Raw genomic sequence first — 72,089 nt, forward strand, 5'->3', positions numbered from 1 at the left:
TGAAGCAGGTGCAAGTGCCCCTCCCCCACATACATCAAGCCGGTGCAAGGTGTCCCACCATTGGTAATGGGCTTTAAAAAAGCCAGCTCCTGCACTAGGGATAGATCCTGATCCTACAGCCAGGGGGCCTTTAAGTAGACCAAGCTATGCAGAGGGCCTAGTCCTAGTCCACAGCTGTTGGTCTAAAGTTCACGAGTTCCCACTAGCTTGGTTCGGTTGTCTCTGTAGGTTTCCCCATCATGATCTTGATGCCCCTTGCTCATAGAATCCCTCTTCCCATTCTTCAGCTGGACTTCTGGAGCTTGGCCTGATGCTTGGCTGTGGATCTCTGCATCTGCTTCCATCCGTTACTTGTGGGAGGCCAGCTCCCACCTTTTCTAGGGTTCTTCTGAGAGAGGGATAAGAAATGATAGAGAGACCTAGTTGACAAGAAGAAAGACAGAAACACAGGATAGTTTCAGTAGAGCCCGGATCAATACCCTACAACATTTTCCATTTATTCAAAGGGGATTTTTATAACGGTGGCAAGGGATGAGGCAGAAGACCTCCCCGTTGCAAGACCAAGGCACACCACACAGCCAAGTGTAGATCCCCCCAAACACCCAGTAGCCATGCCCATGATCAAATCATCCCCTTATGCAGCTCTGTTGGTTAAAACAAGTTCAGATTCTCAGACCCTGAGTAATTTTTCACTAGGAAACCTCTGTGAGCTTCCACAGTTACCGGATGAAGGCTCCATGATGACAATTAGGGTATTCACCAATCTGATAACCAGGGAAAACCAGCTCAGGTACCCTCTCCACTATTGGTAGTAGTCTAAACTGAGGTCATCCTCTTAGATTCCTTGGAACTTCCCTAGCACCCAGTTTCTCCCTATCCCCATGATGTCGCTCTCTATCAAGATATCTCTTTCATTGCTCTCCCACTCTGTCCCTGTTCCAGCTCAACCATCTTATTCCCTTATGTTCTCATCCCCCATCCCATGCCCTCTATTGCCCCACCTTGACCCCAGTTTACTCAGGAGAGCTCATCTATTTCCCCTTTCCAGAGCAATCCATGTGTCCCTCTTAGGGTCCTCCTTCTTAGCTAGTTTCTCTGAAGCTGTAGGGTTTAGTCTGCTTATCCTTTGCTTTACACCTAGTATCCACTTATGAGGGAGTACATATCATGCCATGTCTGTATTTCTGAATCTGGATTAACTCACTCAGGATGATATTTTCTAGTTCCATCCATTTGTTTGTAAATTTTATGATGTCATTGTTTTTTGTTTGTTTGTTTGTTTGTTTTACCACTGAGTATATATTGCCACATTTTCTATTTCCGTTTTTCGTTTAAGGGGCATTTAGGTTGTTTCCAGGTTCTGACAATTATGAATAATGCTGCTATGAACATAGTTAAGCAAGTGTCCTTGTGGTATGATTAAGCATTCCTTGGGTATATGCCCAAGAATAGTATCACTGGGTCTTGAGGTAGATTGATTCCCAATTTTCTGAGAAGTCAACATACTGATATCCAAATTGGCTATATAAGTTTGCACTCCCAACATTGGAGGAGTGGTCCTTTTGCTCCATATCCACTCCAACATAAAACTGTCATCAGTGTTTTTTATCTTAGCCATTCTGACAGGTGTAAGATGGTATTTCAGAGTCATTTTGATTTGCATTTCCATGGTGACAAAGGATGTTGAACAATTTTTTAAGTGTATTTTGGCCTTTTGAGATTCTTCTGTTGATAATTCTCTGTTTAGATCTATACCTTATTTATTATTTGGTATTTTGCTGTATTGTTTCTTGAGTTCTTTATATGTTTTGGAGTTCAGCCTTCTGTCAGATGTGGGGTTGGTGAAGATATTTTCCCATTCTGTAGGCTGTGGTTTTGTCTTATTTACCATGTCCTTTATCTTACAGAAGCATCTCAGTCTCAGGAGGTCCCATTTATTAATTGTTGCTCTTAGTGTCTTGCTACTGGTGTTATACTTAGGAAGTGCTCTCTGGTACCAATACGTTGAACACTACTTCCTACTTTCTCTTCTATCAGGTTCAGTGTAACTGGATATATATATATATATATATATATATATATATATATATATATATGTCTTTGATACACTTGGACTTGATTTTTGTGCATGGTAATAGATATGGATCTATCTGCAATGTTCTGCATGCTGGTATGTGTGTTTCTATGTATACGATATATTACATGTTTTTTTATGTGTATATGGTATGTGTATATGTGTGATGTGGGGGGTATGGAAGAACAAGGTTTCCATCTGTGTAAATGGGGCAGCATGTGAATGTTATGGTGTGCACATGAAGATCAGAGGACAGCCTTGTCAGGAGTCCTTACCTACCACACTGTGTGAAATAGGGTCTTGTCTTTGTTGTTCCCACTGCATACACCAGGCTTCCTGGATTCTCTCAACCCACCATGGAGTGCTGGGATTAGAGACATGTAATGCCATTCCAGGTTCTGGAGATACAAACCCAGCTCCTCACACTTGCCCACAGCAGTCATTCTTAGCAGACTTATTGTTTATAATCATTTATGTTTCCAGCTTGCATGTTCTCCCGTATCCAGCAGAGATCTGTGAAGCAGAAAGGCCAGAGGACCCCATGCTGTACTGCCTCAGGCAGAGCTGTCACTCTGTTTTCTTACCCCATTCTGGTCTCATTATGTTTGTTTTATAGCTAATGTCTAAGATTTTGAGATGTAATTAGAAGGAAAATTATCTGAGTTTCATATTTTAGGAGAAGTCACTAATGATATCTTTTTGTCACAGATGTAAATTTCCATTAAGAAACAAAAACCACTTACTTCTGAAATGATCAAAAACAAAGAATCTTAAGGATTTTAAAATTAACTCTTTCAGTTTTCTGTTTTACTTATTTGACAAAAAATGTGCAATAGTTTTAGGAACTATCAGTGAAAATGTTTTGCTAACAGCTTAGTCATCATCGTCTAAGCTTCCTGGTTTCTACAGATATTCAAACATGCAAATCCAGGTGTGTAGGAAGTCCCTTATGAATTGGTCAGGAAGGTTCCAAAGACCCTCAAAACAACACAGGTTCTTATCTATCTTTCTATCTTTCTTCCTTTCTTTCTTCCTTCCTTCCTTCCTCCCTCCCTCCCTCCCTTCCTTCCTTCCTTTCTTTCTTTTTTTCTTTCTTTCTTTCTTTCTTTCTTTCTTTCTTTCTTTCATCTACTTAATGTGTGTAGGTATTTTGTCTACATGTAAGTCTGATCACCAAAGCATGCAGTTCTCACAGAGACCAGAAGAGGGCATCAGGTTTTTCCCTAGGACTGAAGTTACAGATGGTGTGAGCCTCCGTGTGGGTGGTTGGAATAGAACCCCGGTCTTCTGAAAGAGCAGCCAGTGCTCTTAATTGTTGAGACATTTCTCCAGCCTGTAATGCAGATTCTTTCTTGTCCACCAGAAATAGATAATATCCTGCTGCTAAAGATGTGACACACTTTAGTTAAATGACAAAGAGAAATCAAGCTGGAACTAAACTAAAAACTTCTTGCTAAATAACTTTCATGGTGCTTAAAGGTGCTATGTAGTCTATAGAGGAAGAAAAGTAATCAACAGCTTTACTCAGGTGTGATCCATATGAACTCCAAAACCAATCAAGATGTGCCCATGTCTGTTATAGGGGTAACCACTTGCTTTCTATTGGGAATTTTTATGCATTCCACATAAGCAAATCATACTCAGTATTATAAACCTGGTCAGTGTCCATGCTGAGAAGGTCATTGGCAATAACTTATAACTGTTGTTCTGTTAAGAGGACATGGTATCTGTCTTAGTTTGGATTTCTATTGCTGCGATAAAACATCATGACCAACTTTGGTACAGGAGGCTCTTGGAAGTGTACTACAACTTAACATAAATTAGAGTCATCAGAGGAAGGAGCCTCAGTTGAGGAAATGCCTCAATGATTTCCAGCTGTATTGCATTTTCTCATTTAGTAATCTATGGAGGAGGGCCCAACCCATGGTGAGTGGTTCCATTTCTGGGCTGGCGATCCTCTGTTCTATAAGAAGGTGGACTGAGCAAACCATGGAAAGCAAGCCAGAAAACAGCTCCTCTAAATGGTCTCTGCATCAGCTCTTGCCTCTAGGATCCTTCCCTGTTTTAGTTCCTGTCCTGCCTTCCTTCAGTGATAAACAACAATGCTAAAGAATAAGCCAAATAAATCCTTTCCTCCCCAAATTGCTATTTGGTCATGGTGTTTTGTTTCAGCAATAGAAAACCTAGCTAAGACAAATTGGTACCAGGAGTGGGGTATTGCTGTGACAGATGTGACCATGTTTTGGGGAGGACTTTGGAACTTCAGCTAGAAAAGCCATTGAGTGTTGAGACTTCAGTGAGATTTTCTTAGGAACTTGGAAGAAAAGAATATTGAGAGAAGTGCAGAGGATGGAAGTTTGCTTTAGAAAATTTCAGAGGAAAGTTTAAAAACTCTATCAAGGCCATTTATTTTTTGAATTAAGATGTGTAGTTCTGGTTAGTTGGGACTCAAAAAATGAGCTGTGATTAACAAAATACCAGAATGACTGAAGCAAAATTTTGCTTTGCTGGCATATTTGATGCTGGTCAGCTGAAACTGAGAAATTAGCAGTGATTAAGAAGAGACCAGCATCACTGAGGTGAAATCTGTGTTTCTTGAGAACACACAGAAGTTCTGTTCCAGAGGCAGCCAAGGTTATACCTCCCACTGGCAGTGAACTTGGTAATGTGTAAGCATCACCCAGGGAATACTGATTTTGAAGGCATGAAGGGATCATAAAGAGCAGCTGGGCTTGGCACTGTGAGAGGCCAGTAAAGGCCATTGGTGAAGGTGCACACTCAGTGGCAGTTGAAGGCCCAAGACTGAAGGGGTCATGCAAACAAGTTGAGGCTTGGCACCATGAAGAGAGCCTATAAGAGGCTATGGGTCAGGTGAGCACAGTTGCAGCAAAGGACCCCAGTGTTTTGGAGATGCCAGTATCATGACAAGACTACCAAGAACAGAAGCAGCAGTAGAATGGAGTTGTAGTGGGTAGCCATCCCAGCACTGGCCTGGAAGTTCCAACCCCCATTGAGTCTTAGGTAATGGTCACACCCACAAGGCGGGGCGGAGGGAGGAAGCTGAAGACCCAGGATGAAGAGGAGAGGTCTCACTTGTTTCTGGGACCCTGGACGCTGGAGGTAGACTGAGCAGAGTTCTCCAGAGAACACCGCCCGACTGCGCCATACCTTTCCCAGACCCTACAACCTATCCCTTCATTTGTAAGTTACCACACAAAATAAACCTCCCTTTTAACTATGTGGAGTGGCCTTAATAATTTCACCAATATGGAGTCATTCAGCCTAGAAAATAAACTGTGTGTGCTTCAGAAGGCATAGCCAGAGAAGTGACCCAAGTCCAGAAGATCATGAGTGGTTCCCAGCTATTGGATGGTTGGAATTTTGTTTTGCTTTGATTTAATTGTGACTGTGTCCTAATTCTTCCCTCTTGAAGTAAGAACATATTTTACTGAGCCTATAATTGAGAGACTGAAATTTTAAAGACTTTGGATTTTAAGAAATTGGTTATTTTTTGGGACCTGTCCTTGGTGCATGGTTTAGCTTTTTGGAGCCTGGGGCCTACGCTCGGACACTTTGCTCAGCCTTGGTGTAGGGAGGAGGCAACTGGACCTGCCTTGGCTGAGTCTACCAGGCTGGGCTGACTCCCTAGGGGAAACCTTGCCTTGGAGGAGGTGGGAATAGGGGTGGATTGGGGGGGCACTGGAAGGAGAGAGGAGGGAGGACAGGGGAAATCTGTGACTGATATGTGAAATCAAGTTAATTATATATATAATTATATATATATAGTTATATATAGTTATATATAGTTATTTTAAAGGGACTAAAATTTTAATGTGTTTGAATTTGTAAAGACTGAGGGACTTTTAATGTTATTTAAGATCTTGAGATGAATAAGAAAGGAAGGGTTTTGGCTTAATAGTGATGTCTTGGTGTGTCAAGTTGACAAGGGGTCAGTAGTCCTGAGTGTTTTTTTGTGTCAGCTTCACACAAGCTAAAGTCATCAGAAGAAAGAGCCTCAGTAGAGGAAATGCCTTGTTGAGATTCTGCTGTATGGCATTTTCTCATTTAGTGAACAATGGAGGAGGGCCCAGCCCATAGTGTGTGGTGTGATCCCTGAGCTGGTGATCTTGGGTTCTATAAGAAGGTTGGCTGTGTAAACCATGGGAAAGCCAGTAAGCAGCTACCCTCCATGGCCTCTGCATCAGCTCCTGCCTTGATATCCTGTTCTACTTGAGTTCCCATCCTGACTTCTTTCAGTGAGAAACGGAAATGCTGAAGAGTAAGCCAAATAAACCCTTTCCTCCCCAACTTGCTATTTGGGCATGGTATTTTGTTGAATCAATAGAAACCCTAGGAAAGCAAGCTCCCAAAAGAGAAACATAAACATTTTCCCTCTCTCTCTTTTTTCCTCTCTCCCTTCCTCCCTCCCTCCTGCTCTCCCTCTACTCCTCTCTTCCTCTCTCTCTCTCTCTCTCTCTCTCTCTCTCTCTCTCTCTCTCTCTCTCTCTCTCTCTCTCTCTCTCTCTCCCTCATTAAGATCCCTTAGATCCCTTCCTTTATGCTATCCAAAAGAAGTAATACACTGTTTTCTTCAGCCCAGGAGTTTTTTTTTTTTTTTCCCTTAACTTTTTAATGCTTATTAATCAATCTCAGAAAGAAGAACCTGAGGTCTGGCCTTTGATAGTTTCTGTAGTATAAGCATTTTATGAGTAAGGACTGATCCATACACCAGCAAGTAAGCTAGGTATTTTCAGGGCAGTCACAGCACAGCTGGGCTTAGCAGATCAATAACAACATACTGAGCCTTTAGCCTATTGATTGGAAGGTCGCTTGTAAACCTGCATGGGGACAAGCACAGGTATTATATTGATCAATATCTCACAAGAGGTGAAATGCAATGTTCACTACCATTCAATCTGATTACCATTTGTAACCTAGTTGGTATCCGGAATAGATCCAGGAAATTAATCCTTTACCACCAACATTCACTTACTGTGACTAGGATCAGGTTGTCTTTTAAACCATAGAAGCAAACAAGTAAGAAAATGAAAGGAAACACCATGCCACTCTTCTGTTTTGCAAATGTTCGGAAGTCTGAACTATTTCTATTTCTACAGGTTCTAGCGTTGTGGACACGAAATTGTACTTTAAACATAAATGCTTTCCTGGAGGTTTTCTGAGGCACTGCCCTCCTGTAAACTGCTTGTTCTTGTCTCCTCTAAGCAAGGCTTCTATCAAGTCTGCTTCTTAGGACTGAGAACTACATTCATAGGGTAAATTTATGCAGTTTGAGGCCCTTTTGCTTCTGAGGTCCCCACTCAATTCTCTGCTCTTATGCATACAGTTTCTGGGTTATTCTGTTTTGAAGTCTGTGTCGGAGTTGGAGCTTCTGGTTTCTGAGTCTTGATTTAAGTCACACTGCATCTTACAGTCTCTAGTGGGTCAATAATGTGATCATATAAATCAGTAGCAAAACTGGAGGCTGGAAAATGTACTCAGACAGGTATTTGGTAAATCAAGGGAAATTTTTCAGGTTTGTTTTGAACTGTGGTGTCTTGTTTCCATAATTTGGGACAATAACACATATCTGCAATGATTTATAACAAGTTTGCAGGCTATCTAGTTTCCTAATTCTTTTTATTTATTTATTTATTTTCATTTTATATACCAATCCAGTTCCCCCTCCCTCCTTCCCTCCCACCCTCCTACCTCCCCCACATCCCACTCCCCATCCACTCCTCAGAGGGGTTAAGGCCTCCCTTGAGTAGTCAACAAAGTCTGGCATACCAAGTTGATGAAGGGCCCTAGGGCCTCCCCCCTGCATCAGGGCTGAGCAAGGTTTTCCACCACAGGGTATGGGCTCCAAAAACCCAGTTCCTGCACCTGGGATAAGTCCTGGTCCCACTGCCAGGGGCCCCACACACAAATAGTGGAGATCAGTTTCCTAATTCTTAAAAACAAAAGTATGTCCTATGCCCAACAATGTAACAGAACACATTTTGATTTGATCTTCCTTTAGAATTGTAGTACCTAAGAGGAAGTTCTTCCCATGGCTTAGAGCTTTATAAGACTGGATGAATCAATGTGTTAGTGACTCAGATTGTGATAATGTTAATTTGTCTAGTGTCTAATAGGGAATATTGCAGAGAACAGAGCTTAGCTAAAGCCTAATTAGAGACATGCTGAAAAAAGGAACTCATATTCCATAAAATGTCTCTACTGCAAAACTAACTACCTTAGAAAAAATTTTTTTCAACTGGATTTTTGGTTACCTAAAACTAATCTGCTTTTAGCTTATAGCAATAATGTAGCATTACCTATAATCCCAATTTAATGAACCTTATATGACTTTGTTGTTTCTTTATCCATTTCTCAATGGCAAAATCCTAATTACACATCATCATTCACAGATCTGAGCTGAAAAGGATAGACACTAAATCCTGAATATTCATTCTGTTATTGGTGTCACTGGTTAGAAGAAAAAGAAAAAACACTTTAAAATCAAAATTTAAAATGAATTTCTTATATGCTTTTATATTTTTAATTTTTAGACTTTTTATTACTTATAATTATTGAGATTGACTTTCAGTAATAATCCAACTGAGGCATATTTATAAAACATATCCTTCCCACAGTACAGGAAAGGATACAACAATGCCAACTTTGCATTGGTGTGTGTGCCTGTGCATGTGCATTGAACAGTGTGGCTCTCTCTCTGGGTGTGGCACAGCGAGAAGAAAATCTTGACAACATCTCTTCTCGATTTCCTGATACTGGAGAGCAAAATAGGAAACTCTGTCATCGAGCCTAAGAAATTCCACTCTCCACTGCCAATGGGAAGTTTCTTTGCAAAGGCGGAGGGACTTGAGCATACCTGGGAAAGGAACATAGCTTCATGGTTTCCCCTGGCTTTTCCTGGTGATAATTGCCTCTGTTTTCCCCTCTCCCCTTAGCTTCTCAGAGGTCCTTCACCACATCCATTGATCCATCCTAGGAGGGTCACAGATCGCAGAACAACTACAGAAACAGGAAAAACGAGCTTCCTGAGCACACTGTAAACACAGAAACCTGTTTCCTCTGCACACACCAGATTGTCTAGACCCAGTTTCAGTGAGTTTGGTGCAGAAGCAGCTATCAGAAGGCTGGAAGGTCTTTGTCTGCCAATTTCACATGAATTTTTGTGCGTAAATCTACTGCCATGAGGGGACTGATGTTGCTTGTCCTGCTTTCTAGTTTATGGAGAGGGGTCTTCGGGCTTACCAACACCCAGCGTTCATGGACTCCACCTGAGGATGAAGTCTCCCCACTGTCTCTGAACTCCCCTTCAGCTCCTCTAAGAGAAGTAGTGAGCCTCCAAGTGCTCTCCACCACTCAGAATCCCTCCTCTAAGGCAGCTGCAGCTCCTGAGAGACCTTCAGAAGACACTCTACTGCTACCAACACTGCAGACCTCTGAGACAAGCACCCAACCTGAGGAGCAAAGGAGCCAAACACCCACACCGCTGAAGAAGACAGGGGCAGTGATGGCTCCACTGCCTCTTGCTCTCCAGAGCAAACCCATCATCAAGCCCAGCCCTGGAGCAGAGAAGGTGGTGCTTGCTAATGCCACATTGAAATTCCTTCAGAGTTTTTCCAGAAAGTCCAATCAAGGAGCGATCTCCCCCAAGTTGCCTAGAGACATGGGAAACAGGTCTCCAAGGGAAACACACCTCAGCAGAAGTGACATCAGTGGAAGCCAAAGACCCAGCTATCAAAAATCCAGTTTTGAGACAACTAGAGGAAAGTAAGAAACATTCTCTTCTTGCTCTGTTTCTGACTGTAATATCTAGAGATTTAAAAGCTAGCAGTCTGAAGTCTCTCATGCTCACAGAACAGTTCAGATTCATAGTAACATCAGGTTGTGGTAGGAGTTTCAAAATTGCAGTCATAGCCTTTGGGTAGAGGTGACAAAAGGACAAATAGCTGAAATCTCTTCACTTTTCCAATTGTTGTTCAGAATCAGGAACAAGTTAGCACCCACAGGGCAGTGACAACTACACCCACAGGCCACTGTGAAATGTTAGGATGAAAATTCCAGTTAAGAGAACTTAGAAGTACCTGGCTCACAGAACAGTTGCTCAGCAAATCACATTTCAGTTGTCAGAAGTCTGATGATGCAGAAAGCAGGCTTTTCAGCTTGATGGCACAGCAGTTTGAATTGTTGAAGTAAAATAAAGCTAAGTAAATAGGAGAATTAAAAAAAAAATGTCACAAATGGGCCCCAAAACAAAAACACAAAGAAAACACCTGCCTAAGCAAGTGAATATTTTATTCACATATGATTTGGTCATCTGTGTATTTAGAGGTATAAGCCAACCTTATAAATAACTTTACCTGTAGTGAAATAGCTTCAAGTGTCTAAATTGAGTTAGGCATTATACCAGTAATACAGTAAAATTTAACTTAAAAATAGTAATTCATGCCTACTGTCTGAAAGACGTTCTGAGCACTGTTGAGTAAATACCATAAGTAGCAGAAAGTTGGAAGGTTCAAGCCAGCACATTTGAGTCTCTGGGTTTCTTTAAGTAAAGTCGATTTATAAAGTTTCAAGTTCATAAAACTTTAAAGATTCATAGATAAGTATGATTTTAGCTAGAAATTCACTTGAAATTTGGAATAAACCAAGTTAATTATGAAGCAAATGCTACCACTCATGTTTAACTTGGGATGAGTAAATTTATCTACAGTGGCTGACACACATCCTACCTACTAAGAAGTTTCCTATTAAATAATAATGACAAATGGTATCTACTGAGGATCTTTTCCAAGTTGCTTTCATGTATCACTTCTATTTACCATGTCTGTAATCCAATTTTCTTTAATTGCAACAGAACTCTTGAACAGTCATAGGAAATGATTGTTAGCTTTTCATATGTCTGCAATTAGGAGAGTTTTTGTAATAGACTAAGAAGCCAATAAAGCATATGAAAAGACAAACTAAAGTACCACTTATATAACAAGTATGAATCATTGTATCATAATTAAAATTACTATTTAACTATTTCATAAATAAATATTAGACTGGACATAAGAGTTGGCATTAGACTTTGAATAAGTGCTGGTTATTTTAGTTAAGGCCTTTGCTCTCAACACTTGGGAACACTTATTTATTTGTCCATTGTTTATGAGTGTCCAGCATGTGCCTGGAACTCTGCCAGGCTTTGGAAACACATAGAATTTGAATGTCCTCCTACTTGTATGGAATATTTGCTTCAAAAAGTAGGCATCAGTATATCTATTGAATTTCCCAGCATTCTATATGTGTTTCAAGAAAACCACATATGATATGCAACTCGTTGAACATCTCTTTACCCTATGGATTCCCTGATGAGAATACTTTTCAATTGTTTCTACAGAAACATAACAATTGACATAGAAATCCTCTTGGTTTTGGTCCTGGAGAACCTGGTCCAAAAGACAGTGATGGAGTGAAAAGCTGAGTCTCTCTCTCTGTCTCTGTCTGTCTCTGTCTCTCTCTCTGTCTCTCTCTCTCTCTCTCTCTCTCTCTCTCTCTGTCTCTCTCTCTCTCTCTCTCTCTCTCTCTCTCTCTCTTAGGACAGATCCCAAGAAGACTTGAGTTGAAAGAAGTTTTTCATGTTTTCATTTGATTAACAATAATAACAGCCAAAACTTATATGTGTGTTTGACCCAGTTAACTATTACATAAAACAATAACTTCATAATGAAGGAAAGATTCTGTCATGTCTTTCTGGAAACATTAAATAAATTTGACTTAGTCATTTAGTTAGTACATCTCAGGCTGGCTTTAGAGTCTTGGTGGCCAGCTGCTCTGGTACACTCCTTCAGCAGAAGAGAGTGCATCATCTCAAGTTGGAAGACAGAACAAGTGTCTCACTTCTCTGCATGTGGATCTCAAAGGGCTCTTGGCTGCCTCCAAAATGTATTTCAGATTCCTTGTCCAGTCACTCACACATCCTTGCACATTGCCTTCAGCCTCATCTTCTACCACATCCTGCCTGTCTACATTTAATTTTTTTGGTCCACAATATGGTGCACCTTCATCTTTTTCCATACAGATAGCATGGTCTGTTCCTGTTATCTATTCCTTTTTTACCCAATGGCAGCCTTCTGGAGCTGTTAGGCAGCCCTGCTAATGCCTTCTATGGTTCTCAATCTTCAAAGATTTTTTTTTTGCTTATTTTGAAACAGGGTCTCTCTGTGACCCCTGGCTGTCTTTGAACTCACTGTGCAGATCAGGCTGTATCCAGAACTCATAGAGATCCACCTGCCTCTGTCTCTGAATGCTGGGGATTAAAGTCATCTGTCACCACTGCCTGACTCAGAGAAGGATTTTTACAAAGAACTCATGAACTCTTTGCACATAGGGACATAATTTCAGTGTTATTTACATCTCTTTTATGTTAAGTGCATGATAAATAATCACACTGTGCTCTGGTGTATGTAGGAAAGTGGAAAAGTGATGTGAAATATGAGGGTTCATGTGTAAGTAGAGCTATTCCCAAGAAGTACTTCTCAATGAAAATAAACACTGATTGGTTGGTCTGAGATAAACATACCATACCTTTATCACTCTGTCATGCTTGGAATTTAACAATAATTCCTAGTAAAAAGGAATACTTGTGTCGACAGTAGGCTCCCTTCTGTGAGATTCATCTGAATTATTTTTGTCTGGCTTGGTTCCCTTTTAGCACTCTGGGAGCTGTCAGCGATGGGAGATCTGTGGTTTCCTGTCTGGCAGAAGGGGTATTTGTAAATGACTGAGTACATTAAAATAGGCACAAAAAGATGAAATTAGAACTAGAGCACATATATGTAGGACAGACATTTGCTGGACACCCAATGTGTCCTCAATATTGTCCTCAACATGGCAAAACTCAGTGACTGAAAATTTCCTCACACTGCACCCTCATGAGAGTCAGGGCACAGGGTGACAGGTTATCAGCAGGAAAGGTATAGTTAGCAGTGACTGTTTGTGTCAACGTATGTGTGAATGGAGCTGAGGAGAGCAAATTGGGGTAAATGGGCTATCCATTCTGAATGGGTCAGTAAGCTTTGACTGAGAAGAGGAGATGGATTGAGGTGCAGTACAACCCAGGCACCCACTTAACTTATCCCATACTCACACCTGCTACACACAAGGATCCCAGTTGCTGTCATCTTGGTGAATTGAACTGTTTCTGTAGCTGGAGGCCTCAGGAGATGCTTTGCACTTCCTCCCCCACACACATTTGCTGCCACCAGCAGGTCTCTCCTCCCTCTGGTGGGTTCTGAGTCACTCTGTCACTCTCCATTTTGTCCTCCTCACCCTGCCCTTGTAAGTTCCTGCTCTCCACTGCTGACTCCCATCAGTGTTCCACTCTTGTGCCCCACACTCCACATGGTGAGACTTCATTTAAACAATAAATCAGGTCAATGTTCTTCTTTGGACATAATGATTCCCTTTCTGATGCCTAAAGTGAACATTTGAAGTATGGATGTGAAAAAGGGATCGGGTCATATGTTTAGAATTTGTGTATCATCTCACACTTTTGTAAACCTAAATTGAAAAAGAAATGAGACTGACTGGTTTAAATAAGGACTTAGAAACAGTTACTGACTGGTCCGTTGTGCATTTCAAAATACATTCTGAGTTCTCACAGTAGTGTTTCTCAAAATCAGGGAGATTTGGAGTCTTGACATCTCCCTTCACATACATGACACTCACTGAGTCCTCCAGGCACAGATGCCTGTGGATTGAAAGAGTTAGCATCCATCTTTGCAGGATTTCACAGGTTTGGGGGGGTTGTTTGTTTTTCTGGGGTATTTCTTCTTCAGTGTTTAGAATGAGGGACTCCTTTCCTCTTTCAATTTTAGTGTGACGTCACCTCTTTAAAGAGACCTTGTCTGACAGCCTGACGTCTTCCCTCTAGTGCCCTGCCCCTTTCTTATCTCACCCATGCTTTCCTTTAGCACACTTACCTATGTAAGCAGACAGCTGTTCACTGTCTGTTTTTCATGGACACAGGGATTTTACTGTCTGACTGGTAATCCATTGCTTAGAACAGAAACAGGCAAAGAAAGAGCTCAAGGAAGCTGGGGAATGACAGATTGTTGCATGGTTGGAGACTCAGAAGGGAAGTTGAAACTTAGAGATAGAAATTGAGAAAACATTAGCTAAGAGAAATATTTCAAGTCATGGATGTGGACAGTATTGAAAAGGGAGTTTAGAATTAAGAATTAAGAAAAGATTTGGAGGTTTTATGGAGCACAGGCTGGCCTTCAACTTGCTCTGTTGCCTAGGCTGGATTTGAACTCCTGAGTCTCAGGTCTGACATGCCAAGTGCTGGACTGGCAGGTGTGGGTCAGAACACCCAGTGCAACTGTGGTACATAGTTTAAGTGAGCTCCTTGCTCCAGCCTGAGTGACCTGGCCTATAAGGGATAGAGAAAAAAGAGATGGTAGTCATGGGTGGGGGTGATTAGAAATTAAAGCTTTCCAGACATATCTCTATTTTTCCTGCTATCCTAAGTCCGCACAGTATTTGAAAAGCTACAGTTAAGCCTGAGGATGTCCAGACATCCAAAGGAGATTATTGCACCTTTCAAAATTCAGAAACCTCATTCCACAGAAGAAAGTTTTCATCTTGTCAACAAGCAGATACTTCCATTATGTTACTGTCAGTGCGAACAAACTCTAGTGTGTTTTTTGAGTTTTAATTTCTCCCATTAATCATAGATGTCCATGACTTTTCTCTTTCTTGTCACAGTTACTATAAACATATCCATCTAAAGTACTTGAATTTGACAGGTGCTTGTTCAGATCAAGTGAAAAACTTCTGTATGCCCACACCTTTTGCTTTTCACATTATAAAGCTCTAAGTTTAAAACGTATATTATTTAGGGAGACATGCTGAAAGAGTCCGTTGGCAGGAAGGACCAGTGAGTTAAGTGGGAAAGCAGACATCACACATCTAACCTGCTTTGTCTGATGCCTGGGAAAGCCTGACCCCTGCTGGACCAGAAGCCATCTGCAATACTCTGCTGCGGTCACAGTCTGAGAACCAGAATTACAGAAAAATAAAGTTTGGTAAATTCCTGAAAAAGATCACATCACAGTTTAACCATAAGAAAATATATGTGTGTCACTTGTCTGAAATTTTATGTGCCATACTTTAATAGTACTTTATTACTTATTTAAAAATTAGGAAATAAGTTCCACCCAAAAAGCAAACTGTAGGTGTATCATGGGACAGAGACAGTGAAGCTTTCTTCTCATAACATATCACAAATACTGTACATAGAAACTGCCATCACACTGAGAATGTGGTACATGGCAACTGCATCACATCAAGAATACCAGACACAGCAACTGTGATCCTGGAGGCTGTGTGCCACCATCATCTGTCACTGAAAATGTGATTGCTATCACCACTCTACCAAACTGCTCCACTCCAGAGTATAAGGAAAGGGTGCTGACCATGCTGCAAATGTGGGTGTGAAAGAGGCCTTACTTTTTGTTTGTTTGTTTTGTGAGACAGCGTTTCTCTGTGTAGCTCTGGCTGTCCTGGGTCTCATTCTGTAAACCAGGCTGGCCTCAAACTCAAGGAGATCTGCCTGCCTCTGCCTCTTGAGTGCTGGGATTAAAGGTGTATGCCACCACCCAGGCTGCGGTGTTCCATCTGAAAGCCTGAGTTAATTGCAAAATTAAAGCATCAATATTTCACTATAAGTTTAATAGCCATAAAATTTTGTAAAACATTAAACTGTACTCATGTAAACTATATCAAAGGGAAAAAAGCATGAACAGAAATTATTTGTGTCTTGCAATAAAGCATTTATTTACAGAAGATAGGTGTTGAAATGTGATGGTAGTTTGGACTATAACTACAGATTAAATATAACAGGTCTAAAGTTCTAAGTGTGATTGGCCTATCATAATCATTTGATTAAGTGTAAATGCACACTTTCCATTTTACCATTTCTTTTGTTCATCCTTTGTAAATTTCCTTGAACTTTTTCATTAATGAGTAGACAACATGCCATTCACTTTTTCAAGTTTAGATTTGATAAAGAGCTTCTTTCCCTCAATCTTATCAAACAAAATCCTTAATGATATATAACATGTTAAGAATACTTGTGTTCCCTCTGAACAGTAGTGGTGCATGCCTTTAATCCCAGCACTCAGGAGGCAGATGGAGGTGGATCTCTGTAAATTCCAGGCCAGCCTAGTCTACAGAGCAGGTTCTAGGACAGCCAAGGCTACACAGAGAAACCCTGCTCCCTCCCCCCCAAAAAAGAATACTTGTGTTCATGATTTCTCAGGACTGTAAAGATGTTTTGAATGTTATGACTATCCTGAGAGTCCTCCTATGTCATTTGAATTGAGCATAAGTGATAGTGATAGCCTTCTGTATTTGTTTTCTGAAAATTATTGATTTAGAACACAGAAGCAATTACAGTTAAGAGAAATTTTTATCAAGTCATTAGAAAGGAGCCAAACCCGTTTGCATATAACACATGTAGTGTACATATATGTATACCTAAAAATCATTTCCTTACAGTCATTAGCAATGTGCCCCACATATGTTAACTCATTTAATCTTATAATCTATGAAACAGGTCTCATTACTGAGCTTTCTGTGCAGAAAATAAAGCTACATCAACAGATACAATAATGCACAGCAGGCTTTAGAATTAAGCTTTTTAAATTTTTCTTTTGTGTTTATTAAGACTTACTTTATGGAATAAAATGTGATATATTTTAGAAAAAAACTTCATAGGCTCTGGGAAAATGTGTAATCTGCATCTGTAGGTGCCACTAACATCCATTTTGTCGATTATACAATATTACTTTGAATTTTCTTTCTTGGCTTTCAGTTAGGATGACTTAACTAACAATGAAAATTTTCTTGCTCTTATTTCAGAAATCTTCTGAATTGTTTTTTTTTCTTTTCATCTAAATTCTTTTTTTTTTGGGGGGGGGTTCAAGACAGGGTTTCTCTGTGTAGCTTTATGCCTTTCCTGGATCTTGCTCTGTAGACCAGGCTGGCCTCGAACTCACAGAGATCCACCTGGCTCTGCCTCCTGAATGCTGGGATTAAAGGCGTGCGCCATCACCACCCAGTTCTTTTCATCTAAATTCTTAATCTTGGTCTCTTGACCATGTTCTAGAATTCTCGGAAATAGTATTTGTCTTGTCTATTTTTTCTTTACTGATATCTAAATATAGTATTTACTTAATATTGTTTCCTAGCTATGATATTCTTTCTTCTTCATCTCATTTACTGTGATGCTTTCCATTTTGTTTTAGTTTTCTAAATTTATTTTATTTTTAATTAATACATAACTATATTATTTCCCCTCCTTTTTCTCTCTCTAACATGTCCCGTATTACATCCTACAATTTGCTCTCAAATGATTGGTCTCTTTTTCTTTAATTATTATTGTTACATATATATTTATAAATGCACACACACACACACACACACACACACACACACACACACACACACAACCTCCCATATCCATTCCATTTAGTGTTGTGTATATATGTATGTGTGTGTGTGTGTGTGTGTGTGTGTGTGTGTGTGTGTGTGTGTAAGGCTGACACTTGGTATTTGAAAAACCAATAAAAGGTTTACCCCTGGGAATACTAATTCTCCCTCTCTTAGCAGTTGTTAATTCCCTTTAGCTCCTCATCCCCATGGGATTTTCCCCATTCATGTTAGCATGTCAACTGCTCTTGTGATAATTTCCTCCTTGTTAGACAGCCATGTTGCTGAGATTTCATGGATGTAGTTCCCCTGCCATAGCTAGAAGGCACATAGATTTCTAAATTCATCTCAAAGATGAAATGCCAGGAAAGAAAGCTTATTTGATGAAGTCTCTCCATCATGAGTTCCAGCTTTGGGGAGAACATTGGCTTGGTTTAGTGTAGGGATTCTCTGGGTCACATGACCACAGATGGTCATCTTCAGTGCTCCTGCTATGCTGTCAACTCAAGCCACCTGAGCAAACACAGAAGCTTAAGCTCCAACAAACTGCATGATCACAAGCTCATTATTCTGAATTCCGCAGGCTAGCATACCTGGACAGTTACTTCTGAGACTGGTGTCCTTATTTCTTATAGACCTGTTCCTGTGTGGTCATACTCAGGGGCACCCTCATTGGTCTGTCCACTCTGGCTCATAAGATGAAAAGATACAATTGGGACATGATTTTGTCACTTAATGGATGGTTTTCTCAATTTAGTCTTTTTACTAGCTATTTGAAAGACTGAGTTTCCAAAAATGTAAAACAGAAAGCATGATAGACTGTTCAGATTTTAGTATGCACAAGAGGGTTAATTTTTAAGTTACTATAGAATTGTCATCCCTCTCTGTTTTACTGGATTCAGCAAGCTAAGCTTTTGCTCATGACCAGAGTTGTCTGCTTTTCCCTAAAAGACATCTTTTATCTTCTCACTTAGAAAATGCAAGGAATTAACACTAGCCTTTCTCAGTACCTGTTGCTTGCCAGCAGCAATCACTGTCCTTAGACAGAATTCCAAATGCTGTCCATGGGTGAAGGACTCTAACCCCATAGTGTGCTGAAAGCTTCTAAGTCAATACTCTCCAACATTGCAGACAATTTGGGAAGGTATGAAGAACTTTTAGTTTGTCTAATGTCATCAATATGCCAGACTTCCTTTTATAAATTTTAAGCCCCTATTTTCAAGTAATTTGGTTTAAAATTATATTTTCATTTATAACATTCTTTAATGAGCTTATTTCTACAGTAGCATAAACCTGATTATGAGTCACATGATGAGTTCTTTGGCTGTGAAGGACAAACTTTAGGTCAAAGGTTTGGTGGCTGGGTTGGTGTCCCAATCCTTCCACTTAAGGCCTTGCCTGGTTACAGAAGATGGCCAATTCAGGCTCCTTGTCCCCCACTACTAGGAGTCTTTGCTAGAATTACTCTCATAGATTTCATGGAGTTTCCATTGTACTAGGTTACCAACTCACTCGTGAAATGCCTCCCAATTTCAATTGTTTCTCCCAGTATTTTCTCCCTCTCCCCTAGCTGATGCCCCCTATTCCTGACCTCAAATGCCCCAAATCCACCCCCAAAATCTGTTCTATTTCCCTTTCTCAGGAAGATTTATGCATTCTCTCCTTAAACCCTCCTTGTTACTTAGCATCTCTGGGTCTGTGGACAATAGCATGATATTCTACTTTGTAGCTAATATCCACTTATAAGTGAGTACATACCATGTTTGTCTTTCTGGATTTGGGTTACCTCACTTGCTGTGGAATACTATTGTAACTAGGCAGAGATGTGTTACAGTTGTTTATGCTTCAGAATATTACTTTAACTATGTAAAGGTGTATTACATTTGTTTCTGCTGCTTTTGTTAATGATGTAAAGATGTTCTTTTGTTCATGCTGCATTTGTCTAATTATATAGAGATGTGTTGCATTTTTTTCACTTTACCTGCCTGAGGCACCTGATTGGTCTAATAAAGAGCTGAACAGCCAATAACTAGGCAGAGAAACAATAGATGGTGCTGGTGGACAGAGAGAAAAGGTAGGAAAATAAATCTAGGCTCAAAGGAGAAAGAAAGAATGAGGGAGAAAGAGGGACATGCCTGGGGCTAGCCTGGCAGCCACCAGCCAGCTAGATGGAATAGGACATACAGAAGAAAAGAAAGGTAAAAAGCTCTGAGGCAAAACACAGATAAAGAGAAACAGGTTAAGTTGTAAGAGCTAGCAAGAAACAAGTATAAGATAAGGCTGAGTGTTCATAACAAATAATAAGTCTCTATGTCATGATTTGAGAGCTGATTGGTGGCCCAACAGAAAGCCTTGTACACTCACTCAGGATGATTATTTTTAAGTTCTATCCATTTGCCTGCAAATTTTGTGATGTCATAGTTTTTCACAGGTAAGTAATATTCCATTGAGTAAATGTACCACATTTTCTTTATTCATTCTTCAGTTGAGGGACATCTAGGTTGTTTCTAGCTTCTAGCTATTATGAATAGAGCTGATATGCACATAGTTGAGCAAGTGTCCTTGTGATACAATGGAGTATCCTTTGGGTATATCCACAGGAGTGGTGTAGCTGGGTCTTTTCTGTATGTTTATAAAAATAGGTAGATACGCATTTTTCAAAGTTTCTTATTGATGTCAGAGTAAGTAAGTAAAAGTCTGTGAAAAAGATTTTGACAAAAATATTTCCCTCTAACAATGAATTTTTCTATCAATAATGATTGTTCCCTCAGGAATTGGTGTGCCCATGTACATACCAAGTTATCTCCAACAGTAATACTGGACACTCATGGCTCTTATGTGCCAAAAACGAGAGGATCCTGTGGCTGGTCCAGTGGACTCTGTTCCCAAAGGTATACAATATATTCTGAAAAAAGACACTTTCTATGTAGACCAAAAATACACAGGAATAGCCATGCCAGACATGGTATGGCTGAGCAAAGAGTCCTTATATTAGAATAGATATATGACCTTTAGTAAATTAAGATGTAGTTACTAATAATGCATGCGTTGTGTATCAGCCTTAAGAATCATGTGAGTTAATGCATTCGTGTATGCAGCTTATTATTTAGTATTCTGTGAGTGCTTAGGGGGTGTTAGCCTTCTTGTTCCATAAGTCACTGTTATATTAGTAGCCTAGTCAACAAGCCTGGGCTTAGATACTTATGAAAGGCATAGATAACTTCAAAGATGTATTAACAATTTTTCATTTTAAGTAAAAATCCATATATAACTTAACTTGTATTCAAAATATAGAAATGTGTTGTTCATTACACATATGAATGTATTATAATATAGGTACATTATATGTATGTACATATACACATACAAAAAATAATGTAAGGCTGAGCTCTTGATAAATTCTCTGAATACACATAGTAACCATAGCTTGACTAGAGATGTTCATAAAGAGCCTGCAAAAAAAAAAAAAAAAAGCATTGCTATTCAAGCTCTGAGACTAATGCTGCTACACAAATTATCATACAAATAACTCAGGAAATGAATCTCATGCATCAGCAATCTGGAACAATGCACAATAAGGACACATAAATCCAGGTGTTTCTGAGTCCCTTGAGGACTGCAATTCATGGTCCAGAGAACTGAGTACATCTGAGGGATCAGAGAGCTAAGCTGTGGCCTTGCTTTCAGCCATTGTTCCCTTTCTGGCAATTTTCTTGTCAACACAGAACACAAAGCTCAAAGAACACATTGTTAATTATTTAGTAATGAAAATATTACCACAGTAACCCTTATCATATTGTTCTTCTGGGTTCAAGGTGAGTTCCTCTCCAGCTCTTTACTCTTTGCTAAACCCAGCTACTTTATCCTTATTCCTATCTTTTATCTTTGTGTCCATTTGAACGGGTCTTTGCATTCATTCACATTTTCAGTGTTTATCCAATAGATACCTGTATTTCCTTAATTATATCAACATTTCATGCAAAAGACATTTAGTTTGTCAGAGTAGAAACATTGACCCTCTAGCATGATTCAACAAATTCTAAGTTCTAGAGTCATTCCCACAAACTAAATAAATTCCATCTTCATTCCTTACTTAGCTTTAGCAGTTGGGGTAGAGATGATATTCCCTCCAACAGAATAACTTCCTGAATATAACTTATTAAATTAGACATAGAAGAATGACTTAGCATGCTTTTAGGGCTGAAAGAATCTTGTAGCTCATTCTGCTATGTTGGAATAACCTCTGATATACTGGCTTACCTGTCATGTTACAACAGAAGGTGAAACCTGGTTAATTCAGTTCCTTCCAATAAAACCCTTGAATTGGTCACTAGGATTGACTGGGACAAATCCCAGTAACATAGGCCCAACTCATACAATCCAGGTTAAAATTCCAACTCCATAAGTTTTAGATATGGGCAAGTGAACAAGTTATTTTTTTTCTCTCTATTATTTTTATTCCTCAGCTTTAAAACATAATATTATAGTTAAAGTGAGTTCTAACATTGATCTATCTAGAAAACATTATGTAATGAAAAACTATCTTATCTTTAGAAAGTGCAATGGCATATTAACTTAAAATACATGTAGTAAAACCACTTATGCTTTTTGTTGCATATTTAAAGATATCATGTTGGCTATTTTGAATATAATACTAATGATAGGTTTATGACTTTATAGTAATACCAAGACTAAATGGTTATCACATTTCAGGCATTATTCTAAGTACTTTATTTTTATAAGTCCTAATTCTATCTTAACATGAAACAAACAATTTTGATTCAATTGTTTTCCTCTCCAGATCTCAGAAGACATCCAATGCTGTCTATAGGATGCAGCATAAGATTGTCACCTCTTTAGAATGGAGATGCTGTCCTGGATACATAGGGCCAAACTGTCAGCTCAAAGGTATATGCCAATAATAACATCATAATAACAAATTCTGAGAAATAAGTAATTGGATGGACCAATTGTGAGCCAAGGAAAATTACCGAGAAGCCAGATGTTAGGCCTGTTGCTGTTTTAAAGCTCCTAAGCCACCGTCTCATCACCTGTCTCTTCACTGTTTCTTGTCTTTGTGTTGGTTTTAGGAAATGACTAGATGCTCTCACTGGATTACTTATTATTAACTAAAGCTTCAAAGACACACATTCCTGAGATATTATTGTAAATTCTCATTTTACATTTTTAATAAATATGATTAGAAATAACCCATATAAAATGATTATACAACACTCTAGTTTTGTTCCAGTTCAACTATTTGATATAACAGGGCTGTGAATGACAGTTCATGTTAAAGAATGTACCATGTAATTTATGAATAATTAGGTTGTTGTTGTTGTTTTTGTTTTTTTTTTTTTCATCCTAAAGGAGCCATTTTTTTAAGCTGAAATTTTAAGGATTTTCTGGTGGAAGGATGATCAAACACACAGCCACCTGCTGTGGCCTAATATCCATGCAACTATTACTTTGTTCTCAGCTTTAAACAGATTTTATTTGAAAAATAAGATGTGACATCTGCATTTATATTTTAAGTGAATGAATATTACAAGAAAGGCCATTAGCAGTAGTACGGAATTCAATCAACAGTGTAGGAGATTGTGATTAAAAATTAATGTAACTGTGGAGAAACCATTATGAGTCACATTAAGAAACAGAAAATCATATACAGGAGCTCCAAGAATCATGCAGTTTAGCCAGGGCTATTATTCCCGGCTAGCCCATGCAGTGAGGATCTATGGGTAAATCTTCTCTTTTCTCTGTGCCTGGTATAAGTTTCACAGATAACATAAAATCAAACACATTTTCAGATGGTATCAGTCTTGTTTTACCTTGTGATCAGGTAAAATAAAACTTTTACAAAAAATATTACCCACACTGAAAACATTTGAAAATTAGGTGATATAAAATATTTGAAAAAGATCCAAACGTTACTACTTTCAAAGAATTCATTTTTATAAGATGTGCAAATATATTCACAGCATTACAGTGCGTTTGTTTCTTATCCACACTTTTTATGTTATTTGAAAATCTTGACAATATTTGGAATTATGCTTATTTCTCTTTATATGTGGTAGATATTTAGAGAATATTAATCCTATGGTTATTTTTTTAATATTTTTTAATATTTTTTAAATAAAGTGTTTTTTTAAATAAAGTGTTTGTTTGCAAAGTGTCTTTTCAGAATGTAGGCTGTCATTACACACCTCATTGCACCAAATCTCTGCCTGCAGGTGGTAAGGAGCAAAGCAGTATGTCAAAGCATGTCCTAGGCTCAGCTGCTGAGAGCTGTGCATGCCCCACACTCAGCCTCCTGTACTTGTTAATCAATTCTTAATCATTATGGCAGACTACTATGCATGTAGATGGAAGAAGCTACAGAGCTCCAGGATGGTAAATATACCCTCAAGAAGCACCTTTGTGTGATAATTTAATTATCTGTTCTATACTGCCATTGGCTTCTTACAGGGATTACTAAGTGTTTAAATATAAGTGGTTTATAGTCTGTGGTGAATGGCACCTCAAATCCTTCCTAGAAGCCACCTATGGATATCTTTAATATTAGATTTGCAGTTTCCTGTTTCAACACATGTCAGCAAAGAAAGTCCCAGAAAAGCTTTAATGATGACCTCCTGTCATAGTCACGTAATTTAAGCTACACAAAAAGCCAGTGTCTCCTGATTAATCTGTTATGGGAGGCATCTTTCCTATACAAACCTATGTGGAAATAAGGCTAGGGTGACAGGTTTGCCCAATTATTTCAAATTGTCATACAGTCAATTCTAATGTAGCTTTGATTCCAAAAGAATGTCATATTGCTCAGACAGAATCCTGGCCATTTGTCTCTTACTTTCATTGTAGTCCACCAAGTACTTGCATTTTTTATGAGTACAATTGGTACTGGTAGCATCAAGAGCCACTGTCTCATGCTAAACCTCTGTTAACTAGCTCTCTCCTGGCTTATTTCTTCTTTTACATTTTTTTTCATTCTGATACCTACTTAATAACATCCCAAGCTGTACCCTCACCCATTATACCTAATAAATATGGCACCAGTCTTTCATTTTTATACAGTGGATCCAGCTGTCCCCATAAGAATAGTGTTGACAGCACTGTCTATGATGTACTACGTGGCAGGCTGCCTCAAACAGGGCAGGAATGATCAATCTGGCTCATCCATCCTTTAAACCTCTGCCGAGGCCTCTACAGTTTGGTGATGTAGATACCTGATTATGTATACAATAGCAATTATTTCAGGGCTTATCCATCAAAGTATCATTGGGCTATTTATTCATACAAAAATGTGTAAAGTACCACACATACTTTATAAATCTCTGCTTCCCATCTCCAGAAACAAAATTAATTTCATAATGTAAATTTAATTTCCTCTTTGTTTGATTGCAGTAGTGTAATGGTTTCAACATATGATAAATATCAGTAGGTGTGTTGGCAGTTAGACTATCTTCTTTATCCTTCCCCAAGAGCACCCACCTCTTCCCAGCTTTTCCTCCTCTTCTATCTGAAATTCATCTTTTGGGTGCCAGCAAGAGATTCTGCTCATCAAACCCACTGAGTATTTCTTGTTCATCTGCTTTGGTATGTACTTTAGCACAAGTAATCAGAACATTAGGTTCTAGTGGTAGCTTACCTACTAAAATAGGATAGTATCAAAAGGAATCTTTTTTTTTTTTTTTAATTAGGTAACTGGAACTTTGGGAGAAAAAATGAATATTAGGTCCAACATCAAAGCAATAGTTTTCATATAGTCATGCCTTCTGGACTTGGTCACAAATATTTTCATCATTCCCTTTAGGAAGAAATTTATTTTATTTTTAAATATTTTATTAGAGACATTTTTTAAATGCCTGTAGTGATCTACCACTTACGCTTATAACATAAATTTTGCAATTCCATGCCTCTCCAGTAGATGTCTCTAAAATATTCTGAAGTTGGACAAGGCAATTATGATTTTCTATTATATCACAAAGTAAAGTAATTTATGTTCAATTTATGTTAGTTTGGAAAGGATCTTTTTGCAAATCTGTTAAATATTAGAGCCCACACAGATTTTCTAAGGAAAAAAATCTATAAAATTACATTTTAAAATATCTATCACAGAAATTATGAATACTGAAAAGATACGTGCAGATATGGAATAAATTGACCCTTTATGGTACATTATAAACACAGGAAAAATATTTTATTTTACAAATGTGAGAAAATTCAACCAGTTATAAAACTACTTGAACTAACCTTTTAAATGCATGATTTCTGTAGTGCGATTATTTTAAAATACATTCCAAATTCATCATGTTGAAATGTATACTATTTAAATGAGGAAAAATTGTGTTTCTTATATTTTCACATAACTAGTTTTTCCCAGTATTCTTTACTGTTTTCTGCTTAAAGAAGTATGTTATGTTTTGTGAGCTTCTTGATCTGTATGTAACATTACGCAGTATTTGGCTAAAGGACATTGGCTCTCAGAGCCTTTGTATGCCAAGCTGCCTACTTCATCTTACCTAATGCATCTTCATGAGCACACTGAGTATCCCCTTGCCAGTTTACCTGATGCCACAGGATCAGCTAGAAGTCTGTCTTGTCAAGCCATACACGAAGGCTTTCTGGCAATAAGCAGGAAAGAGAGCATCCTCCTTACTGACTTTGACATTAACCACTTCCTCCATATGGCTCCAAAGGCTCAAGAAAAACATCTAAAAAACAAACAAACAAAAAACAACTTGCAAATAAAATCTGTCTAATTAAAGATAAAAAAAAAAAATGCTCCTGACATCTGCTGACCTTGCTTCTGAGTCCTTGATCACCAGTGTCAGAGTTTGCATTTCAGGGAGAAACTTAAGACCAAAGGAGCACTAATAAAATCTGAAGTTGCCTTTCAAAACAAGTACACAACCTTCCTCACAGTCTGCTGGCTTCACTTAGTGCTTCTCTGTAACTGAATCTGTCACATAAGGAGGACCAGGGAAAGAGACCTAGAAATCTGCACTCCACAGAACCAAGCAGTCTGTGTTTCTATGAAAGGACAGATAGATTGCCTGGGAAACCTCTGCAGTCCTTGATGTGGAGAATACATCTGGGGAGACAGAAAAAGATTGCTAAATAAAAAATAAAAGAACATTGGTCAACCAGGTTCCTCATCACAGGAAAGCAGCAGACTGTCAGAGATCCTATCAGTTCTCTGCAGCTGCTTGCTGGTCAAAATCCCCAGATATAAATTGGGATGAATGGAAGTATTGAACTCTCCTTGACAAACACAGGCAGGAAAAGAAAACATGAATTACTGAATTTGTAAAACAGGCATTTCAAGTTTTTAACAGCTTTGGGCAGGGACCTCAGCAAATGAGTTTCAGAACAGAGAGGTTCATGTGACCACCAGATCTCAAAGATCTTTGTGATCTTTAACCCCCTGCAATTTGGAGGACAATTTTGTCACCTAGTTTATGTAGGTGCACACATGCATAAGGGCATTTGAAATTATCACTCAATTGTATTTTTCTTCCTATCAGCTTTTTTTTTAATTCACTAAAATGATAAAACAAAAAAAGGTTGAATATTCTACCATAGAGGTCTTAATCACCTAACAGTAGAATGTATTAAGAAACTAAAGAAGCCGGGCAGTGGTGGCACATGCCTTTAATCCCAGCACTCAGGAGGCAGAGCCAGGTGGATCTCTGTGAGTTTGAGGCCAGCCTGGGCTACCAAGTGAGTTCCAGGAAAGGTGCAAAGCTACACAGGGAAACCCTGTCTCGAAAAACCAAAAAAAGAAAGAAAGAAAGAAAGAAAGAAAGAAAGAAAGAAAGAAAGAAAGAAAGAAAGAAAGAAAGAAACTAAAGACTTTTGTTTGATACCTCTATGTATTGTCCCTTGTTCTGAATTGAGGCAAGGTGCCCATATGGTCAGGCTTGGGGCAAGTGCCTGTAGGAGCAAACTTCTCACTGGCCCTACAGCTTCCTTTTCTCTTCCACTTGTCACTAACTGAAAAAAGATTTGTCCTTGTGCTCCTCAGTTCCTCTTTCAAGTCTTCTGCTTTCTCTAGTTCATCACTGTCTATTTCTCTGTTTATATCACAAAACCATCTTTCCAGGGTTCATGAATGTTGAGAGTTTATGACTGTTTTTACCCCAAGGCCAATAGAAAATTAGACTTTAGTGTTCAGCGTTATCTTCTTTCTGTTCCCCTGTTTACCCCATAGCTGGACTTCTTACTTCCTGAATATGTAGGGTTGGTCTGAACTGGGTAGCACAGGGACAACTATGATGCTAGAGAAAATCCATCTACTCAAACCCCAAACAGTCCCCCTCTACCACATAGAGTGCGTGTGGTTTGAATAAGAATGGCCCACATAGGCTCACATATTTAAATGCTTAGTCACCAGGTAGTGGGTCTGTTTGAAAGGATTAGAGGTATGGTTGTTCGATGAAGTCCATCACTGAGGGAGGGCTTTTAGGTTTCAAAAACCCAGGCCAGGTCTCTGTCTCTCTCTGTCTCTCTGTCTCTCTGTCTGTCTCTCTCTCTCTGCCTGTGGTCAGGATGTAAGCTCTCATCTACTTTTCCAGTACCATATGTGTTACCATGCTCCCCACCATGATCACAATAGACTAACCTCTGAAACTGTGAGCAAGCTTCCAACTAAATTCTTTCCTTGAAGAGTTGCATTTGCCATGGTATATTGTTCATGGCAATAGCACAGTGACCATGACAGTATGTATGTACATCACTTACACATATCTCTATCAGAGATGAGACTCCCAATTTCCCAGTCCTAGCAAGATGCGAAGTGAAATGTAATGTTATAATCTCTTCATTAAGTATACAACATGCCATACTTTATAAGGAATAAAATGAACAGTTTATGACTCTGTGACAGTTGTGTAGCTTGATCTGTTTGTGGGGTCCCTGGCAGCAGGACCAGGACTTATCCCAGGTGCATGAACTGACTTTTTGGAACCCATTCCCTGTGGTGGGATACTTTGCTCAGCCTTGATACAATGGGGAGGGGCGAGGCTTTCCTTCAACTTGGTATGCCAGACTTTGTTGACTACCATGGGAGGCCTTACCCACTCTGAGGAGTGGATGGGGGCAGAGTGGGAGGGAGGTGAGGAGGCCAGAGAAGGGGAAGGATGAGGAACTGGGGTCGGTATGTAAAAATGAAAAAAATGTTAATAAATAAAGATATTTAAAATTTAAAAAATGAACAGTTTAATTTTATGAGAATATAGTAATGTTATTTGACACAAAGCTCAACAGTCTAAACAAAAGCTTTTGCAAAGTGTATTGAAACTGTGAATATAAGAACTATGGGAAGAGACAATGGTAATATTCAACCACTTATCCACTATTTCAGCAACACTACTACATAAACTACAGTAGAAATACATTACTTATTTTCTTAAATTAATATATTTATTACCCATAGTAAATATAGAACCACATGTCAAGTACAGAAATTATAAACATAAGCCACTCATACTCTAATAATCCCTGAAAAACTTGCTGTTGCCTCCTAGCTGCTGACATGCTTTTCCTTTGGCCATGGATGACACCAGCAAAATGTCCCTTTTGGAAAAATGATTAAAGATATGAAACTGCTCTCACTGTCTCTGAAGAATTTCCACTCAGATCCAGAGCCATTGTGTGACTCAAGGTTTCTGTATATGTGTAATGTCTATTAATGCTGATGCTCTGGATGTCTTGCTCTTCTGAACTGTACTGAAAAAAAAGTGGTAACAATCATGTTTTGCAATCTAAAAGCTGTGTGCTTTTAAATGTTGCCCATCTTCCTTGAGAGCTAAATCATGAAATTTCCTAGAGCAATCCCAAATGTAGTTACTTCTTAGCATATAAGCACCATTTAGTCATAGTTAGGGCAACATCAATGAAGAAAGATTTGTTAATTTTATAGTTGTGTCACATACATTTAATTTATTAGAAAAGCTCTAATTTTCTCAAGCAACTGATCACATTATATTTTGTTTCAAATAATGTATTTCAAATAGCATCTGTCTCAAATATAGACATTTTCATATCATATATATGTGAAATTATTTACTAGGGGAATAATTTACAAAATGCCTTCTTAATCTTGGAAGACCAAACATCCTTGTAGTTTTTCATGTTTGAATATGTAGCATGAGCTTTCTCTGCTTTCTGTCTCTTTTCTGTATTTAGATGGCCAGGTGTTTGCTACATTATGTGGTACACATATATGAACCCCAGCACAACTATGCTCAGATGCTTGCTGACACCATATTCATCCTGTCTCCATCTATAATGTCTGAAAATGGTGAATGACAGCAGTTGGATTCTCTCTGAAACCATGTCTGAGTCTCCAGGCTGACTTTCTCGTCTTTCTCTGTTGCTCTATTTGTCTGGAAAATTCAGTATACTCTCTTTTTCCTTACTTCACATCAGTGGTGTTTTTGTTTGTTCGTTATAGACAGAGTTGCTCTTTAGCCCAGCAAGGCATAGAACTCTTGACAATCTTCCTGCCTCATCCTATCAAGCATTTGGATAATAGCTATACACCACTCAACTTGGCTATATTTTCACAAGCACAATTCATAGAAAAATTTTTTCTTGAGTGTTCCTCTCTATGGCTATATTATTAATAATATTAAAGATGTTTTCCCTTCCAGTTTCCTGAGATAAAACTATTAACTGCAGTCAGATGGTGCTGGGTTGGAATTCCATTTATCATATATCCCAAAGAAGACATCTTTTATCACATATACACAATTAACTTGTAATAAATTGATACCACAATTTTAAGATTATGTCAGTTGTTGTATGTTATTATTATATATTTGCTGAAAGACATGGTTTAATATTTTGCAGTTGATAAGCCACATTGATTCATCATGCCTAGAATCTGGAATGGGGAGCATGTATGCAGCTAGGTAGGAATGAAGACTGGCAGCCTAGCTTTAGGACAGGAAGGAGTTTACTTCTGAGGAATTTTGAGTGATATGTAGACCTTATATGTGACTGCTGGGGCAACAGCAAAGCATCTTTCATGTTCCACAACCCATTTGCTCAGCCCAATTATCTGAACCACAGAGAGAATGATAATGTGTACATGATGGAACTGAGAGCTCGTGAAGTGTTCCTGCCGATGTCACGTTTTATAATGGCCTGCTTCTTTATGGAATGATGGACACATGGTTTTGACTTGTTAGACTTGTAGTAAATCATGCCTCTAAAACATGTTCTTGTCATAACTGGGATCCTATTTAAGTATCATGAAGACTGACTTTTATATTTCAATTTTACCATGAAAACAGAAATTTTTTCTGCCTTGTATCAATAAATTGTATTAGATTTGAAAAAAATCATTCAATTCTTTTCTAAATCAGTGGATCTAACCAGAGCCATGAAATCAAAATCACCTAAAGACTTACAATTTTTAAAATATACATGTGCCCGATTGCTTAGCATAGATCCAATGAACCACAGTCCTAAGAGAGGAATTGGAAAAGCAGGACTATTTTAGTGTTTCCAAGTCACTAGAGACTACTAGTTTCTACTGGTAATAAAATTAAAGAAACAAAAAAGCCAACAGTATGCTAAAACAGTAGACAGCGACAACAAAGATGCAAGAGATGTATAAAAAGCTGAAAGTGAGAAAGTTTCCGCTGTCATTAGCCTGTGTCACGCTGCCATGGCCCTGGCCACTCTGACCATGCTTTAGCTCCTAATGCACTGCCTCACTCACTTTTAAATGCACTAGTGCCTTTTCCTTCTGTGGTCTAGCTGCAGAAGATAAGCAGTAAGGAAATGGAAAGGCCACTGTAACCCTGCTGCACCCATTTGCTCGTCTTGCTATCAGTACTTACAGTTCATGGTCTGGACACTCCTCACTGCTCAGAGAAATGGGGGATGTGATGAGGGGGGCTTGCAAAGGAAGACTGATAGTGGTGTTCACAAGCCTTAGCATGCACCAGAGTCCCGTGACCAGCTTGGTAAAAGAAGATCGCTGCTCCATGTCAGGGTTTCTTAAAATGTGGCAGGGTCCTGAAACTATAGGTTCAGATTTCCCCAGGGAATGTTTTCATGGTCACTGCAGAGACTACAATTTGAAAACCATTACTTTACTCTTTAGCTATGCACTTAGTGGACCGAGAAGCAAATTGTCAGAAACACGATTTGTTATCCCATCCACAGAAGAGCCATGACAGGAGGGTGGCACTGTTATTTCAGAAATAACTTTGCATGAATCAATTTGAATTCAGACTATAAAAACCTTATTTCTGGGGCATAACAGGAGATTAATACTTTCCCCTCCTTACCCTAATTCTTAAATCACTATACTTCTCTCCAAGCTCTGCATCAATTTCTTCTACTAAATAACTCCTCAGTTATGATGGCAAGGGGCATCAAAACAAACTGTAGACAAGTGGTAATTTGTTGATTTAGCCCAAGTCCTTGAAGAACAGTATTGCAAAATTCAACAGAACAATGGAGACAAACCCAAATTAATATCAAACCTACAGCACGTTTTAGGGAATAGGAAAGCTTCAGGATTGTCAGCAAGGTCAAATGTGCATCATGGAGGTCATTAACATGTATCACAATGGTAGTTTCATTGACACAGAATTTCATAGGGAAAGAAATCCAGATAGACACCAAATGTATATTTGCACATATCTGTGCACAGGCACCAGTGAATAAATTTGTTCACTCAAAGTCTGTAATTTTAAAATGTATTATCAAAGTGCTTAACATTTTAATTTTAAATGAATCTCTCAAATTGTTTTCTCAGATAAATATTTTAGAAACATTTAAATTATTGGATTTGTAAGAAACTGTACTCCTTAAATATAAGTATAAGGATTTCTGTTTTTGCGGAATGTCACTGACTTTATGGGTTGTTCATTTGGAGATACAACTGTAATTGTTTAATTTTATCATTAGTTTATCAGAAACCATGTACTATTTTTTAATCTTGGAACAACTCACTTAAATGGTACTATTAATTAAATAGCTGATTTGGTGTCTTGCTGGAAAGAATATGCCACTTTCCTCCCTTCCAACAATCACCAGTTGGAAAATGCATTAGTGAAAAATTAGTCCACTCACAAGGCTTCTGTCGCTTTTACCATAATGGATTGTAATGTCTACCAGTTTCATAGGCTACATCTGTAAAGGCTTCCATCCATTTTTCACCTGCATGAATTTTGAGTAATTTTTTTTTCCAAGACAAAATTAGAGCCCCAACTTCCATTTGCATGTGGCATTACCCTGTCCTACAAATAGGGTGCAACAGTTTGCTCTGCACTCAGCCTCATCATCATGCTTCGGTACACAGGAATGCCGACCCCATTCTCACTCAGGACTGGAAAACAGGAGGCCTTTCCAATGCTAACACTTTATACTCTCTCTGCTTTTGTCTAGCTGAAGAACAGCATCAACTGGCACACAGTAACCAGGCTGAAAGTCACACAGCTGTTGACCAAGGAATGGCCCAGCAGCCCCAGCAACAGCAGAAGCAAGACTGTGGTGACCCAGGTCCTAGACTGTAATTACTTTCACCTTCAACAAACCAATAATTGTCAACACCATTTCAGTGGTGATGGATTAACACACTTCTCAATCCTGTTCTGTGGTTGCTAATTGTTTGGAGAAACTGCACTAGGTTGTAGGTTCCCAGGGGAAGAAGATTTTCATAAAGTAGTGGGGGGAAAAATCCATGCACAAGCCCAGGTGACTAAAAATGCTGCAATCACACATCCAGGGAAACAGAGAAGTTCTCCAAAAATAAACTCAGCTTTTGTTTGATGTAAAAGGAGCAACTCAGCTGAGTTAAAAGAGCTGAGAAGGCTGTTTTGGCTGATCAGAGACCACAAAGGGGTGCTGATAACTTTGGAAAATGCTTGGTTACCTAAGAACTTTTACTGATCAAAAGTCAGCCGGAGATGTGTTTTCTGTCCTCATACAGTACTTTGCCATCTCAGGCTTAACTTTAGCCCCAAAACAAAGTCACTTAGGGCCAATATCATCTCTTCAATAGTATGCTTGGCATAGATTTTGGTAAACAAAGCAAAGCATTCAGTTTAAAAATAATATTTAAAGGAATCTTTTTAAAAAAAAAATGCAAGAGATCATCATGCTAAGAGAAATAATCCAGACTAAGAAAGACAAACACATTTTTTCTCATGTGTGACACCTACATTTATATATACTCACATATAGGATGCATGTGTAAATATATATATGTACATACATTTATATCATATGTGTATTAGATAGATAGATAGATAGATAGATAGATAGATAGATAGGCAGACCAATCGATCAGAAGACATGACAGAAGGAGAAGTTGTTTGGGAGGAAGGAGACCTTCAAGAAGGAAAAGGGTGACAATGAAGTCAGTAATGAAAGTTGAATATGAAAGAAATACAATGATAAATATATAGGAAATGCCATGGTAAAATATGTTTTTTTGGATGAAAATGCAAAGAATTAATTTTAAAGAGTGAATTTGGGCAGCCTACCTAGAAATTGTCCTTTACTTTATATTGTGGTGTCTGTAAACTCCTGGCAAGTCTTTGAATCAGTATAATGTGTGTGTAAAGGAGTAGTAAGTATTGTTGCTGTACCGAATGATTCTCTCGACATTGATCTGCCTCTTGTCAAGGAAGGCTTCAGTAAACAATCAAACACTTGGACAACTACAATGCCATGCATATGTAAAATCATATTTGTGTAGTGCTGGGACACGGTTTAAGAGCAGAAATGAGCCATTATCTGGGTGATGAAGAGCCCATTCCTTTGACTTTCCAACGCTAAATATTTTTATTTCAGAATGTGATGATAGGGATAAGAATTTTTAAAGACAAATTATGAGAAGACGTTAAAATGTACAAATTAAAGATATTTATTGCTTTTTTTAACTGTATCCCTTGAAGTTGCTTCATCGTTCATGTTGCCACTGAAATGAAGTCTATACTCTGAAATCAATGAGCACAAATACGATGTATTTGAATTTTCTTTATACGTCATAAATTTTGACAGGTGTTAAGTCTATTATTTTAATGGTCCCAAATCTCTCTCTTCTACACACAGCTGTGATTCAAAAAATGGCTGAGCAAATGAGCCAGCAGGCGAGGAAGCTGACACTTCTGCAGAAGAAGGTTGACAATGTGTCCCTGGCAGCAGATGACATGAGGAATGCATACCTCTCGCTAGAAGGGAAAATTAGTGAAGACAAAGGCAAGGAATTCCAATCTCTTCTAAAAGGTAAAAGGGAAACAAAATAAGAAATTCATTCAGTTAAGACACAAAACACATTACTCAGTGACATTCTCTCCTGCCACTTTAGCTCTTTGCTTTAGATTAGATAGTAAAGAAATGGATATCTTTAATGAGGTAATTTTAAATATGTAACTTCAAAATAATTGGAAATTGTGTATTGAAATTCATTTTGTAATAATCACTTGATTGGCATTTTGTACCTAGTTACAGCACAACTTGTGTTTGGCCATAGTTAGAATGAGGCCATCATGGTTGTTAGAAAAGAGTGATGTTGGTGTTTCAAAAAGGAACACATAAAAAGGGGGAAATGATGCAACTATATTATAATCTAAAACCTTTAAAGGAGTGATTGTCAATAACAACAACAACAATAAGAATGACATTTAAGTTGCATGAAACAAAGTCAAGTAGTTTGGAGAGCTACCCCGCACAGGTATTAACAGGAAGCATGGTAACATATTTTTGTAAACTCAGAAATTTAGGTGAATGTTTCTTTACCAATGAGTTGTAGAAATGCAGATGGAAAAAAAATGCTATCATGAAACATGAATTTGAGCTAATGTTTTACTTGCTATCTTTTAGAACACTGCTATGATTTTTAAATTTCCTCTGTGGTTTTCCCAAGGATATCTTAAAGAATGATAGCTAAGGAACCAAATATATTTTCATCTTGTCCTAATATCTTCAGTAAGATCCATATTGATCTTACCTATGCATTATGTCAGACCTGTCATTCATACTCTGACCTTCTGATCATGTCATTTTTTAATAGTTGGAATTAAACCTCTATCAGTAATTTTTGCAGCTAGCTAACTAAAAAAGTCTTAAGTTTTATTTTTTCTTATCAATCCTCAAAGCATTGTGGGTGATTAATATGAAGTCATGAATTCACAAACGAATCCTAACAGGTATAGGAATTTTATTGTATATCAAGTTTTAGAAGCAGCAAGAATTGACCTCAATTTAAACTTACCAAAAACAGCTAAATTATCCTGTAGAGAGTACAGATGTGTTTGTACTATGGAATAGTGCCTTACAATTGCTTTACATTTTAAGTTGTCAAATTTTACTATCCATGTATGATATAGAAATACATTTACAAAATAATTGTTAAATAAATGGGTAATTGGCAAAATGCTAGCCAATGCTTCTGACTTGTTAATAGATAAAAAGGAAGAACTATTTTTGTTCAAGAAGGACGTAATTTTTTTCTTTTAAATTTTCTCTTTTACAATAATTTTATGTGAGTTTTTATGTCTGCTAAATACTTTGGAAAAACACAAGACCATGGAGCCTACTCACCAACTTTGTGAACTGGCTACATGAAAGCTTTAACTGCTGGGGACAGTGGTCCCCGTGGATAACTTTCATTTTCAAAATCCCTCTGTTACTTGAATCTCATATGATAATCAATGTGTTACTTATAAATTTTAATGGACATTTTTTCCATTTATAATTATTTGTAGCTAGACTTTGTAAGTATATGTTTTATTTTTCCTATTGTTTCTGTATAAAGTAGAATTTGTTTGTTTGGTTGGTTTTTGGTTTTGTTTTGTTTTAGACATCTCAAATATTTGCTTTCTCCTTAAGTCATTTGAAATAATCCATGCCATTTTCCTCCCCCCTTCCCACCCCACTTCCTTTCTTCTTCTACCTCCTCCTCTCCCTTCCCCTTTCTTTCCTCAATTCTCTCTCTCTTCCTTCCTTCCTATCTTTCTTTCTTGTCTTTCTCTCTTCCTTCTTCCTTCCTTCCTTTCTTCCTTCTTTTCTTTCTTTCTTTTTTCCTTCTTTCTTTCTTTCTCTCTTTCTTTCCTGCTTAACATAGCCCCAATGTGTTATTAGGTATGTTTCGAGTGTTGAGAACACTATTAAGAGTTCACTACTGGTTAGTTTCCTCTCATTATGCCAAACGTTATAAACACATCTTAAATTCCTTTCTTAATGTGAGTTTCACTCATTTTGTACAAAATACTCATTTCATTACTTGTTATTATAAGCCATTGTTAAGTCTCATGGATATCTATATTTCTCATCAACTTATTAAAGTTTTTCTCTTTGATTTATTATCATTCATGAGTTCACAATGTAAGGGCTGCATGTAATTACTAGACACTTGACAATATAGTCATATACTAACAACAGGTATCTCTTCAAACAAAAAGCCCAGCATGATTTATTTTCCTTCACAACTAGACCTAGGATTGCTGTAGCACTGTATGTGTCTGGAGTTAACAGCAGTTCCTTTTTGCCTTTTGCCCATAGAACTTTTGGTTTATAGTGTTAGTGTAATATACATGGTAATTGATTCTTCATGTCAGATTTACCTGTCAAGAAAGTGATTATCTTATGAAAAGTGAACTTCACAAATGTCACAAATATATGCAGGGAAGAATTATTTTCATTAGTACATTAGTCCATGTAGTTAGTGTTTGGTCTTAGAATTTTAACTTCAGATATAACTTTATAATTCAAAACTATGTATTTTTACTATTTATTATCTGGTTCTTTGTAGCTCTAAAATCAAAAGGCATTGATGATCTGCTAAGGAATATAGTAAAAGAACAATTTAAAGCCTTCCAAAAAAACATGCAGGAAACCATTGCCCAGCTCTTCAAGAGTGTGTCAAGTCTATCAGAGGACCTGGAAAGTACCAGGCAGGCAGTTCTACAAGTGAATCAGTCCTTGGCTTCAGCAACAGCCCAGCAAAAGTTTGTTTTAATGCAAGAAAATCAACCCACATGGAAGGACATCACAGATCTAAAGAACAGCATCACAAATGTCAGGCAGGAAATGGCCTTGACCTGTGAGAAGCCTGTCAAGGAACTAGAAGCCAAGCAGGCTCATTTGGAAGGAGCTTTAGGACAAGAGCACTCACAGCTTGTTCTGTACCATCAATCCCTCAATGAAACTCTCTCTAAAATGCAAGAAGCACACACACAGCTGTTATCAGTTCAACAAGTATCAGGAACAGAAAATGTTGCCACCGAGGAATCAGGCAGCAGTAATGTCACTAAGTATATCTCTGTGCTACAAGAGACGGCAAGCAAGCAAGGTCTGATGCTACTGCAGATGCTCAGTGATTTGCATGCCCAGGAGAGTAAGATCAGCAACCTCACTATTAGTTTGGAGATGGAGAAAGAATCAGTCAGGGGAGAGTGTGAAGAAATGCTATCTAAGTGCAGGCATGATTTTAAATTTCAACTTAAGGACACAGAGGAGAATCTGCATGTGTTAAACCAAACATTGTCTGAGGTTATCTTTCCCATGGACATCAAGGTGAATAAAATAAGTGAGAAGCTGAATGATTTGACATACGACATGGAGAGCCTCCAGCCCTTGTTGGAACAGAGGTCGTCGATTCAGCAGCAGGTTATCCATGAGCCAAAGGAAGCCATAGTTACTCGCAGAGAGCTACAAAACCTGATTGGTGCTATCAACCACCTAAACATTCTTACTAAAGAACTTACAAAACGACACAACTTACTCAGAAACGAAGTGCAGAGCCAGGGTGAAGCCTTTGAAAGACGCGTCAGTGACCATGTCTTGGAAACAGAAGATGGCCTAAACAAGACAATGACTGTCATAAACAACGCCATTGATTTTGTTCAAGATAACTATGTGTTGAAGGACAGTTTAAGTTCTATGACCAATAATCCCACGCTTCATGAGAATAACCAAAATATAGAATCCATTTTGACTTTTATTTCTGAATTCCAGCGTCTGAATGATTCTATTCAGACTTTGGTCAATGACAATCAGAAGTATAATTTTGTTTTACAAATTGCTAAGGCCCTTACAACTATTCCCAAAGATGAAAAACTAAGTCACTTCAATTTTCAAAAGATCTATCAAATGTTCAATGAAACCACTTCCCAGGTGAACAAATGTCAACAAAACATGAGTTATTTAGAAGAAAATATACTCTCAGCAACAAAGAATGCCAAAGAGTTTGAATCTCGTTTGCAAGGCATTGAATCTAAAGTGACAAAGACACTTATACCTTACTACATTTCATTTAAAAAGGGTGACATGGTATCAAACCAGAGGGATACTGATCTTCAATTGAAGGTATTAACTTCCAGATTTAAGGCACTGGAAGCAAAATCCATCCATCTTTCAGTCAGTTTCTCTTTGCTTAACAAAACTGTTCATGAGCTTTCAATGACATGCCATAATGCTTCTGCAAGTGCATGTGGACAGAATGCTCCCATACCCACATGGACCAAAGGTCCTCTGCCAGACAGTCAGAGTTCTCAGAAAAGTCTGACAGAGCTTGTGGAATCAATAGTTAAAATAAAAACTCAAGCTGCTCTATCTAATTTAACTTTAAATGTTGATCGATTATTGTCTGACAGTCTGGCAAATATTGTCAAGCCTCAGAAGCAGGTGAAACTGCAGAAGAAACCCAATGCACTTAAGAAATCAGTGAACATGACGACCATCCTGATAGGTCGGACACAAAGAAACACAGACAGCATTACACATGCTGGTAAGTTGGAACCTCTTCCATGCTTTAGGTTACATGCTGCTGAGCAGATCCTACTATATGCTGGAGGCATGGGAGGTAATTACTCATGCTTGGGCAGAGCAGGGTAATGCAAGATGACTAATACACTCTATAATACCTAATTGAATGCAAGTTAGTCATCAATGTGCAGCTGAACTTTAATAGATATCATGTCTACATGTTTCAACTCTTTCTTAGCAGACCACTATAAGATAATTGAACTTTTTCCTATAAAACATCTCTTCATACAGCTAGTTAAGGAATTTATTGTACAAATAAGAGTTTAAGAGCTTCTTAAATAAGACCATAAATTAGTTTGCGCTTTAGTGGGTACAATATGAAATAAGTACTCAATAAACATCTCTAGAATGACTGATTTAAGGATACTATTGAGGAATTGGATTTGAGTCAAATACAGAAAGCCATGAATGTAAAACAAAACAAAACAAAACAAAACAAAAAAACTGTACTTAGATACAATTTTGAAAAAGTAAGATATGTTGAAAAGTTCAGAGCGGTGGTTTGGCTGTAGTGAAGTTGAGATGCAAAAGTATGAAGTTGCTGTAGTGGCAAGCACTGTCACACTGACCAACACTAGGACACAAGTTAGTGTCCTACTCAATAAATGTGGGCCAACACAGTGAGGGTGGAAGTAAGAAGAGACGGTTGAAAGGGGACTTGAGAAGTCTTCTGAGAGTGTAATCAGGAGACAACGGGAGCAGTGGAAAGAGTGAGGACCTGAGAGTCAGACCTTGATTCTGGTCCTACTGTAGCACTACCTTTCTACTTTAGTTAATAGCCTTAAGAAAGAAAAACAAAACAACTCAACCTTCTGCAGCTATTTCTTCTGCTGAAATGATTGGATTGCAATAGGTAATTTACTGGGGTTCCTGGGAGAAATGTACTCCAGTGTATCACTATGAGAAACACACTGCTCACAGTCCAGATGCAAGGCACTTGCAGAGGAGAGAAACAATTTCTGAAGTTTTGAAACAGGGTATGAGAGGATAGCAAAACCATCAACAGATGTTGCTGATTGCTCTCAGTTGAGTGACTGACTTAATAATGGATTAAGGGGATGATAGGAAACAACACAGCTCTGATTTTTGTTTTTGGGATGGGGCCTTGATAAAATTCCTTCCTATGTATTTATTTATTTATCAATCAAATTTTATAGTCTTATCTATCAAATTTAATATCTAAAACTTCTTTATTGCATCTTGGTTATGACACCAATAATAATGCCAAGACACAGAGGCACTGGTCCAATTCCAAGTGCAAGGTGGAAATCATTTTCAATGAATTCACTTTGTAAGAAATGGGGTCATTTCAAGCAAATGTGCGTTTGCTCACCTATCAACTTGGCCCTCCTGCTGTAGACTATAAACTGGTGACATTCTTTGGACAGCTGAGCAAGCAAGGACTGTGTTAGATGATGAAACCAGGGATGATAGCTAAAGAACCTGAGGGGCTAGAGAGATGGTTTCCAGGGTAAGGTGTCAGCTCTGAAAGCCTGTGGGCCTGAGTGCAGATTCCCAGAAGCCATGGAAAAAGCCAGGCATGGCTGTGAACATCTGTAATGCCAGCAGAGTGGGCCAGAGACAGACAGGTCCTTGGAGCTCTCTCTTACCAACCAGTCTAGCAGAAATGGTGAGTTCCAGGTTGAGTGAAGAGACCTGAAACCCTCAAAGAGTAAGATGGTAATCCACTGAGGAAGTCATCCTGACACCAACATCTGGCTCATTCATGGGCATACACTCTGATACATACAGTGTAAGCACACAGCATGCACACACACACACACACACACACACACACATACACACACACACACACACACACACACATACACACACACACACACACACAGAGGTATATACACATGCATATATTTAACACACAGAGAGATATACAGAGAAAACACACATCAAAATAAATAAAGTCATTATAAAGTAAAATACTTCATCTGATATAGCTCTTTGCCTGTTGTGCCATGTACCACCCAGCACATTGGCTTTTGTTTTGTTTTGAGACAAAGATTCTTTATGTAGCCTTAGTTGTCCCAGAATTAATTCTGTAGACCAGGCTGGTCTTGAACTCACAGAGATCTGCCTATCTCTGCCCTCCAAGTGTTGGGATTAAAGACATGAGCCAACATTGCCTGGTACCCTGTTGTTGTTCTTTTAGCTCTTTGCTCTCTGTGGGCCTGCCAACCAGCTCCCCAAAAAATACACAGAGGTTTATTCTTACTTTTGAATGCCCAGACTTAGTTTGGCTTGTTTCTAGACAGTTTTTCTTAATTGAAATTATCCCATCTACCTTTATGCCTCTGGGCTTCTACCTTTCTCTCTTTCTGTATGTCTTTTCTTTCCTTCTTATTCTGTGTCTGGCTGTGTGGCAGGGGGGCTGGCTCCTGTCATCCTCTGCTCCTGTGCGTCTAACTGTCCTCTTTCTGTTCTTCCCCTCCTATCTATTCTCTCTGCATGCCAGCCCTGCATATCCTTTTCCTGCTTACCTATGGGCCATACAAATCTTTACTAGACCAATCAGGTATTTTAGACAGGCAAAGTAACACAGCTTCACAGAGTTAAACAAATGCAACATAAAAGAATGCAACATAAGCTAAGCAGTGGTGGCACACGCCTTTAATCCCAGCACTCGGGAGGCAGAGCCAGGCGGATCTCTGTGAGTTCGAGGCCAGCCTGGGCTACCCAGTGAGTTCTGGGAAAGGCACAAAGCTACACAGAGAAACCCTGTCTTGAAAAACCAAAAAAAAAAAAAAAAAAGAATGCAACACATCTTTGCATCATTAAACAAATATTCCACAGCATAAACAAATGTAGCACATCTTTAAGTAATATTCTACAACAGTGCCCTTTGACTTTTGAAATTGTTGGTTAGAACCCAGAGCTACATTTTCTTCCACTAACACCAGAGCATCATACCATCATTTCTGGAACCTCTTTATTACATTATTTATATTTTAGCAAGATTTACAAAAATGTGATTTTTTTTTAGAGAACAATCTGTATATTAGTTTCAATTTTAATAAACTGTAACTTACTTTGAGGCCTGACACTAATACTACACTGTTCTATGTATTAATTATTAACATCACTCATTGCAGGCTTTGTAGATATACTACATATGTTGCTTCATTCACCAAGACAGGTATTATCATTTATTTTGAAGAACCAGGGACAGTCAGAGATTAACCCAAGTGTCCTCCAGTTATCAGGTACCCTGATCTGCTGCTCAGGCTCCTTCCTCAGTCCTCACCTGCAGAGATGAGAGACTCTCTTCCTGTGCCTTCTCCCTCCTCCTTCTCTTTCCTGTGTTCCATACTCTTCGGAGTATGGTTGTAACTGAGCATTTCATGTGGCCAAAGTTGATATTCCTGGGAGTTTCCTTAATCAAGGATTCAAAGACTGACAACTGAGACCTCTGTTGATGCGGCTGAAGTCTCAGTACCAACTTCAGTTTGACTTTCCTGTGACCTGGCCACAGAGAAGTTATTGAAAGTCTCATGAGTTATTTATGAAATCTGCTTTTCCCTGATATAGTAAAAGGGAAAGCCTGGTGTTCTGTTATGCTAAATATGGTATCTACCAGGCCATTGCTAAAAAGCTATTCTAGCTTAGTTTTTAAACACTTCATTTGTTTTTATACACTACTCAGATAGATATCAAAGATTTATGCATTTTAATTTCATGTTGGGGGGTTTGTTTGTACAGCAATTGCCTGACTTATCCTTGGAGAGAGATTGGCTGCTTGCCCTCTCAAGGGCAACAGAATCCTCAGTATCACTGTGGAGTGAGCAGACTTCTTGTTCCCCAGTCCCTAGTGTTTAAGTGTCAAGTCATGTAACAAACCTCTTTTATCCATAGTCATTCCTGTACTCCCAAAGAAGATTTCAGTGTACAGAATATTTGGCATTGTATCAACATAGTTTTCAAAAGTCATCAGTGTTGTGAATATAAAAGCAAGTTAGAAGAGAAGGCCTAGTGAATACTTAACTGTTTTCACACCTCTAAACCATTTCTATTGTTTGTGACTTCATAGAGACAGTTGTGATGACTACTGGACACTAAATTTAGAACCAGGACTCAAATCTTTCTTGGTAGCACATTTATTTGCAATGCCATTTATGTTTTAAACTGTAAATCATCTATAAAATAACTTGACCACCTTACAAGTTTATTTTCCAGATTAGAAAATGCTCTGCTTATGACACAGTATCTAGTTATGACTATATGACTTTAGCTGTGTTCAACAGCTTACATTTTTATTATTTCACCCAATACTGGATATGTATCTACTTACTTTTATCACTAGAAATATTGACTTAATCTTAGTGTGTGTGTGTGTGTGTGTGTGTGTGTGTGTGTGTGAAATGTACCTTGTGACATAATGGCAGAAAGAGTAGACTACAAATTATAATGACTTAACTTTACAAGACCCTGCACAATGATGAGCAATGAGAAGGTACCTGCACATGCTTCTTCTTGTGGTGCTGGGGATTGAATTCAGAATCCTGTGAAAAAAAGGAAAGCATGCTACCAGTGAGCTACATTCTCAGCCCTCTACAAATTTTTTTTTTTTTTTTTTTTTTTTTTTTTGGTTTTCGAGACAGGGTTTCTCCATGTAGTTTTGGAGCCTGTCCTGCTTTTGAAGAATGGTTTCCTTCAAGAGAATTTTCTATTGATATGATTTTTTTTATATTACTTAAGGTAAGATTTTAAGTACAATTTAAGGTATATTTGACAAAGATGACCTCTGTATAAAATGACTAACTAAAAGTCATTTAAGTTACAAAGGCTGATTGAATTTAGAACTCATCATTTATTTTAGAAGGTCTGAAAGCCACACATTTTGTAATGCCCTGGAATTACTACAGTCCTTGGAATTAGTTGTGTCCATAGCTAAAATGTATTATGATTGTGAAAAAGAAAACACAGGAGGATCAAGTATGGAAAAAAATTTCAGGGAGACTTGGAAAATCCATGAATATACACTTCTTTGTGCTCCTTCCACAAAGGGGCCCATGTCTTTGTGTTCTTTAATAGAATGAGGTGAGATGTCATAGTACATGCATCACATTTCTTTCTGGAGAAGCCCTTGGCTCCCAGCACTGTCAGGCAGGCATACTGTTCTTAACAGGCCTAAAAAGCCACCCGCTGCAGAGACAGTTGCTCAGCCGGAAAAATCTTGCATTTGAAAGATCAAATTCTAAGCACAAAGCAACTTTTAAGGATGGTACAACTTCATCTCAATTTCATTCGTGTATGTCTTTACCCTCTCTTTTCTTTCACATCAAACTTCTTATATTTTGATTATTAGGTGTTATTTATACAGAATAACAGCTTCCACCATGACTTTTTTAATACATGTTTATAATGTATTTTACCCTTTGCACCTCTCCCTAGTCCTCTTCCATTTTTTTAGTTAGCCCACTTCTTCTTTCAAGATTTATTAACTCTTTTATGTGTATGGAAGTCTTAAATATATTCTTTGTGTCAGAATTGGTTATGGGCCTATCTACGAGGAATGGCTTCACTGTTCCTATGAATAAAACATATCAGAGTTGAAGAGAATATTAAATGAACAAGTTTCTGTTCATGGCTTCTTGGGAATGAAAAGACTCCCTCACCTTCTCTATCATCTCCCTTCCTGTGGCGACTGATGACAGAAGCAGCAGAAAAACAGGCAGTTTTGACAAGCCTCACACTCCCACCCATACTAGGATGTTTGTAACTAGTCAGAAACACGTGCTCAATGGCCATTTTCTGAACTAAAGTTTGTAACATTTGGTCTTACGGTAAAGGGGGCGGGGAGATGGAATGATAGGCTGCATTTATCTACCTACCAACTAGGTTTGCATGTTTGCTCAAGCGAACTTTCACAGCAGTACACTTCCACCGACCCCAGGACTTGAAAAAAAATTTTACTAACTGCTCTGTACATCGGATACCATAAGTATATTTATTTTCTTGCTGCTCATTAATTACATTTTTCATTTGAAACATGGCAAAATAGCATTATATTTTACATATTGAACATCAAATCTTTTTTTTGTTTGTTTGTTTGAGACAGGGTTTTTCTGTGTAGCTTTGCTGGAACTCACTTGGTAGCCCAGGCTGGCCTCAAACTCACAGAGATCCGCCTGGCTCTGTCTCCTGAGTATTGGGATTAAAGGCGTGTGTCATCACTGCCCGGCTATCAAATCATTTTTTAAAAGTTAGTTGATACTACTATGAAAATTCTTTTCTACACTGCATAATTTTAAGTATTAATTTGAACTTCTAGAAGCATGGAGATGGTTCAATGTATAAATATACTTGTACTGCAAACATAAAGACCTAAGTTTGAATCCCCAGCACCCATACAAAACAACATGAATACACATACCAGTGACCCCAGCACTGGGGATAAATGGATCCCAAAAGCTTTCTTGCCAGCCTAGATTGCAGATAGAATTAAATGTTCTTTAACACACCATTTGAAGGGTTATGAAAAAGGGGGTCAAGAAAACATTATCAAGAACAACAGATGTGTTTATGTAAAGGAAAAACAGTTATAAAAATTAACATTTTTAAAGAATTGCAATAAAAACATAAGAGTATTTCTGCACATTTATATGTTAGTGATCACAATATAAGTAAATAGAATAAATTCAAATACTGAATATAAGCATACATCTTGACACTTCCAAGACTTGTCAGGAAGGGAATGTGAAATACTTCTAGAGCAATGAAAGGTTAAGTCTTATCTAACAAATGGGGAAGCAGAATGGCACTGAAATGTGCCTGGAAGTGTGAGAGTGGGAGGGTTTTGTCAATCACTGGAATCAGGATGAAACATAAAGGAAGGGGAGAGGGTGAGAGCAGTCACCTAGCAGCAAAATCACAATGTGAGTGGCAGGCTGCTTTCACCTGTGTGTGGTGAAACTGGCCAGAAGCAGCAGGGCAGGTCCCCGCACTAATGCCTTTGAAACTCTGTTGTACCATGAGCAGGGATCACAGTTCCTAGCCCTTTGGAATATTGTTGTTTAAGTCAGTGCTTCTCAAGCTTCTCAGTGCTGTGGTCCTTTATTCGTGTTGCTACTTCATAACTGTAATTTTGCTGCCGTTATGAATCATAAAGTAAGCATCTGATATGCAGGATGTCTGGTACGTGACCCCTGTGAAAGGGCTGTTGGACTCCCAGAAGGGTCATGACCCACAGGTTGAAGACTGCTAGTTTAAATGAAAAAAAAAATAGAAAATGAGATATTGATGCTAGAACAGAAGTAAATAATAAAATCATAAATTAAAAGAATAACAATGATAACTTGTGCATATAACCATGTGTTATAAATTACACAACTTATTGCATAGATAATAAATAAGAATAAAGCGGAACACAGTGTGCTAGATGAGTCATGAAATTCCAAAGGAATAAGTTCTAATTGAGTGCTGTGAAAAACTAAAGAGATGGAGTATAGCTTCAAGTCAGTGCCTGTCTTCAGGCAGCTCACACATGGAGGAGGCATTTCAAATCACAAATTGCAAGTGTTCATGATGGCAAGGTGCTCTGGAGTGGAAGGGTTGCTCTAATGTGCTCCAGTTACCACTGACCTTTACGAAATGTTATAGTAGGATGAAGGAGAGAACGCAACTGGAGGGCATATTAGAGCTCAAAATGCAGAGCCCAGAGATTCCCGAACTATTCCAAGACAATAGGAAATTAATTTTAGTCATGTTCTCTGTAGGGAAATTAGCACTAAAAGATTAGCCATGCTCCTTGCACAAGATAGTAGAACACTGAGTTGGTAAAACTGCCTAACTAATTGTACTTATCTCCATCACACACCATGTGATCTTTGTGAAACTGTGAAGACAGAATTTGGATAAAGAACTAACCACCAATTCAAATTTTCATTAACTTGTTCATTCATCCTTTAAAGCTGAGGAATTTTGCATATGTGTGAATTCATAGTGATGTGTCTAAGGAGTAAACTGTGAGCCCTGACCTCATAGAGTGTAGAAGTAAAGACATATGAGCAGTTATAGTCAAGTGTGGTAAGTGCAAGAAGAGAACACATACAGTACTGGGGAGTGAAGGTAACTGTAGCAGCAGGGAAGAAGGAAGGTCACAAAATTGCTTTATCTGAGTTCATTTTGCTATGTTAATCCCAGAAAAAAAATTCTTTTTGAACACAACCATTTTTAAAGTACTACAGAAATAAAGAGCAATATGAGTTGTCAGATGTATAAAAGTAGGGTTGTAGCAAACTACAAGGAACTCCCATTGGCATACTGTTATCAACCATGCTTGCCTGTCTGTGAGGCCAAATACTTGCCAGGGTTTCATGACATGTTTCAGCACTGATTAACTAAACACAGAACATAAATGTTAAAATGCTCTCAAAGCTGGCATGGGTCACTGACACATTCACACAAAATAAAACAAGGCATGGTTTCTACAGACAGAGATGGCAAGTCAAGTATGATAACTTTAATTATTGTCAATACTATTCATAAACACATGTTCAAACAAATTGAAGTAAACTTTTAGAGCCCTTCAATAACATCAGAGTACAAACAACCTGTTGTGAAAAAAAAATGAGACAGATGCAAAGCTATATAAGACCTATGACTTATGTTGCATTGGAAGAAATGTAGACTCTCTTCAGAAGGGGCAACTAGCAACTGTCACTGTAGTCTCTACCGTCAAGACTCAATTGGCATAATGTGTCCAATACTGGATGTCATGGATATTACATCTTAAAATGTGAGCTACTGTGTCCTCAACTTAAAAGGCCAGAAATACCTTAAGTAGCAAGTGAGGCAAAGAATGCAACATAAAATAGAAACGATGGAAGCAGATGTGGACTGCTATGAATAGGTGATCAGAAAGCACAGAGCAGAAGTCCGAGTAAGCAAATACATGGTCACAAGAAGTCTGGACTACTGCAGTAACAGGATAAAGTTCAGGTACTCAACTAGATAGAAGTGGATCCTTCTTGATGATTTGTGACTCCACAGAAAGACTGCGATGAAGGCTAGGCAATACACTCTGTAATTTTAAGAGAAAAGAGCAAAGTGAGAAACCATGACAGAAAGGAATGGTGCAGGAGAGTGACAGCTGAATATACACACTGGGCACTGAAAACCAAGCACGAGTCTTAGCCTTAAGAAGTGAATGGAGGGTTGAGGATTTAGCTCAGCAGTAGAGGCCCTGGGTTCGATCCTCAGCTCAAAAAAAAACAAAACAAACAAACAACAACAACAACAAAAAGAAGTGAATGGAATTGGTAGCAATGGAGAGAAAGCCATCATTTCATAGTGTCTTATTTTTTCCTCCCTGGAACAGGTCTGGTGTCTTTACAGGCCAAGTCTACAGGTGGGATTGACTTTCTCATCTGGGACAGTCAGAACTATAGAGCTGATAAGTTTCCAAAGTAATTCATTATCCTGCTACTCCATTGCATAATCAACTCATTGGTAGTGATGTTTATTAATGGAGCAGTCTCCCAGGAGTTCATCACAGTACTAGGTCAGAAGATGGGAAGACAAATGGAGCTTTTGCTTTGTGGTCAAGGAGTCACACTTCAACAAGCAATGGAGACTCGCCGGGAGTTTTCAAATTAGCAAGTAGTAGACTAAGTTCTAGAATATCTAACTGCAAATGAAAGAATATGTAAGGGGTGAACATATTCTTAAAATGCAGGCCAGTTTACAACATTTCTTCAAATACAGTGAATGTTATATATATATATATATATAAAATATACGAACTAAGCTGTTCAAATACTTTCCTAGATGAGAGAAGTAGTTTATAGAAAATATGTAAAGAAAAAATGAAATCATTTTGGAATTTTCAAGGAACACACTAATATATTCTCTTTAAAAAACATTAAGTAATACAGGCATGAAGTTTCACCACATTTTTAGTAAATTGCTAATACACATGTAGAAACAGAACATACACTTTTTTACTTAAAACAATTATTAAGAAAAACAAATCACACAGTTTTAAAAATGAGGTGTAGAGATTCTTCATTTAATCCAGCTATACAACTCCAAAGTGTGCGCCATTTATGGAGGTCTTGTTGTTCCTTTCTGATACTACCTAATCTACCAAACTTCTGTGTTAATACATTTAAAAGTCACCCTGAATCTCAGTGCTTTTCCATGTATCTCTTTCTGTGTGTGTACATCTGTCATTGTGTATGTGTGTGCATTTCTGTCTGTGCATATGTCTGTATGTGTAAGTGTATGTGGGCATCTGTGTGTACAAGTATATATGTATGTGTGTATATGCATATGCATTTGTTCATATGTGTATATATTGCTCAGATTTCTAAAGGTCTTGTAATAAAAAAAAAAAAACCTGGAGTAAGATGTTGGAGTAAATGCTAAAAGGTCAGAGAGACAAAGGAACAAGCCACAGCTACTTCTCACCTCAGCAACTCCATGAACCCTCTGACTGAATGTCCCTGAGTCCTCAGACAAAAAAGGGCTCCAGTCGAAAAGGTTTCAGCCATTCTGTCTTCAGCTCATGCCTTATATGCCTTTCTCCACCCAGGCATAACACTTCCTTCCTCGTGCTGGGACTAAAGGTGTATGTGCTTCCCAAATACTGGTAGCAGAGGCATGAGATCTCAAGTGCTGGGATTAAAAGCGCGTGACTCCCAAATACTGGGATTAAAGGTGTGGGCCACCACTGCCTGGCTCTGTTTCTCTCCTAGATTAAGTCAATCTCATGTGGTCCAGGGTGGCTTTGAACTCACAGAGATCCAGATGGACCTCTGCCTCCTGAGTGCTAGGATTAAAGGTGTGTGCCTCCACTGCCTGGCTCTGTTTCTCTCCTAGACTAAGTCAATCTCATGTAGTCCAGGGTGGCTTTGAACTCACAGAGATCCAGATGGACCTCTGCCTCCTAAGTGCTAGGATTAAAGGTGTGTGCCTCCACTGCCTGGCCTCTATGTTTAATTGAGTGGCTTGTTCTGTCCTGTGAACTTCATGCAAATTTTATTAGGGTACACAATGTATCACCATATATTTGTGGCTATATATATATAGAAATAGCCCTATATATATTTCTCTGATATATATATATATATATATATATATATATATGTATGTGTGTGTGTGTGTGTGTGTGTGTGTGTGTGTGTGTACAGAGAGAGAGAGTAGGATATATATCTGTGTAATTATATATATGTATATATATATGCATATGAAGACAGAGCAGGGGTATGCTGGGGAAAGGGGGGATTCCAAAATTTAAGTCATCTACAATCACAAAATTTGAAATCAGTGAATTTTAAATTTACACTACTGCCACAAGGTGGTGCCATAACAGAAATTGTGTCAAGTAAATGGTGATTCTTCCAGCATTTTCTCTGAATTTACATAATTTTCCATTATGTGTATACCTGCTATTGTAACTTGACGTTCTGGCAAAGTTATTATTTGTATGCTGTGCAAACTGTAACCTCTCTGACAGTAAACTAAGTGTGCTGAGGTTCTATCACATTCTTTAGTTGCTTTGATTTCTTTCTTTGTAGCAGTATGCTGTGATTTATTTGACAAGCTGAGTCACTGGCTATTAAAATGTAGTTTAATTTTTTTAAGATAAAAATAAATTAAATTGAAATGATATTACAAAAGCCCTTTGAGCAGTGATCTTTGTGTACACAGACCAGAAAGTATGGAGCTAAGTAAATGCGTGCTTCCTTTAATGCTGGTGACAATGACCAAATTGTCCAGTTAAAGGGTCTGGCTGTTTACCTGTCAATCAACATTTGAACTTTTTTTTTCAGATCCTTGTATCTGAATAGTTGGTCTTTTTAAAATGTTGCTGCCTGACAGAAACTTGATTTAATTAAGGCTAAATTTACTATAATTTAATAATAGTAAGTCGTGTAATCCATAGCAATGTTGAAGATGTTTAAAAACCTACAAAGAGGCCAGGCAGTGGTGGTGCACACCTTTAATCCCAGCTCTTGGAAGGCAGAGGTACGGGGATCTCTGTCTCTGAGTGTTCACGGTCAACCTGGTCTACAAATCAAGTTCCAGGACAGCTAGGACTATTACACAGAGAAACCCTGTCTTGAAAAATCAAAAAAGAAAACCTACAGAGAGTTGTCGTGGTTTGGCTTAATGAATTGTCAGCTCATATCATTAGCCATTTTCCACTTTTTAAGTGGAAATGTTCTTGTATGTGATCATCAGAGGCTTTCATGAGCTATAAATATAAGTTACTTAATTTGTGTGCTAAGATTTTTCTCTTAATTTGTCACTCATTAAATTTTTAATTTTCAATAAGATTTTATTTTCAGGTGATCAAATATGAAAGGTCTTTTTTTTTCCTTTTAGTATTAAAGAGGTAGAACTGGAAAAATGATTCAGAGGCTAAGAGCACTTAAACACTGATTCTGTTCCCAGCACCCACTCTAGGCAGCTCAAAACTGCCTATAACTCCACTTCCAGGGAATCCAAATTCCTCTGCTGGCATTAACAGGAATCTGTACACATATGGCACACATAAATTCACTCATGTGTGCACATGAACACACAAATGTTTTTAATAATAATAATAATAATAGTAATAATAATAATAATAATAATAATAATAATAATAATAATGTGTCTTTCTTCTCTAATGATTTGAAACCTTGGCCTTGTTGTTTTCTAGTTCAAATATAGTCAAATAGTCCTGTATTTGAATAGTTATATTCTGCTCCAAAGTTGACCAAAAGTTTACATACTCAGATACACTTGGTCACAAAATTATCGTCACATCACACAATGGGGTCAGAGATGAGGGCTTTGCATGAAGTCCCATACCCACCCTGATAAGTGCCAGAGACAAAAGACCTGCTTGAAATCCCATGCTTCAAGTGGGTGGTTTCGGTCTATACGCACATTTTCCTTATTTCAAATTTAGCATTTCAACTATCCTGCTGAAGGACTCTTGTTTGAGACGAAAATAGATTATCCCTTTTTTGCTGTGATTCCTTTCAGTAGCCCAGGAACATTCCAGCTGCAGCAGCTTCCCATGCCAGAATGGTGGTACGTGCATTGGTGGGAGAGACAGCTTCATCTGTGCTTGCCGGCACCCTTTCACGGGGGACACCTGCGCTGTGAAGAGCGTGGCAGAAAATGCCTTAGCACCAGGTACAAATCTCACCTTCTTATACTTCGCAATATCATGCATGAATACATACTGGAAATAGTTGTGAAAGACCATTTGTGCCGTCTTAGCCTGTTTTTCCCGTTTTCTTCACTTCCGTAGATTGGTGTTAGTTGTACATTTGCTCAGAGAGTGCAGCGCTCCTGGCCCCGAGGTTGCTTGGCTGGACAGGGTACTGTCAGGCAGCTGACACCTGAGTCTGATGCTCAGATCCCACAGGGAAAGGGGAGGATTAACTTCTGAAAGGCGGCCTAAGGCTTACATGCACACATACATAAAATAATAATATTAAATTTAATGTAACACTTCTGACTTTTATATAAGATTATGTGTGCAGCATTTTAAATGTATATATTTTAAATATACAATCATCAATGACCCCAGAATATTTCAAGTCAGACTTTATCTATTTCCTGTGCTCAAGAGTCCATTTTAATCCATTTTAAATTTTTCCTAAGGGTATGGGGCATTAACTACACAGAAACTTGCTTTTGCCTGCTTCTCCTGGATAAGCAAGGCTTCCTTTCACTTCAGTCTCAGCCTCTAGAAATTATCACAGAAACTTGACTCTCCATCCTGGAGGTTTCAGTCCCTACAGGGCATTCTGGCATCCGCTTTGAATTCCTTTATCGCTAGGGAGTGTAAAGCAGCATGCAGATGATCTTGCAGGCATTTCTACAAGAGAGTTGAGGATGTCACAATTGACCCTGATCTAAATGGAGAAACTGAGGCTCCAGGAGACTGTTTCCACATACTTTAGTCCACAGTGGAGATAGGCATCCAGACACATGGGCATTGCTCAGTTTGATAGAGACCTTTGTGCTTCTCTTCAAGACTGTGTGACAGAGATAAAATGAGACCTGGTGGGGGAGGGGGACAAGATTTAAAAACCTGAAAAAATAACGCTTGGCATGTTTTTCTTTGAACAGATTTTTCCAAAGGATCTTACAGATATGCTCCGATGGTGGCGTTTTTCGTATCTCACACTCATGGAATGACAAAACCTGGTCCTATCCTGTTCAATGATCTGGGTGTCAATTATGGGGCTTCATATAACCCAAGCACTGGCAGGTTCAGAATTCCATACCTTGGAGTATACATATTCAAATATACTATTGAGTCATTCAGTGCTCACATCTCAGGGTTTTTAGTGGTTGATGGAGTAGATAAGCTCAGATTTGAGTCTGAAAATACCGACAATGAAATACACTGTGATAGAGTTTTGACTGGGGATGCCTTATTTGAATTAAACTATGGGCAAGAAGTGTGGTTGCGTCTTGTAAAAGGAACAATTCCAATCAAATACCCACCCGTGACCACGTTTAGTGGATTCTTGTTATACCGCACCTAAGATTGTCTGAGAGGCAGACTGGAATGTCACTCCAAAGCTCTCTGTCTCTTTATCTATCCTTGCACACATCTGTTCTCTTGTGGTGTTTCTACACTAAATGAGAAATGTCTTTTAAGAATCTAAATGGTTATTTCATAAAATGCTTTGGATAGCCTGTGCAGCAAGGGATTCTTACCCCTAAGGAAGTGCAGAGGCACAGAAACCAAATGTGTATGCTACTATACGCAGGTCTACCTATGCTCCTTCACAGTGAGTCTTTCCAGGGTAGAATAAAATGTTGCCACATGCTATTGCCAGGCACTGCAGACTTGACAAGAAAACTGAAATTTTGTTATATTTTTTGTATATAACCATAGAATAAAAATGTTTGGGGTTGGGGATTTAGCTCAGTGGTAGAGCGCTTGCCTAGCAAGCACAAGGCCCTGGGTTTGGTCCTCAGCTCCTGTTTAAAAAAAAAAAAAGTTCTAGAATAACAAACTCAAATAAATAATTCCAAGGCAAAACAATGCCTACTTCCAACTTTTAAATTTGCTTTACTGTTGAGTTGATCAGTTTTATATACTAACAGTTATAGTTTGTGTTCAAAACTAAGGAAAGTGAAGTAGGAATATAAAATATGCTTTAATATTCTCTTTCTCAAAATTGGAAAAATGGAGAAAATACTGACACCTATTTGAAAATTTACACCTAATTGTATAGATATCAGTCTGTATTCCTTCTCTCCCTGCATTACATAAAATCTGTGTGAAGACAATTGCAATGCTTTTTGATTCATATTCTTTCATTTCTGTGTTGTGGGGAAATTTGGAGTTTCCTTTTGTGGACTCTTAATCTTAATAATAAAGGGTTTTAAAGACAGATGCCAAAGGAAGCTCAAGTCTCATTTCTTTAAATTTTGAGCAAAAAGTAGCAGCCATATATTTGGGCAACTGCCAGGAGGAGAGAGACAGAGAAAAAAGGAAAAAAGGCATGGACTTTTCTTCCTTTTTCCATTTTTCATCTGTATTGTTTGTGTGTGTGTGTGTGTGTGTGTGTGTGTGTGTGTCTGTGTGTGTGTGTGTATCTGTCTGTCTGTGTGTGCATGTGTGCCTGTGTGCATGTGTGTGGTGTGCACATATATACATGGATGTTTTTGCACATGTGTAAGCATGCATGTGGAGGCCCCTGGTTGGTGTTGGAAATCACCCTTGATCACTGTTCTACCTTATTCATTGATGATGAGTCTCTCAATCAAACCCAGAGCTCTAGGATATGGCCAGTCTAGCCAGCTTGCTCTGTGGTTCCTCTGTTACTGGAACTACAAACAGGCATTCACACCCAACCATCATCCTATGCATTCTGAGAATCTTCACTCTTGCCCATGCACTCTAAGTATGGGGGCATCTCCCCAGGTTTCATGACTTTTTTTTAGCATTAAAGAAAGTCAGCATGTTCAACAACGGGGATCCAGAAGTCAATGTGTGGTAGAAAAGAAGAAGTCTTCCAAGAAAGACTAAGAAAGCCAAGGATGAAAGGGAGAGATTCCCAAGCTTTTGACCAATATTCAAGAAAGAGAAGGTCATCATTTAGTGTACAAGTAGAAGAGTTACAGTTCCTCCCTGTCACCATCAGCAGCAGGAGGACTTCCCAAAAAATGTTTAGGGCCTCCCTGTGAGACCACACTAGGGTTCTCAGTTCTGACACTGAAACTATCAGGACTAGAGCTGGCAGAGTTGGAAATTTTATTAAAAGTTTAATGAATAAGGGTAGGAGAAAAGGGTCCTCAGCAAGAAGTAAGGTGGGTCTGTTGGAGAGCACAGGTATGTGCTCCTAGAAGAGGACTAATATTCATGATTTCCACAAGCATCTATGAGATGTTGATGGAGTTTGAAGGTATGACCTCAGAACTGGATGGTCCTTATCACTGTGAGCATCTGGCAGGATTACAATTGATAAGGTAAAGGTCCACCCCTCCAGGATAGTAAGGTCGAGTAAAATTACTGTAAAGAAGGTCTCATTTCTTTTGAAACTTTCACCCAATGTCTGGAAAAGGGATAGGAACTGCAATAGGGGAAGGGTTTTCAGGAAATATAAGCACACTATCCCATTAAGGAGACAATTATTTCTCCCATCTTCTTGGTGTGTCTTTCCTGAATCACTTTCCCTAACAAGGTGATTGACAGACTCTCTAGAATAATTCTTAAAGTAGTAGAAAACAGGATACAAAAATTCTAATCTTTGGAGCATATCAGAATCTTCTGTTTCCACCTAGGGCCAAAGGTAAAACTCAGATTTCATTCTTTTGACCATGAAGATGTAGCTTTCCAATAATAGACCTCAACAAAGCCTTGACACCCACTACCACTCCATATGATATGTTAAACACTCAGGAGGAGAAGTTGTGATGTTTTCCTTCTTAGTGTTACTAGAGAAGTGCGAGATGAGAACCACAGCTGACTATGAGGAAGAGAATCATCCTCAATGGCCTTCAAGGCTGCTAGTCCTTATCCAGCTACCTAAAAGTAGGACACATAGATCCACCCCTACTCCTAAAAGGCTAAGAACTAATCTGTATGATGCAATGGATTCTCAGATGCTTACTATGCCTTTGTCTCCCAAAGAATTTACATACAAAGTCGCATTGACTACAGTAACACACAACATGTAGGGAAGTGTCATGTCAGCAGCAATGAAGCTAACGACTATTACTTTTAGAATAACATTTTTAAAATAACATTTTTCTGTTCATATTTGACAAAGGACTTCTGAATATATCCTCATGAGTAGCAATAAAAAACAATGAGAATATTTTTTATAATGCCATCATATCTCATGAGGTCATTTTAATGATCACTATATTGTCATTAATTATGTATGAATTTATCAAATACATATTATGTATTGCTCTCCTCTTTCTGCCCTTGAGACACAGAGGCACACAGAAGCTGAGATATTTTTTCCAGTGTAGCAAAGGATGAATGTCTGGACAGAAGATAAACATTTTTTTTAATTTCAGTAAGTACTAGCTGGTTGACCTTTAACGATTTCTATCAACCTGTACTATATTAATATAAAACTGCTCTATATATCCTCATCAAATCTTACAACTTTTAAAATGTGTCCAATGTTCAAAATGAGAAAAGTATTTTCATATAATATACAACTGAAAATTTTTTCATACTTACCAAAAATTGAAAGCATATGTCAATACCAAGAGTACACATGAATGTTCATAGTACCTTTACTGGGAGTAGCTCAAAGCAGTGTGTCACCCACATGTCCAACAGATAAGCAGAAAACTCGATGTATCCATATAGTGGACAGATATCAATTAATTGAAAACACATAACTGTACCTATGAATGTTAAAAGAGGGATCCAGGCAAATTGTGACATATAGCCAATTCTGCAAATGAGCCTAGTGCATGTGGAGGCCCCAGATAGACTCAGGGCAGATCGGGATATAGGGAAGAGTGTGGGTTAGGAGCTGAACTCTGGAGGTTTCACTGATTTCTCCCCAATTGTGTATAAATCAGTGGTTTTTAAGAAAATATGAAAGACAAATATTTTCTGCAGTCCTGACTAAAAAATTACCATAGTTAAAATGCTGTTCATGCTGTTTCTTCAAATAGAAAGTAAACATAATTTTTTTCTTTCCACGTGCATTTTCAGTGTCTGTGTCAATGTTCTGTTCTTCTATATTGGAAAACAGGGGAGGAAACCACTCAACAGCCCTTGACATCTCAGGCCCAATTGAGCCTTGAGTTTTATAATTAAGTAATTGACATGTAGCATTATCTGATGTTTTGGTGCTCAGAATTTTACTGATTAACATTAATCTTGCCGGGCGGTGGTGGCTCACGCCTTTAATCCCAGCATGAGGGAGGCAGAGCCAGGTGGATCTCTGTGAATTTGAGGCCAGCCTGGTCTACAGAGCAAGATCCAGGACAGGCACCAAAACCATACAGAGAAACCCTGTCTCGAAATAGGAAAAAAAATTAATCTTTGCATACATATTTGTGGGATATAAAGTTAGCTAGTAGTGTCACCAACAGCAAAGAAGTAATACGCAACTTTAAGTTGCTTGAACTTGCTTAGTTGGCTTTTATAAGTTAGCAAGTATAATTTATGAACCTCAGTAATGTCTTTCTGTCGTGGTAAATTTATTCACAGAGTAGAAAAAGCCATCCCAGGGGGTTTTCTTGAGTTCCTTTATAGAGATAGTGGGCTTCAGCCCCCTCCCTCTGCAGATTCAGTGAGAGAAACTGTCCTCATGTCTTTCAGCCTAACAAGATCCAGGGAATTTCCCAGACCCTGGCTGCTGACACCATCCCCATCATGCTTAATAGATAATATAACAGATATTAAAAAACCTTTATAGCATAATCTAAGAGCAAATAGCCTGTGAGTCAGTACAAACAGGTTCTTAGTTGATCCAGCTCCCAGAGTCAGGAATTTGTCTGCCACAGTCTGCTTCTTGCAAGTTCCAGAAGAACAGAGGTTTATCTGATTAAATATTGCTCTTTCTCCTCTGTCTTTGGCCAAACTTGTAGTCCAGGAGTTGAGATTCCATATTTAGAACCTTTGTTAAGACTGGGGAGGTGTCACATCAGTAAAGAGCACCTTTTTGCTCTTGCAGAGGACCGGATTCAGTTCTCAGAACCTACACGGCAGCTCACAACTGCCTATACTTCCAATCCTAGGGGATCTGATGTCCTTTTTTGACATCCAAGGGCTCCTACATACACATTGTGTCCCTAAGTGCACACAGGCACACACACATATACTTTTAGTTAATTAATTATTAGTTAAGCAAATAAATAGTAAAAAACTTTTGTGCCTAAATGTGTTTTCTTACACTATTTTACCAGCCCAAAGACAAAACATCTTGTTTCAGAAGAATGAGATAATTATTTTTTAGACATTAGTAAATAATTCAAATATGACAAGCAGATTTTTTTTGGTTACCTAATTAATCTTTTTTGGGTTTTTTCATTTGCTCACAAAATAAATATACTATTTCAAAGGAACCCAATTTACAAGTATTCACTAAAATTATACAAATATGTACCTTATGTTTTATATACTTCATTTTCACTGTCATTTTATGATATATGCATATTAAATATTTACATAGTATATTTTACATCATTTTTATATAACAAATTGCCATACAAGTTTATGTATTATTTAACTGTGATGAATCTAGTTAAATTTCAGCCAGGGTGGCGGCACATGCCTTTAAGCCCAGCATTTGGGAAGCAAAGGCAGGTAGATCTCTGTGAGTTCAAGGCCAGCCTGGTCTACAGAGTTATTTCCAGGATAGCCTGGGCTACACAGAGAAACCTTATCTCAAGAAAAAAAAAAATACAAAAAAAGCAAAAAAAAAAAAAAATTCATTAATTTCGTTAAATTTCACATGCAAATGAAATTTACAAGCATTATCATAGACTGGTAGCTAAGTCTGAACCTAGTAGGAGGTCCCCCAGCTCCTTCAGTGGAAACTACAGTTTTATTAGTGTCTCCTTCTTCAGGCTAGAAAAATAGTGAATGGTGTCCTGTCATCATCAAAGCTAATTTCAAATGTACCAAAAAAATTTCATCAATCAAAAGTATTTGCCTCCCATCTGTTATCGCAGGGTACTCGCGAGACACATTCAAGTGAAATATAGGCCTGCTTTGCCAGCATGTGCTGTTTAGTCAAGTGATTCTCCTGGGCTTCACACACAGGCTGCATCCATCCTGGGAAGGTTATTAAGCACCATCCTTTGGTGCCTTTATCACAGTTCATTGAGACTTCTCCATGAACTCTGCTACAATCCAACAGTAGTGAATTTGCATTCATAGCTGTAGGCTGATGTCTCAATTGAATACAAAACCCTGGAAAAAGTCCAAATTCAGGAGGTTTCATGACTTACAGATGAATCCCTTCATAGTTGAAAGCCCAGGTGTTTGCTTGGGAGGTATTTTTTGGTTTTGGTTTGGTTTTTGGTGGTAGTGGTGATAGTTTCGTTTTTTTTTTAATTTTTGATCTGTGTTTTGTTTTCTGACACAGGGTCACAATAGATCTTAGACTTGCCTCAAGCTTGTTACCTCCTGCCACAGCTGTCTATGTACAGGAATTATAGGCATGTGCTGCTAAGCCTGACCATAAAACCCAGGTTTTCATAAAACGTTTTCCAGATACCAATTGTCTTAGTTCCAGCTGCCCTGAGGAAATATTATCGTCTTCATGGCTTAAACAGCAGATATTTCTCCAATTCTGGAGGGCGATAAGGTGCCAGCAGACCCTTGGCTTATAGAAATCTTTTCAGGGTGTCTTTACATGGAGAAGGTGTGTGTTGAAGAAGCCTGCTCTTTCCCTTACAAGGGCTGCAGCCCAGCAGGTGTGATGGTACACACCAGTAACGATAGCACTTGGAGGCCGAGGCAGGAAATCCAAAGTCCAAGGCCAGCCTGGGTTGCATAATGAGTTCCAGGCCAGCCACAAATACATGGCAACATGGTTGTCACTCTTCCTCCCTGAGGCTACTGTCCCGTAGTAGAGAGCCCATATCTATGGTCTCCTCTCAATGTAATTTTATTCTGAAGACTCTTTGGGGACCTGCTCCCCTGCTCCCAAATAAACAACAAATGGAAACTTATTGTTAATTATGAATGCATGATCTTAGCTTGGCTTGTTGCTTGCCAGCTTTTCTTAACTTAAAATAGCCCATTTACCTTTTGCCTCCAGGCTTTTAGCTTTCTCTATTTTTGCACACATTTCTTTCTTAATCCATTGCTGGTTGTGTAGTTGGGTGGCTGGCCCCTGATGTCCTCCTCCTTCTCTCACTCCTAGATCTCTCCTCTCCCAGATTTCTCCTTCTATTAATTCTTTCTGCCTGCCAGCCCTGCCTATCCTTTCTCCTGCCTTGCTATTGGCCATTTAGTTCTGTATTAGACCATCAGGTTTTAGATAGGCAAAATAACACAGCTTCACAGAGTTAAACAAATGCAACATAAACAAAAATAACACACCTTAAAATAATATTCCCTGGGGTTGGGGATTTAGCTTAGTGGTAGAGCACTTGCCTAGCAAGCACAAGGCCCTGGGTGCAATCCTCAGCTCAAAATAATAATAATAATAATAATAATAATAATAATAATAATAATAATAATCCCCAACAGAAGATTTTTACTTTCAGATCACATTCTATTTAATGAAGTTTCAATACTCAAAGTTCTTGGGGGAATAAACATGTCATCCACAAGACCAGGCCACCATTGCAGCTATGTTCAAAAAGCAAAAGCCTGTTCTCCTAAGTTGTAAACTGCTAGCATATACTATACCCTGGGTATAACAGGGCTCCTTCTTACTTGGATTAACACAATTCTAGGCAACTCATACTCAAAATGACACTGAAAATGCTATGTGATGTGATCCAGGGTTTAGTGTTCTTTTCAACGTGTTAATTCAATTCCACTACTTGGGTTTTGTTTTGGGGATTTAAAGTAAAAATGACACCAACTCTGTTCAACAATGAAAATGTGACGCTATACAGCCCAGCAAAATGTGCTTTCTCAGGACTGTTCTACTTCACTTATTATTGCTACTGTTGAAGAAGTTTGTTTAGATCAGAATAGCAACAATGACAAATAATTTTCTTTCTCTTTTTATAATTTATTTCTCATTTTCAGCTCCTGTCACCATTATCAGAATCAGCCTCTTAATTGAACCCAACCTGTATAAAGAGCACTGCTTGCCTTTTGTCCTCTACTGGATCTAGAATGACAAACATTTGCCAGAGAGCATATGCAGGAAAAGGTCTTTATTTCTACTACCTACCCATCTCTAAAGTCATTGAATATAGCTAGATGCATAATTTATGAGAAGAATATTAAACTTAGACAAAGACATTTGTCTTTAGTTATACATATGCAAAAAAATGTACATTTCTTGTCCTAATTTCTTCAATCTATTGACATGAACCACTTTCATAACTTACCAGAATAATTTTGCTGTTAGCAAAGATTATCTCACAAAGGTGCTTCTAGATCATCCAGTTTCCAACTATCTGCTATTTCTATTTCTCTGTAGATTTGCTATTTAACTAATGTTTATAACCCTTTATTCCTGCTGATAAGGCCACTAAATAATATGGAAATTATTCTGTAGAAGAAATTCAAAAACCCTCCAGAGATTTCATGCCTTTTTAATGTGACTTTCATTGCCCTTTCTAAGTCTCGCTATTAAATGCTTAAATCATAATTCTGTTTCATAAACTCTAATTCTAATTCCTGTAACTGGTTGGAATACTAATTCATCATTGCTGGATTTTTCCTTGTTACAGCGCTCTGTGCTAAGAGCAAATGAAGAACTCTGTTCCGACTACACAATGAAAGGAAGGAATAAAGGGAAATACTCAGCCAGGTGATGGTGCAAGTCTCTAATCCTAATGCTCAGGAGGCAGAGGCAGTGACAGAGACAGGCAGATCTCTAAGTTCAAGGCCAGCCTGGTCTACAGAGTGAGTTCCAGAGTAGCCAGGGCTACACCGCAACCCTGCCTCAAAAAAAAAAAAAAAGAAAGAAAGAAAGAAAAGAAAGTTAAAGGTAAATACTGCATTTCTGTATAAATTTGGCATTTTTCTTCCCATATGGGGCACTCTCAGCAGGACATGTGTTTGAGAAAGGAAGATATCATGAACAACATACCTACGTTCTCTAAAGGTACTGTGGACACTTCCCAATTTAAGAGACATAAGTTAAATATCTCTTAGCAATAAAAACCTGTCCCACAGTTGAGTCTAAAGAAGAATAAGACCAACATGCTCACAGGGCATTACAAATGGCACAAGGCCACATCATTGAAGTTCTTCATTTTATAGCTAAGGGGGAAACATTGAAATCACCAACCACAAGCAAAGAACATACTGACAACAAGATTGAAGAGTAAATGCCAAAAGTCATGAATCATACTTGTGGAATTTGTAAGCAAATGCTTAGAAGTTTATCAAACTATGAAAAAAATTCCTAAGAAATTTCAATTTATTCACTGTAATGGAAACACATTTAAATTCATAGTCCCCAAACCTCCAGATTGTTCTTAATCTGCATGAGGAATGTGATGTCTATATTTTAGCTATTCTGTTGTTCTTGTTAATAAAGACTTAAGCATATTGCAAAGAAAGCACAATGGATTGTGTTTTCTTTTTGCATTTGAACCATTGCTGCTTCCTGAGGCTCTATCCTCACAAGTTTTGTCAATAAGGTGTGTTGTCTTGCCACCAATAGGCAAAGTGCCTGATGAGTTGCCCTGTGAGCAAGCTGTTTTCCAAAGGCAAAAAACAAAACAAAAAAAAAAAAACAAAAAACAAAACAAAAAAAACCCCTCCCTTTAGTGTAAAGAGTTGTATAGAATTTAGTTTTGCCAAACCTTTTTGCTGTTGTTGTTATGTAGAGATACTGATCCTTCTTATTTCGTGACAGCTTCTTTTCGGACACTCAATCTTCCAGACTCCAGTCTCCAGTCTCCATTCTCTGGCCACACCATGACACAAACAAGGAGGAAGAGGAAGAGTGGGAGAGAGAGAAGGGAGGAGACAGAAAGGAGGGAGGAGCAGAAAAGAACAGCAGCTGTGATGATCAGTTCTGAGATCCAGGTTGTAGCCAATTACATCCCGAGGTAGCCTGAAAGAGTGAAACTCGCTGGAACGGGAATGCTGAGACCAGCTTGTCAACTTCCCTCTGGTCAAAGAAGAGAGAACCAGCGCGGGAAATCTTTGTCCATTTTGAGACAGAGTGTAGTAACCCAGTTTACACCAGAGCTCACTGTGTATGGCTCAAAAAAGCCTCAAATTTGCAACAATCCTCCTGCTTCAATCTTTACCACACTGAGACAATGGGCATGCACCACCATACCAGCAGGCAACGAAGTCTTAATTACTGCGGACTCGCTCTATCTACCATCGGAGGAATCTATAGTTTTGTCTTGAAACAACTCTAAGACAAGGTCCTTTGGACTTTGTGAGCTTGCTACTCTGATTGGCTCAACAGTGTCATCAGAAAGCAGACAGAAGGCGAGACAACTGCTTCACCTTAACGTTTTCTATGTCACTGTGAAGGTTCTCATTTCACCACTCTTATTTTTCAAAAATTGGCAATTTGACTCACAAGAGAAAATGTGCTATTTCTAGTCCTAGAAATTTACTTTTTTTTTTCCGAGACAGGGTTTCTCTGTAGCTTTGGAGTCTGTCCTGGACTAGCTCTGTAGACCAGGCTAGCCTCGAACTCAGAGATCCACCTGCCTCTGCCTTCCAAGTGCTGGGATTACAGGCGTGCACTACCACCACCCAGCTAGAAATTTACTTTTAATGGTTTCCAGCTTTAAAGTGAATATTGGTGAGTTGTTCAGCACATTCCTTGAGACCCTGAAAGGCACATCCCCACCTTAAGACAGAAAACACAGATGGCTGCGAGTTAATAGTGAAGACAATGTTATAGAAAATCTTAGCTGTCTTGGTTAAGAAAAGATGGAGAGTTGTGGTTCTAAAACAAATCCACACTGACTTTAGTTTAACCTGAACACAAAGTACTTTTATAATATTGATGAGGAAATACCCCCCAACGCCCTCCAACAATATATACTTCTCTTTTTCTAAAAAAGAAGAAGAAGAAGAAGAAGAAGAAGAAGAAGAAGAAGAAGAAGAAGAAGAAGAAGAAGAAGAAGAAGAAGAAGTTCTGAAAAGACAACAGGAAACAAATTTCTATCTACAGAAAAATGTAAATATTTCAGCATACATCTGTTCTTGGAGAAGGTGTAAAATGCTCCCTAGGAAATGCATAAATAAGTAGGTAGCTTGGGGAAGATGTGTGGGAGACAAGACACCTGCTAAGCCCCATGCTGTGGGAAGGGTAGGCTTTATCCTTCCTTCTAAGCTTCCTCTCCTGAAGCAGACTGGGGGATGTGGAGCCTAGGCCATGGTGACAGCATGTCGGAGTAGTTTTCTAACCATCTTTCCGAAAAAGCTAAAAAAAAAAAAAAAGAAAAGAAAAGAAAAGAAAAGAAAAAAAAAAAAAAACCTAAGGGCAATTCTCTTTCATTCCCTACACCTTTTCTCTTATCTTGCCCTCCACGTTCACCAAACTGTTTCTGGGCAACTTCTGGCCTTTGCTGGTTGCCTCTCAAACTACCATCACTTTCCAGTGACCATACACCCAGCAGCCATAAGACCCAGACAAAGGGCATTTGAAGAATATAAGAACCTTCCAGACCTAAAGGTCCCTCCCCAGATCTCACTGACAAGAACATTTTGTCTCTTCTCTGACTTCCTGTGACAGCAGTCTAAGAGAGGGTAGGAAACCTCCCTCTGCTCTAGGGTTTCAGCATGTGCACAAGCTGGGCATTTCCCTTGCTCTGTCCTGTTTCTTGTAAACCCCTCAACACACCACATGCACACATACACTGACATACACACACACACACACACACACACACACACACACACACACACACACACACACCTTTCTCTTCCTCATCTTCCTCCTGCTCTCTCCTTTTCTTCCTTCTAGGTCTCTGCCCTCTCTCCTTCTTCCTTCCTCCCCCAGTCACTGTCATCTCTGTATTGCACTCCCACCTCAGTTTCTTGCCTTCCCTATCCGTTCCCTGTTCCACTGTTCCTCCCTCACGCATGTTTTCACAAGCTTTTGCTAGAGAATATACAGATTATGTAATCCCGCCATGCCCTTTCCCCTCCTTTCAATGCCCCATATTGGATATTTGTTGATATCCAATAATCATCCAAAACATATGCTGAAGCTACTACAGTAGCTATAAAATTGGTCTCTATTAGTGTCTAAAGTGTGTTTTGTTTTGTTTATGAAAGTGAAGGTCCTGTTTCCAGAGTATTTGTAGCTATCCAGACAAATTCATTAAACCATTTCATGAACAGCACATTCAACAAAACAGTAACAGCATTTTTTACAGATGTGGTTTTAAAAAATCCAACTTAACAAAAATGATATGTGATTTTACTGAGGTGACAAATCTATCATGTATAAAAATACATGACTGACCATTTTTTTAAGGGGTAAAAAAGAGAAAACCTATAGGTACAGTACATAAGTCACTTCCACATTTCAAAATAAATGCAATTTGAAATAATACAGTTACAATCAGGGCACAAGAATCAGTAAACCCCACTGTTAAAATCGATTTTAAAAGCCTGCCCCATTTGTCTCCTATTTCTAATGCCCTTTGAATGTCCAGAGCTCATGTTACTACCAATCAGTCATTTCAGTTGATGAAGATTCATCATGATGAATGCAGAGAGTCTACACTGAAATCACTGAGCTGACAGAACATCTGTTCCTGCCTCCCTTCTTGTTATTTTATTGCAAATTTACAACCTATCGCAATTAAAGTAACATGATTAAAATTACAGACTTTTGAATGAAAGATAATGTATAGACCTTTCTAAATAATCAACCTGCTTCACAAATGACTGAAATTTTAGCAAGAAAATCTTTCTGAACACATATTTTCCATTGTTTCTTATAATTAAAAAAACTAGAATATAATATAGAGATAAGGTATATCTGCTACAGGAAAGAAAAAAAGACTGGTATAATCTGTTAGTCGATGGATGTAACCTTTTCTGGTAATTTGGTAGGAAGTTCACAGACACAGAGCATACTTCATGCAGCTTACAAGGTTAACATATAGGGGACAGTTATTTCATGTTTTTCTAACTGAAGACTTGACTTGAAAGTTAAAGGTATGAATAAAGTATTCTAGGAATCTGTTTAAGGTATGTACAAACAAGGAGCATTACAGAAAAACCAACTAAAATTATTTTAAGCAGAAAATGCCAAGAAAAGAGTCCAGAAACAGTAAGAGTGCTATTAAATGTCGACAGAATATTCCCCTGTTCACTTACCAATTCAATTAAATCTCTAATGCTAGACACTTCTAAAGTAAGATGTATCTTTTATCTTGGCAACAAAGGCCGACTCAAGGCTGGCACAGAAACTAAATGTGTTTAAACAAGAAGGAAATGTATATTGAGTTTGGGGCTCTATGTTAATTCTTATTTTTGTTTCATATGAAGCAAATCTAGCAAGGGTATAAAAATGCTTAACCACAAGCATGTATTAAAATACTGTTGCTAGGCAGGGTATGTAGTTCAGTGGTAGAGTGCTTGCCAACCATATGAGGGTCCTGGCTTCAATTCCCAGGACCACAAAAACAAACAGAATATCATTGCCAAAAGTAAAAAAAAAATTCTTTCATAAAAATTTAAACCATATATAGTAAGTTTCAGGACAGCCAGAGCTACCTGAAACCAAGCCAATTAAAAAACATTTTATCTGCTTTTTCTGCTTCCTCTAGAATCAGTTTTACTGTAGTTACATATCCTTTATGTAACATACTAACCACAAATGTTAATATGACAAGGTCAATAGAACATGTGATCACCAGAGCAGCCACAAGCTACTTCAATGAGGAAATCATTTTCTATCCATAATTGGTTCAGTGGTTAGACACGTCACTAAAATTTCCTGATTCGTTTCTCCAACTACAGAATTTTCAGATGTCTCACTGAAAGCATCCCTGCTCTTGTTAACACTTGAATTCTCCCCCAGCACTCAGGCTCAGGCAGGAAGATTGGCAGCTCTAGACTGTCTAAGCTTTATAGCAAGACCTGGTCTCTTAGCATAAAAATTCCACATTCACTCCAGCAAACTGGAAAAGAATTAATTAAACTAATTCCTAAATTAATTAAACTGTTTGTTTGAAGTAGAATATATAGTGTTACAAATATGATTGTTGAGTCTACCCGCTGGCTCTGCCATAACCTGCTCTCTAACTTGTGGTTATTTTTTAATCTCAGCCTCTGTTTCATCTCCTCCTATAAAATGAATAATAATTAAATGTGTCTAACATCAAGCCTTGTAGGATTAAATTAATCAGTAAGCATGCAGTATTTGCTTGGAATATCTTCAGGACTTTTGATGTATTCGTTATTGTTTCTGAAATTCTTCACTTAGCAATGATGGCAACAGATATTTTAAGCAATCTCAGAATGCTTATGTATGTGTGTGTGTATGTGTATATACATACATAACACAGAGTCTTTAGGTTTCAGGACATGGCATCTCAGAATTATAAATCCCAATTTATTATCTAACAGGATATTTTTTCTTAATGCCAAAGAGATTTTATTTGAAGCAAAGATGTTGACTGCTCACTTGAAGCAAATGTAAGGACAGTAGCAGGAAGCATTTTATTAAGAATATTGTGAGTAACAAAGTATGAAACAAACTTTTAGACAATGAAGTAATTCTCATTTGTGTATTTTTGCAAGCTTCTGAAGTTGGTTTTTTTTTTTTTTCTTATAGAAGTCTGGTGTCTAGGTAAATCACAGACTATTAAAGTCTGTGGATTTCTACATGCTGGCTTTAGTTGTATGTTATGCTAGCAGAAGGTTATATTTGACCTTGCTCGTTATTTTATAGTTATGACTATAAGAAGATATTTCAATCAAAATAGTCAATGGAAAAACAAGTATATTGAACAAACCCACTGCCCACTAATAGTCAATGTAGTTGGGAAGAGTAAAGTTATAATAGGGGTAAGCTGAGGCCGACTTAGATGTGATGTATATAAGTGATTTTAAAAATGACAACAATAAATTAATCATAATAAAGAGAGGAAAGAATGTAAGTTATTAATAATGAAATTAACATAAGACCCCATGTCTTTTATCCTCTAACATATTCTTATACAAATACTTTACATATGACACATTGAAATTTAAAATCTCTGTAGTTGAAACCAGTTTTGCACATAAGATTTCTCAACTACATTTGTAATTCAAAGGTGTCTTTAACTCCAACTAAAACAGACTGTTTGAAGGAAAAAAAAAGTATTTTAAATGAGAATTCAATAAAATAATGTTACAAAATTTGTTGTTCCAAAATTTAGAATTCTACTTATCTTTTTCATAATAATCAAATGAATGTAGCATTCTATTTATATTTGTGAGTATAAACATAAACTCCAGCATATAGTTTATATGTTTACAGATTCTATGTATTACAGATTTTATTTACAGGTTCTAAATATTAAAAATATATAAAAGTATTTGATTTAAAGAATCATAATATCAGTGTTCATTTTATGACATACTATTCATCCATAATTAATTGCAACAAAATTTTAGAAAAAAATTAGACTTAATGTATTATTGAGGAAAGATCGTGTCACTTCAATGCAGGTGACTCTCAGCACACCATATAGACCATGCTGACTGAGTGCACAGAACTCTTCCCCCCTCTGCCTCCTAATTCTGGGAGTAAAGCATGCACCACCACATCTGGCCCATTCCACTTCTGTTACCTCTAGCCCCTAAGCTAACCCTAATATCCCAACTCAAGCTCCTTTAAGAATGCATAACACACTAGGAAATAATGTCCTTCAGTCCTTCCTCTCAACCTGCATCTTTCACTCTCTTTCCTTCATGCCTGCTCTCGCTTAGAGAGAAGGTCCTTCAAGCAGCATTTCTATATATCTTCTGAATAAAGCAATAATAACTAAATCTTTGATTCATTTGGCCTACTTGATTTATCATAAATAGAGTTATAATATGTAAAGCTAGTGTACATTCAGGAAAAAAAAAAGATATCAGTTTGGGAATTACTCATCAAACTCCATTTTTCTATTATGACAAGTCTAGATGCTAAACTGTTAGTGTCAACAAATTCTGGGCAAGTCCAGGGAAGCATTGGCACATAACTGTCTTCACTTGGAGGAGAACATTCCTGCCCCTTCAAACCAGTACAAGAAAGTCCTCATGTTGGTTTTTCACATTAGTAAATTAGTTTGATAATGCTTTAAATATCAGTAAATTGAGGGAGAATACCACTGAAACTGTCTCTCCATATGCTAGTGCATGTCTTTAATCTGAGAACTCTAAAGGCAGAGGCAGGTGGATCTTTGGGTTCAAGGCCAGCCTGGTCTACAGTTCCAGGATAGTCAGTACTACACAGAGAAAACCCATCTCAAAAAACAAAAACCAACCAAACAAAACCTTGAAACTGTCTACTCCAATTGTATTTCACAGGCTTTAAATCTTCCAGAAACTCTTGTTTCTATCATGTACTACAAAGTTTCTGTAAGACTGGGGTCAGACTTTGTGGTTCATGCTGTAACCTTGGCATCTAAGAGACAGAGATCAGATAATAATGACATCAAGGCCAGCCAGGGCCTCATAGCCAGAGCCTACCTGAACAAACAAACAAAACCAAATAAATAAACAAATGAATATCAAATATAAACCCATGGACTACCCATTATTTTAATTATTATGTAGTTCTTTTCTGTGGTTGAAAATAATTATTAATTGCTTTCAGAACTTAAACAAAGGCAAGTGATCTAATTATATTAACAGTAAAAATGGAAAGAGAATATGGGGTAGTATCCAAAGCTTTTCCTATCTCTTATTTATTGGACATAAGAATTATTTTATTAAATGAGGGGCCAGAGAGATGGCTCAGAAGTTAAGAGCATTGCTTGCTCTTCCAAAGGTCCCGAGTTCAATTGCCAGCAACCACATGGTGGCTCACAGCCATCTGTAATGAGATCTGGCGCCCTTTTCTGGCCTGCAGGGATATGTGCATAAAAATAAATCTTTTTAAAAAAGAATTATTAAATCATGAAAAGATTATTCAATTTTGAGTCATATATGTAGTTCCTAATTTTGAGCTAAAATCTATTTCTCTGTTATTTTCACATTAATTTATTTCTGGGAGACACAATGAAAATGACTTGGGTGGTTTTGCTGCTCTTTGTCAACACTCCTTCATTCATCACAGTAAGCAGGAAATGCTAGGCTGGGAGAACCCATCAAATACCATGAAGGAGAATGCTCCCAAGCTTACTTCTATTAGTAATTACAGGGTGTGAGAGACTCCTGACATGTAGATTGCCAATGTTAACCCTAAACACTTTGTTTTGCCAGGAAGTGCTGGGCAAGAATCATTTGAGATGGGGCTGCAGGCTTTCTTTATAACTGTCTTAACAACTGAGGCATAAAAAGAATCTATAGCATTTTCACATCAGCTAAGGCATTCTGTAAATAAAAATGAATCACTGCACTGAGTTAATGACCTCTGTAAGAAACTTTATTTATGTGATTATACACATAATGATACACAATAGCCTTTGAAAGTACCAGGGAAACATGAAGGTCCAATACTGAGCTGCAGCAGAAAATAATTGGTGGCCTTGTCACAACTGTATCAGTAGTGATTGATAAGGAGGCCTCAGTTTTGAGAGTGGCTATCACTCCTTTGTACTTCCAGTCAACTTCAAGAGGGACAAACTCAAAAGGATTGTTTCCTCCTCTGTGAGTACTTTTGGAAGATGGGCTGGCCCTTAGTCTATCCAGTAAGAAGATCCCCAAATGAAAATAAAGAGAGATCCAAATCAACAGTTGTGAAAAGCACAATCTAGAAACAATCATGAAGAAGAAAAGCAACAGATTTCCTCTCAAATATCGCAGATCTTCAGTAAATGTAACAAAGGATGGTGACTGAAGTAAGATGCAAAGAGATTTCAGAATTAGTAGCAAACCAATCAATGATTGTAACAGAGTACAAACTAACAGGCAAATTGAGTTCAGGACCTGAGATGTCAGTAGCATAAAAGAAATGGGTAAGAACATTAGAAATATATACTTTAAGAAGTCAGCAACATGAATAAAAATAAGAAAATGGAGATTTTTAAAAAATAAACTAATAAAAATATTGGAAATGAAAGCACAGTGGATTAAACATGAATGAAAAGTATCATTAGTTAGCTCTTCCAAGCAAAAGAATAAGTTCCAGAAACAATAAAATAAAACATGACCACTACTTCCAACATCAAAATACCAAACCCAAAAATCCAAAAGAAAGAAGAAATAGCTGAGATACAAATTAAATGCATAAATGCTTTGGGACTGGTAAGATGACTCATTAGATAAAATACATGTCACAAAGAGATTAAGGCCTGAATTCAAATCCCAGCATGCAGCAACTCACATAAAAGTCCAAATGATGGTAAGTACCTGTTATTCAAATACTATGTCTGTAGGTGTGGAGACAGATGTAATCCCAAAACTTGAAAGACTCATATATCTCATCAGGAACTCTAAAGTCAAGGAAAACATAAAACAATATATTATAAGCACTGAAAATAATTAAGTGTCTACTTG

At 38.1% G+C, this 72,089-nt stretch overlaps 1 protein-coding gene across 2 annotated transcripts; it reads left to right on the top strand.

Moving 5' to 3' along the window:
- Positions 1-9,272: 9,272 nt before the first annotated feature.
- On the top strand, positions 9,273-53,877 carry Mmrn1 (multimerin 1). 2 transcript variants are annotated; one of them, XM_036180374.1, is made up of 8 exons: positions 9,273-9,856; positions 20,338-20,457; positions 22,368-22,474; positions 32,978-33,091; positions 34,649-34,822; positions 37,350-39,326; positions 52,358-52,510; positions 53,456-53,877. In XM_036180374.1, the coding sequence occupies exons 1-8, from the start codon at positions 9,273-9,275 to the stop codon at positions 53,875-53,877; spliced, it is 3,651 nt and encodes a 1,216-aa protein (XP_036036267.1). The 2 variants fall into 2 exon arrangements, with proteins under 2 accessions (XP_036036267.1, XP_036036268.1); XM_036180375.1 differs by having other exon boundaries at positions 52,361-52,510.
- Positions 53,878-72,089: the final 18,212 nt, after the last annotated feature.

Source organism: Onychomys torridus, chromosome 3 (genome assembly GCF_903995425.1).
Source record: "Onychomys torridus chromosome 3, mOncTor1.1, whole genome shotgun sequence".
NCBI classification, from domain to species: domain Eukaryota; kingdom Metazoa; phylum Chordata; class Mammalia; order Rodentia; family Cricetidae; genus Onychomys; species Onychomys torridus.

Coding starts and splice junctions, on each gene's coding strand:
- Mmrn1 (XM_036180374.1), top strand. CDS start 9,273: ATGAGGGGACTGATGTTGCTTGTCCTGCTTTCTAGTTTATGGAGAGGG. Junction 22,475..32,977: donor GCCAAACTGTCAGCTCAAAG/GTATATGCCAAT, acceptor GCTTTTGTCTAG/CTGAAGAACAGCATCAACTG. Junction 34,823..37,349: donor ATTCCAATCTCTTCTAAAAG/GTAAAAGGGAAA, acceptor GGTTCTTTGTAG/CTCTAAAATCAAAAGGCATT.